At 34.4% G+C, this 72,089-nt stretch overlaps 1 protein-coding gene across 1 annotated transcript; it reads right to left on the bottom strand.

Moving 5' to 3' along the window:
• Positions 1-28,528: 28,528 nt before the first annotated feature.
• LOC149575887 (ATP-dependent RNA helicase-like protein DB10) lies at positions 28,529-65,041 on the bottom strand. The gene is made up of 7 exons (XM_089815872.1): positions 64,447-65,041; positions 31,957-32,169; positions 31,556-31,624; positions 30,570-30,839; positions 30,122-30,472; positions 29,701-29,978; positions 28,529-29,608 (listed from the first exon to the last, which is right to left on the bottom strand). Exons 1-7 carry the CDS (start codon positions 64,894-64,896, stop codon positions 28,795-28,797), a joined length of 2,445 nt encoding a protein of 814 aa, XP_089671998.1. The 5' UTR covers positions 64,897-65,041; the 3' UTR covers positions 28,529-28,794.
• Between the last annotated feature and the right edge of the window lie 7,048 nt (positions 65,042-72,089).

Below are 72,089 nucleotides of genomic sequence, written 5' to 3'. Positions count from 1 at the left end.
TCTTGCTCTGTTGTATCTACAATCCAACAAAAAACTTAATCTCACCAAACATGGACATTTCAAACTCTTTGTTCATTTGCTCTAAAAATTTGTTGCATAGATCATCATTCTCTATAAATAGAGTGTCATCTACAAATATTTCTGCCAATACAATCTTATTATCTGGTCCTTCCTTGATATACAAACTACTATTATCATTAGTTCTCTAAAAAACAATCTGCATAAAGTAGTTATGTAATCTTTTATACCATGCTCTAGGAGCTTGTTTCAAAGCTTGCAAACCATTTCTCTTTTATCTAGATCAATAAAACCTTTTGGTTGTTCAATGTAGACTTCTTCATCAAGAATACCATTGAGAAATGCAGATTTAACATCCATCAGATATACCTTAAATATGTTATGTGTTGCATATGTAAGTAAGGTCCTAACACCTTCAGTCTTGCAACAAGAGCAAAAGTTTCACCATAATCAATGCCTTCTTCTTGAGAGTAGCCTTTACATACCAATCTATCTTTGTTTCTTGATACCTTACCATCTTCATTCAACTTATTCTTGAATACCCATTTTGTGCCAATCACATTTTTGTCTTTGGGCCTAGGTACAAGAGTCTAGGTTTTGTTCTTCTCTATTTGTTCAATTTCTTCAATCATAGCCTCAATCCAACTTTCATTTTCCAATGCATCTTTAACACTTCTAGGTTCAAAATCAGCAAGTAAACATGTACCTTTTAGCTTACTTCTTGTCATAGTACCTTATGTTTTATCTCCAATAATCTAATCAGGGGTATGATGTCTTCTGACATACTTAACCAATACAGGTTCTTTGCCTTTTGAATGAATTCCATTGTCTTCATTTTGACTTTCAACTTCTAGCTTTGGTTGTTCTGTCTACAACTTAGGTCCTTCAGACTAGGTAGGCATTGGCTCGGTAGCTTCAAACTGTGACTCGAGTCCTTGTGACTCGATTTGAACTTCTTGCAACTCGGTGACTAAGGAAGACTCGGGAGTAGAAGTATCCTTATTGATAGATGTATTTAGCAATGTATCAGGTTTGATGTAAACAAATCTCCTGTAATCTTTTGGTTCCTTTTTACTTTCTTCTTCAATCCTTTCTACAAACTCATCAATTCTCACATGTGCACTTTCTATGATTTTATGAGTAGACAAATTTAAACATCTATATGCCTTACTTATGCAAGAATATCCTAAGAATATACCTTCATCACCTTTCACATCAACCTTGCCTTTTCTAGATTCTTTCAAGATATAGCATTTACTTCCAAATAATTTCACGTAATTTACATTGGGTTTGTAGCCATACCATAATTCATAGGGAGTTTTATGTGAGTCCTTCAACTATACTCAGTTTAAGGTATGAACTGTAGTGTTGATGGCTTCCTTCCAGTATTTGATAGCAACGTTCTTTTCAATCATTAGAGTCCTTGCACAATCCATTATGGATTTGTTTCTCCTTTTAGCTATACCATTTTTCTCAGGAGTTCCACGAGTTGATACCTATCTTTTGATTCTTCTTTCAATGCAAAAGTTGTTGAATTCATTGGAGATGAATTCACCACCTCTGTCTGATCTTAAGCATTTCAGTCTTTTCCCTGTTTCTTTCTCTATTCTTGCCAAATACCATTTGAATTTCTCAAATGCTTCTAACTTCTCTCTTAAATACATAACAGTCACCATTCTATTAACATTATCAGATTTCCACAATCCATATGTAAATAAATTATTTTAAAAAGCACACAATCAAATCCAGAAAATAATTTATTTAGTCATCATTCTAGAGTAGTCATCAATAAAAAGAAGAAAGAATTTTTTTCCACTATAGCTTTCTATTCCAATAGGTCCACACAAATCAGTATGCACAATTTTCAAGATATCTTCGGATTGATAGTTTTCGCTTTTAAAACTAGTCTTTCCCATTTTGTCAATCTAACAATTCTTGCATAAACCAACATCTAGTTTCTTCAAACTAGGAATGCTTCTTACTTTCCTAAATTTTCTTATTTTCACCATGTTATCACAATTTACATGACATAACCTTCTTTGCCATAACCAACTTTCTTCAACTTGAGCAATAAAGCATGAGCAATCACCAAGATCAAGATAAAACAAGTTACATTTTGTTTGTTTTCCCGATCCAATCAATTTTACTTCGTCATCTAGTAGTCTTGCCTTGCCATGCATGAATTCTACCTTGAATCCAATGTTGATTAACTGTGCCACACTGAAAAGATTATGTTTTAGTCCTTCAAAATGATCTAGAAAGAGAAAATAGAGGAGAAAAATGTGATAAAAGAGTTTGATATAATTTGAAATAATAAAGGAGAACTATGTGCTTGGGTGGAATGCTGAAAATGTGGACCAGAAAATCAGCACACTTAATCATTAGTTTTGTAATAAAACTCTTCCTTGTTTAAAGGAATGATGAGACACTTGGTAAATGGTTGTTAGAGAGTCAATAAACTTATATATTCTAAATTGCAATCAAGCATTTGAGATAGATATGTAAATGGAGATAGATAGATATATATAAAGTTGTAGTATACAGTTCCTACAGCCATTACTATGTAGTTTCTTGCAGTTTTTTGCAGCCATTACTGTGTATTTAGATTTATTTATAGCATTGTTATAGTTTATATTTTTCAATGATAGAATATCTTAGAGAGTTTCATGGTGCATATACTTTGCAGACTTGTTTCAAGTATACGTCTTCAAGTTGACAATTTAAATGATTCTTCTCCATAAGAAAGATAACTACTCATTTTGGATGTCCAATCCATTAGTAATGTTTTTATAACCAAGTTATTGATCTTATTGGGAAGATAACACCATTATTGGACAACAATCTCCCACTTATTGTATACATTTCATAGGGTTAATTTGTAGTCACATAAATGAACAAGAAAAAAATTCCTCCCATCACATCCACCATCATGGATCAAAGTACACCATGTGCCTCATCCTAGTACCCACAGCAAAATCAAAATATCTAGCATCTCAAATATGAATGAAGCCACCTCCTATTATGCCACTACCACCAAGAATACATAGAAGTCATCCAAAGAGAAAGCCACCCAACTTGTCACATAAGAATTATAAAATCATGTACCAATTGAAATGCCAAACACAAACATTTGATCCATAGGTAATCACATGTATCCATATCTATCAAAACTCCATCGGTGAAATAACACCCACAACAAGTGTCAATCCATCACCTCCAAAGGTATACCAAGTGAATCTCACATCATCAACATATCTAATATGTAACCTGTAATCACAAGCCTCAAGAGCAATAACTGCCACATATATGTTGAAAATGGGGTGAATCAGTTACCACTAAAATATTTCAGATCCCTTGGATGTTAACAATAAAATTGATTGATGTTGTTATTCAATAAACACACAAAAATTGTTGTAACTCAGTAAAAGAAGAGTGTGGTTTACTTTTATCTGAACTTAAACATTTACAGTGATTAACTTACAAGCATAAAGGAAATAACATGAACACATCAGACATCAGGATTTAACATGGAAATCCAATATAGGAAAAACCACCAATGTAACTAGTTACTATTTTTTACTCTTCTGGAGTGAGCCTTGTTAGGAGCCAACCTGGTTAAAGGTTACAAAACACACTGTTAGGTGTGACCTTGTTAGAGGATTTAATCACCCTGTTAGGAGTGACCTTGCAAGAGGTCTTAAAACAATTCAATGAAACTATCACCTTGTTAGAGGATTTACAACTAGTTGTTAAACCAACTCTGTTAAGATATTTTGGATCACTACTACAATGGTAAGAAAGTAACAATGAAATGACCTGATTGAGATGCAACTGAATTTCTGATTACAGATCTCTGTTCTGCTTCATACTAGATCCTTTATGATCGAATGTTACTTTGTTGCTCCACAAGGATATCTAACAATCCTTCAAGTTCACTCACACTTTCCTTCTCAATCAATCAATACACTTACATACTCGCACACACACTAGAATCTCAACTTGATCTCATATTTATATTGTTCAAATTGTCAAGTTAGCTCAATACAAATTACAATGACCAATAATCATCACCATAGTCGGCTAGAAAATAATACTTGAAATAATTAAAATTCATATCCAAATCAACAAAGTCCTTCGATAGCCAACCCAGCTCGGTAAACATTGGTCCTGAAATGATCCCCTGTGTTAACCAATAGAAGCCTTGTTAACACTATGAATTTGCAAAATCCTTTGGCAACCAGGTGAACTTGGTTAATACTAACTCTAACCAAATTTCCTTTGTTAACCATGAGAACTCAATTAACACTACTTCCTACCATAATTTCCTTTGATGCCCGAGTGAGCTTGGTAGACACAATCTTCGCAGAGTTATCTCCAAAAATGCTCAGTAGACAAAAAAAATTGTCTTGCTAACCAAGTGAGCTCGGTAAGCACAGACTGACAACTGATATGGAATTTGTGTAACATCAAAGACAACACACAATTAGACAATTGTATCCAACAATATATACCAAGAAGCTCCCACGACAAAAGATAATGTCAAACATATAACCTATCCACTCACAACATCTCATTGAAGTGAATCCGTGTAGTATTAAGGACATCCACATTACATAAACCAATAACCTACAAGAATAGATCTCATAACAATTCTCTAGCACTCTCACAAGTTCTTCACAACAAATAAAGAAAAGAGATAAAGGAACAACCGTGACATACATGAGCATAAACCAATCATCACAATCTCCAACCCAATCCAATGTAAGTGAAATTAAACATCTAGGAAGATAACCAAGATCAAAAATAAACCATGCAAATCATAACATGTACCATGTCCTTCTACACACACCTCTATATGTAAACTATGCAAATACGATCTCCTCCATAAAACCTCAACCAAGAAGCCACAACAACACTCAAACCATACCATATAACTAATCATGGATGTAATTATCTCACAAAAAGATCAAACTCATAAACCATTCCTAATCCAAGGAATATGCCCAATATAAACCATCTCCCAAACTCAACCAGCATAACAACAACATATGCCACATGGAGATAACTATTGCCAAACCCTCTTTCAAATGAACCCTCTAGAACTAACTCATAAACCATAGCTCAAGATCCATATCAATGAAATATAAGCATAAATATAATACACTTGAGAGAAGCAATGGGCTATACCTCTCAAATAGTAAACTGTCGAGTAGATTAAGAGTGGGGAATGAGAAGGCCCATCAAGATATCCAATTCTCCAACCAAGGATAATCTAAGAAAAATATCCTCTCAAGTCCATACTAGGTGAATGTCCCTCGGACTTCCTGTTGAAACCAATAATTATCCAAGCAAATACTTCTCTAATCCTAGAGAAATCAACATCTCGATTGTCTTTATATATCCATAAGCACCTATAACTAATCAGTCCATGTCAACTCCAAATGCAACATAACAATATCATGAAGTATCCAAAAATTTATTAATGTACTCAATACCAAAAAAAAAAACCTAGATCAATGTTAAAGTTCCAACCATGGCCTTCAGAACATAAACATGAAAACATAATCTAAACATCTCAACCAAAGAGACAACATGCTCCATATGAACATACCATAACTTGCCAAAACTCTAAATGTGTATCAAGAGTATACCACAATATAATAGTAAAATTGTCGTAACGCCAAGGATAACATGTCAAATAAAACCATAAATTGCACATTTACCAAGAACCCCATGAGTGCTCAAGATGAAACCATCTTCACAAACCATATAGATAACAAGTGCACCATGCAAATATCAAAGATGCTTCTTCAACAATGAGATTTAAGACATCCTTCAACATCTGCAAACACTCAAAAAAATATCAATACCAAAAACTCTCACTCAGTTGTGGTATTGAGTCACCCATGGCATCATTATATCCATCTCCTACATCAAGACCCTCTGGGCTTACACACACAACCGAAGTGTCAGTACCAAGTGAAACCAAGATCTTCAAACCAAACCAAGAACTAATCGTGGACTGTCATCTCATTACTGTCACAAGCTCCCACTAAACTGTGTATCCAAGATATCCATGACATCATGATTAAAAAATCATCCTCTAACCATGAGAATTAACCAATGCATCAAACCATCAAAGAGCTCAAAGTGCACATCATGAGATCTTCAAAATAAACCAAATAGCCATGATCCCCAAACAACAAGATATACCACCATAACCAAATCAAGAATTAAAACCAATGAGCACCAAATAGTTACTTGCATATCCAATCATGTCATGCCAAAATCCATGACATTGTGTACACATCAATTAATCGATCATCTAAGTCTCAAAGTTTTCAACTTGTCAGCATAAAATAGTCAACCACAATCCTCCACCATGATTGTACCTGGTAACAACATCTCATTCCTACTACATGATTTTAAATCATAAAATCATGTGACTAAGGGCATAGAAAACTCAAATTCAAGCCACCAATCTAAATATGTATCAATAATGAAAGATCAATGGGAAAAAAATACTCATATCCAAGCTATAAATGAAACCTGTAATTATAGACTGCTTACAACACTGCACAACTTGTAGACACAACAAGTCATCACACATATCCAAATGAAATAGTAATAACCATATCATCATGAGACCAATATGAAATATAAGTTGACTATACAATGACATCAAATCTAAAATCTCCAAAATATACAATGTTTTAAACTCACAATTCTACCATAGTCTATATATATATCATAAACCATCCAAATCAATTTATCACCTAATAAACCATATCAAACCTACACCAAATCTGAACTGATGTATAGATCTTCAACATATTTATGTTGACTATTCAAAGTTCAAAATTTGACTCTGTATGCTCAAGTTATGCCCAAATTTGTGCTCAAAATAAATAGCATCTAACATTTGTGCCCTTAAAACCTTAAAAAATGTCAAAATCACAAAATGACACCTATACCAAATTGTAGTGCTCTAAAGTAGCTTCTCAACGACTATAAAAAGTCTAAAATCTCTCATCGTGAGTGAAAGTTATGGTTGTTTTACTAAGACAACATTTTTACCACTTTCAGAGTATTTTTTTCTGACGGGATTAAATTTGGCGAGCATCACGGGCCAAAGCTAAAAAACCTTTGTATTTTCTATCAACATAGCCAAACTATGGCATATTATATATCAAAATTTATGGAAAAACCAACCCAAATCAAATGGTGTAGCCCATTTTTACCCATAAGGTCATTTTTGCAACTTACCCCCTAAAAATCTCATTTAAGTCAGAGCCAAAACCAAGCAATCCATGTGAACAAGCATGAATCCCCACATCTCATGTCATGCTTCTAACCTTCACAAATTCTCCCTTAGCTAACTTGTCTCGTGACTTTGTTTTGCCTTTTTCTCTTTTTGTGTCTACAACTACCCTTGCGGTTGCTTTTATAGTAGCAAGCTAGACCACAAAACCACCAAATGGTATTACATAAACCATGTGCTAAAACTATGTGCTATCTAACCCATTGACCTCATGTTTAATATTGGACATTTAATTTTTTCCCCACTATTAAATAATTACATCAAATATTAGCACAATGTTATAATACAACTCATCAAGTATATCCCGTGGGATTCTTTACATATTGCACATCCATGTAGGTTCTACTAGGTGCAACATTACATAATAAAATAAAATAATACAATATAAACAATATTATGCAATGTGTGCAACACCCATTATCTCAACAATATATTATCTTTTACATTGAGAATGGATACTTCATTTAATAATCCAATGATTAGATAAATAAATTTTAAAAAGAGAGATTAAATTATTTTGTTATTTCTAGTGATGTGTTAATTTTTGATGTTTTTATCATTAAAGAAACCTAGCAAGGGGGTCAATAGTCCAAGGGTTGTCCAAAACAACTATTTACAACAAGGTCGAGAAAGACCATCAATAGAAGATTAGCAAAGAAGCTTATCATCCACATCAACAATGGATGGACAACTCACCCACCACCTAAGGAGGAAAGTGAAAGTTTCCATATTAATTTTTTTTTTAATTTGTGAACAATGGTCCAAACAATATGAAGTATTTGATGAGAAAAAATAAACTGATCTCATAGAACACCTACATGCAAGAACCTGTCACAAAGAAGTAAAAGACAAGAGAAGACAAGGGTTTGGCTCTAGAAATATGCAAGAATATACTATCAGACAAAAGGAATGAGTAAAAACATACAATGGATTAATCCTTATAGGAGATCGTAAAACCTAGAAAGGAAACCCTAAGCGGTAAATGATATTTAATTATTAAATGGGAATGCATTTGCATAAAGTGAAATCTTAAGGAGGGAGTAAAGGTAATTTAATAAATTAAATTAAATTAATCATTTACTCTAACACCCCCCTTAAGATGAGCAACAATGTAGCTACAAATAATGCATGAAAAAACAAGGAAACTATAATGTTGATAGCATAAATGGGTCCTACCAACATGGCCTTATGAGGTACCTAGCACAATCAGATCTTTGAAAAAATGGAGAAATAGGGAAAACCACATGGAAAAAACCCTACTCCAAAGAGAGATAGAAGAATGCTAAAAAGAAAAGAAGGAAGGAATGACTCATCACTTAGAGCCTGTTAGGATTAAAGCACAGACAGAAGTAACAATTACATGCAAATATAAACAATATCAGAAAATAATAGATCACACAGAAGAGAATACAAGACACTAAGATTTAATGTGGTTCACCTAATCCTTTGGCTACGTCCACCAAACAGAAAGTCCAATATTATTACGATCCAGTGATTACAACCTGATTATAATCTGTAATCCCTTACAGCTCAATACTGTTGCAAAAAGAAATTTTTGCATCACACCTTATCAAACAATCCCTAACCCTAAGCCCTTTTATACAAGTGTTTTTACCACTTTAGGGTTAAAATTAGCTACAACATGTTGGCCATAAATTGGCGAATATAAATAATAGCCAATTGGTGAATAGTATGTACAGTACTTCCTTGATCAGTCACCACAAACTAACAGACCCCCCAAGGACAACTTCCTTCACCCCAAGCATAGAATGTAGCTAAATATATCATGGGGATACCAAAGGTTTAGTGAAGATGTCTACAACCTACTCATTAGTGGGAATATACTCTAAGTTAAGAGTAATCTTGAATCAAATGTCTAATGAAGTGCATATGAAGCTCAATGTGCTTGGTTTGTTGATGCTCAATTGGGTTGTGGGAAATGTGTATAGCACTCTGATTGTCATACCAAAGAAAGGTGGAACTATCAGGTGAAAATCCAAACTCTATCATCAATTGTCGAAGCCGTAAAATCTCCTAACTAGCTAGCATAGTTGCCTTGTATTATGCCTTTATAGATGATAATGTGTGAGTATGTTTCTTCTTGTAAGACCATGTGATAGGACCATAACCAAGACAGAAAATAAAGCCAAAAGTAGAGCTCTGATCATCAATATCACCAACCCAATCTGAGCCTATATTGTTGGAAATAAAAGAGGAGTAACTGAGAGGGGAGGGATGAATCAGTAACCACAAAAATAAATGCCAGATCCCTTAGATGTCACTACAACACATTGAAACTATTTTTACTCAGTTAAGACTAACAATATGTTGTAATTTGGTAACCACTAAAATAACAATTGTTACTCGGCAAATGTTGAACATTCAAAACTTAAGATATTATATTTCATTAACTTTAATTAACTTAGTTACATACACATGAAAGAAATAGCATGAACACAAATAACACCAAAATTTAACATGGAATTCCAATTTGGGAAAAACCACCAATTCCAACTAGTTAAGAGATTTAGTTCACTACTACAATGGTTAGAGAGTGACAATGATATGACCTAATTTCTAATGCAACTGTATGGTTGATTTTAGATCTCAAATATGGCTCAAATAGTAGATCTTTCCTAATTGAATGTACCTTTGTAGCTCCTCAAGGATATTCTTCTTATCCTTCCAATTCACTTCCTCTAAGCATCTTCTAATCTTCCATACACTCACACACATTCAATCCTCAACTTGACCTTATATCATATCTATTGTCAATTCAGCTTGAATACACCTTAGAATAGTTAGAACCAACAAAAAAATTCAATAAACTCAATATGCCAAAACAAGAAAATCCTTTATTAGCTGACCCAGCTTGGTAGACACTAACTCAGAATTGATTTTTATGTGTTAACCAAGTGAACTCAGTTAACATTGCATCTTCTACAAACTTCCTTTGCTAAATGAGTGAGCTCAATTATCACTGGTTCCATCCAACTTTTCTTTGTTACCCGAGTGAGCTCGGTTAACACTCAACTTTCACAAACTTCTCTTTGACACCCGAGTGAACTTGATAGAAATTATATTCTGAACTTGACAATCACTAGAATGCTCGCCAAACACAAGAAACTGTCTTGATCACCCGAGTGATCTTAGCATACACTAACTAGTAAAGATATGACATTTTGTGTAACATCAAAGACAATATACAGTTGATCAACAATCTCCCTCTTTGGCATTGATGGCAACACAACATGTCATAATACAATGAAACTTCAGAGAAAAATAAAATAAGGAAGATATCCTTAGTTTCATTTTGATTCTCATCCATGAGAACTCCCTCTACCAATGTGAACTCCCTCTAACTTTAGTTTCTCCCTCTGTCAACGAACTCTTTCTTCAACATCTTCTTCTAATAGCAAATTCTATCTTTGATATCAAACCAAGTTTTTCCACTTTGACATCTTTAAATGAAATTTTTGTGATATGACCTATGACTATTAACTCTCCCTCTTTAGAAAATTTATGTGATATGATAGTAAACTCTCCCTCTTGACATCTTATGCCAAAGACAATATTTAGTGAATATCAATGTACCTAATGTACAGATTCATATGCACTTTGCCCTTTCATTACTGCATCAACTTGATTGATCTTCAACATGCTCTAATACCAATTGTTGGAAATAAAAGAGGAGTAACTGAGAGGGGAGGGGTGAATTAGTTACCACAAAAATAAATCTCACATCCCTTAGATGTCACTAAAAACCATTAAAAAATTTATTACTCGGTTAACACACAGGCACTTCGTTAACACTACAATATGTTGTAACGCAATAACCACTTAAATAATAATTGTTACTTGAAAAATGTTGAACATGCAGAACTTAAGATATTATCTTTGATTAACCTTAATTAACTTAGTTGCATACACATGAAAGAAATAGCATGAACACAAATGACACTAATATTTAACGTGGAAACCAAATTTGAGAAATTTCACCAATTGCAACTAGTTATTGTTTTTCTCTTTTGAAATGAGCCCTATTAGGAGTCAACCCTATTAAAGGTTACAAAACACACTATTAGGTGTGACCATGTTAAAGGATTTAATCACCCTGTTAGGAGTGGTCTTGCCTTGTTAGAGGTCTTTAGATACTTCAATCTAGAAACTCCACCTTGTTAAAAGATTTACAAATAGTTGTTAAGCCAACTTTATTGATAGAGGGAGTTCTCTGGAATGAAGATCAAACAACCTATACGCTTTCACATCCTCATAGTAGCCAACAAATATGAGTGGTCATCTCTTCCTCTCCAAGGCTTTCCTCTATGCATCTAGACCAAATGTCAAAGCCTCACTACCAAAAATATAGAATGTAGAAACATTTGGCTTAACATGAGTCCAAGCCTCCTCAGGAGTCAAATGTTGCAATGCCTTGTGAGGCATCTAATTTTGAATATAGTTGGCACAATTGATAGCCTCAACCCAAAAGGACTCATATCTCGAACGTGTATCATACAATTGACCATCTCCCATAAATTTTTTTTCTTTCTCTCAGCAACTCCATTCTACTAAGGGCTATGGGGAACAATGAATTGATGATGTAAACCATATTTAGTGCAAAAATCTCTGAAAGATTGATTCACATATTTTATGCCATTGTTAGTGTGTATGCCTAATAGAAAGACCAGACTACTACTTCAAAAATGTCTTAAACATTTGAAATTAATCAAAGACATCAGACTTGTACTTCAAAAAGTATACCCATGTGTGTCTAGAGAAGTCATCTATGAAGGTAAACACATATCAGGCACTTAAAAAAGATGGAGTGGGGAATGACATAAAATCACTATGTATCAACTCCAATGGTGCCTTAGCATTTGTGGACCTACCTGCCAGAAGAGGATCCCTATGATGTTTTCCAAGTGCACAACCTTGACAAACACCGTCAGTACAAGAGATCTGAGGTAGCTTAGTCACTAGCTCCAGTATACTCTATTGTAGATGTTTGTATTTGACATGGCCAAAATGCTCATGCCAAAGTTTTCTCACTATGTCTGCATGAGCAACAAGATTAACACTTTTAGAATCGAAGCTCTTGAAGCCATCAAACTTATATAAGTGAGATTGTAAATCAACACTCCCAGTAGTAACAACCAAATCGAGATCCTAGAGGTCTCAAATAACCACATCATATGGTGAGAACTCAACTGTCTTACCAAAACTAGAATGAAAAATCTAATAGATAGGCAAGAGGTTCGTAGAAATGGCCGAAACCAATAGAACATCTTATAGGGAACCACCCTCCAAAGAGATAGTGTCAGAACCTAAAATTGAAAGTTGTGTGGAGTCACCAACTACAATCTATGTAGTAACACTCTAAGCAAGTGAGGTAACCAAATCAAGTGAGTGTGTCATATGGTGAGAAGCATCAAAATCAATGATCCAAGTAGTAGTAGAAGACAAAGCTCGTGCAGAAAGAGCATGTACTTTCTTTGAAGGAGGAGGTGTTGGCTTCGAAGAAGCAATATTGTACTGTTTCATGGCCTCCTCTAAAGCCTCAAGATGTTTACAACACCTGGAAACTGGATGTCATTCCTTTCCACAAAAACTACAAGCATCACCTATAAACTTCTTATTCTTGGAGAAAGACTCACCAAACTTGAACGTTTACCCTTCAGAGTGGATTTCCAAGTAGTTGATCTAGGAAATGGCTTGGAGGAACTCTCACTACCAACCAAATGTGCTTTGGACTTTAGTTTCAGCTTTGACTTCCCTGTAGATGTCTAAGCAATAATGCATCGTTCTTTGATCCTCGTAGAGAATCCAACTATGTAAGCTTGGCATGCTCTCTAGTCAACCGATCACAAAATACCTCAAATGTGGGCATGGTAAATCTAGGACCCAAAGCCTCCATAGTGGATTGGAAGGTGGAAGATAAAATCTAAAAGTTTCCTTAAAGCTTTGACAGAATCTGATAAATGCACTTTGTGTGAGTCTTGTTCTTTCCACAACCCTATAACAATGATCGATGTTGTTTAAATCTCATAAAAGAGTCCTCAATGGGTGGAAAAGAATTGGGTAAAAGTGGTGTAAGCTCTACCTCTATCAGAAGTACCCTTCTCATTGATGGTACCAAACAATTTCTTGAACTTGGCCCACATCTCTTGATGAGTATCACACCCATCAAACCCTTCGAACAGAGAAGTCATATCATGGTAATTGTCCATGTGTGATAGCTATGTGGGTTTAGAAGAACTAGACTAGATTGTAAAACCTAAAAGGGAAACCCTAAGAGGTAAATGACATATAATAATTAATATTTAATTATTAAATAGGAATGCATGTGCATAAAGTGAAATCTTAAGTAGGGAGTAAAGGTAATTTAAGAAATTAAATTAAATTAATCCTTTACTCCAACACAATAGTTATAGTGGATCCCTACCATAAGAGAAGGGGTAAAATCCCTCTTTAAGAGAGAACTAGCAATAGGATTAGTGTTGAAAAGTTTGTATCTCAATAGCCAAGGGTTGGCACAAACTAGGAACAATGGCAATAGGAGAAGGGTCCATGCCGCTAGAGGCTAGGGTCTGATCCACTAATTCAAAGAAGGTCATCTCAATAGAAACATCACCCTAATCATCATTGTCTTGTGAAGAGACATTAGAGGAAGAGTCAAATACATAGATAGTCAAATAATCATCATCCCTCGACCAAGTAACAAAACTTATGTAGTGTGCAAGAGAATTATATGTAGCCAAATAACCAGTGGAGAAGCATTGCTGATACCAAAATTGGAGGACCTCATAATCCAATGGTTGCACCCATGGCTTCTCCATAGCCATGAGTACCACCTCCTGGAGAGGGGTGTGGATATGTCAATGCACCAAAATATGATGAAAGGTAGAGAGAAGCACAAATCCATCTAATGTAAAGGAAATCTAGATGTGTAAATGTAATGCATACAATGTAAGAAAGTAGGCATAGAGAGGGAACTAAAGCTAACACCAAAATCAAGGAGTTGTAAAGTTTTTAGGATTGAAGTCATAGTGTCATCCACCTTTTACAAATGACCAATAGAATTTCCAATGGCCTCAATGCAAGAGTTTTCCCAAAAATGTAGGGAGAGATTAAGGGGATGAGCACACACTTGATGCACATTAAGTAGTTCCCTAAGAGGGTTTTAAAAGGTTATCCAAGGTCTGGTCAAGAGAGAGTCAATCCCCCACACACATAGCTTTCTTAGCACCAAATCACAAAAATTAGAAATAAAAGAAACAACAACAAAAACTCCTTTGTACTGGAAACAATTAATGCTACTTAAGACTAAAGGTCTCCATGAATCAGACAACCAATGATGAAAATCATAAAGAGATGACCAAAAGTTTGTGAATCGAGAAACCAACCAACAACATTGGTAAAAATCCACATTATCCACCACTTCTAGGTCACACACCACCATAAGGGATGTCTTGGCATAGGTAATGGGTTGAGGTTTCTCCTTTGAAGGGATAACTATAGTAGACTTTGAAACATCGGTAAAATTGCATGCATCAACAATAGGCTTTGAGGGCACCACACTATCGGGTCCCTGTGCAATGTGCCTAGAGTTCACACCACCACCAAAGACCTTACCACCATCAAGAGAAAGAACATGCAAATCATTACTCCCTCCAAACCACCAACAAGAGATGAGGGTGGAAAAGCATCTCACGCACCTAGCACAACACAAGAAAACACAAGGGTAGAAGAGGTCATAGAAGCAATATCACCTGAAAGTGAAACTCCCACACCAAGAAGAACCTTAGTAGAAGAAAACCCATAAGAACTTATGCCAAAGATAATCATTGGAGAGAAAGTGGATGTAGAGGTAGGATTGGACATTTTAAAATTACGAACACAGAAGCAGGAGCAAGATATGAACTTGCATCACTATTTTGTTAATTTGTTGATTTTGTTTATATTTAGATTAGAATAAAAATATATCATTATAGATTAGATATCAAAGTTATGTTGAATACTTCATTAGGAATTGTGATTCTCTAAACAAGCATGTTCCTAAACAAGTTCAAACCATGTGACCTAGTTTAATGTTGATATGGTTGAAAAGTTGTTGTGTGTTCAACTTCTAATCTATTATTGAAATGTAGTTATGTTGAAGAACACAATAGTACATGTTTTCAAGGTAGTACAAGGAGAATTGTGTGTGCATTGATAAGAATGCAAATGATATATCTACTTAACTAGTGGAATGGGGATATTGGGATGGGAAACTGTCAAACTTTGACAAACAACACTTTGACAAAATTTCAACAAGGATTTGAGCAAGTTTTCAAGATCAACAAGTAGGGTATGTAAGTGTGGACAAAATAACAAGTCTAAAAGGCCAATAAATAGACAAAATACCAAGGAAAACATCAAACTTATCATTTTAATATAGTTTTACATCTCTTGATGGGAATTCCATTTAGAATGTTTTAAATTGGTTATAAACAATGGAAAATATGACTTAAGGCATGCATCAAGGAAGATCAATGTTCATAATAATGGCAAAAGCATGTAGCAGATATATTCAAACTCAGCAAGCTCTTGGATTTTAGCAAGGGATAAAGATGGGGATTCAGATATTTCGGTCACTCATTCACTATTTGTTGATGATACCTTGCTTTTTGGGTCATCCAATGTTAAAGAAGCCAGGAAAATTAAACATGTTTTGGACCTTTACATTGTAGCCATTGGTCAAAAAATCAATGAGAACAAATCAAAGATTTACCTCTTCAATACTAATCAGATTATTTCAAATAGAATTGTCAACATTTTGGGGTTTTCAATGGATCACCTTCCTTCTGTGTACCTCAGCATACCTTTTTTCATGGGAGCTAACAAAGTAAACTATTGGTCACCTACCTTTTTTCATGGGAGCTAACAAAGTAAACTATTGGTCACCTATTATTGATAGAATCTGTTAGCATGAATGTTGATGCTATGGGGGAGTATTGCAGAACATTGTTATGATGTATTTATAATTGTGTTTGTCATTGATGACAACATAGTAATGAATTTGTAAAAGACTAACAAAGCAGCAAACTGTGATTTTTTTTGTATTTAGGACAATACATTGCTTATCTTCTTATGTGCAGTTACCAGCACATACTACAGTATGTATTTTTCACTTGGGCAAGTACGCAAAACCTGAATCGACAATGTACAAAAGATATTGTTGATATACAAAGAACCACATGAAAACAGAGCACTAGGAAAGCAGTTCCTTTTGAATGATTGATACAACTCATTACATTTGAAATGAAGGGTTGCACAGTTAACTAGAGGTAGTATACTGACCACTGATGATGTCAGAGAGTGCACATGTACAGAAGTTACATGTGTGAAATTTTTTGTATAACTATGAGCTGACAGCATTAATTAAACGTGTATTTCATTTAATTAACATATGATGATAAAGTGTGAAGCCGACTCAAGGATTTAATATTGAGTGTGGTATAAAGGAAAGATGTTTTTCAAGTTTTAGACATCATCATTGAGATTGATGAGCAGAGAAGAGTTACAAATTAGGAAGCAGCAGAGAAGAGTGATTTGCTAATGTGTGTAAGTGACCTTAAGGGTTACTGTTGATGGTTACAAAGTTCCAAACTTGATTGCATAATCTGAAGGTGAAGAAGTCCAATGTACTGGACAAGAGGAAGAAGCAAAAGATTGTAACACATCTATTATTTTGAAAGGAATATTACTAAGGTCAATTGGATAGTGGGTTCGTTGATATGATCCTAAAGTTGTTTGGACAATGGGTTCAGCTACCTTCCACAACTACTAACAGGGTTGGAATTGTTAGGATTAAACCATGGACAGAAATAACAATTACATGCAAATATAAACAATAACAAAAAATAATAGATCACACAAAAAAGAACACAAGACACCAAGATTTAACATAGTTCACCCAATCCCTAGGCTACGTCCACCAAACAGCAAGTTTGATATTATTACGATCCAGTGATTACAATCCGTAATCCATTACAGCTCAATACTGTTGCAAGAACCAATTTTTGCATCACAACTATATAACAATCCCTAACCCTAAGCCTTTTATACAAGTATTTTATGTCGCTTTAGGGTTACAACATGTCGACCATATGTCGGCCACAACGTCAGCCTCGAACCTCAAAGAATTTATGAAGTATGTACAATACTTCCCTGATCAATCACCACAAACTAATAGGATTCTCCTAACAAGGATTCAAAGTCTCCTAACAAGGACTCTTGTACCAAGTGTTGTAATAGACTCCTAACAGGGTCCATCCTCTAACAAGGAATATTCATATTAGTACATCATTCTATGGGCATCATTCTCACCAAGGTTTTCCCTCTTATCAAGGGTTTTCCTAGTCAACATATCTGGTGTAATTGTGTGTATGCATCTCTTTATGGTTGTTATTTACTTTGATTGAATAGTTGAATTTTCTTAAGAGGATAAATGTTTTAGATTGTTATATAACTTATTCACCCCCTCCCCCCCTCTCAGTTATATTGGTGGACTATTATTTCTAACAATTGGTATCAAAGAATTAGGTCCTTGAAGAAAAAGTTCAACAACTTTGGGAGATCCATGGTGAATCTATGCAGAAAGGAAAGTCTGAGATTTGATGGCACAAACTACGATAGCTGGAAGGATAAAATGAAGACTCATCTCCTGTGCATGGGTCCAGGATATTGGCTTATAACCAAGGCATCTAAAATCATTGCAGAAGGAGACAATCTTGAAAGCTATACTAAGGAACAAAGAGAAGTATTCATGTGCAACATAAGGGCAAGAGAAACAATATTGTATGCTCTCCTAAAAGTGAGTATAGCCAGGTAAAACAACTCAAAACATCTCATGAAATTTGGAAAACCTTAGAAGCTAACTATGATGGTGATACACATGCAAAAAGGGTTAGATTACAAAATCTGTATTTTGCATTCCAAGATGCTAAGATGATGGAAGATGAATCTATGAGAACCTATATTGGCAAAATATTTGAGATTGTGGCAGGAATCACATCTCTTGGTGGAAAGAAATCTAAGGATGAAGTAATATGGAAGATCTTGAAAAGTCTGAAACCACCTTTGAAGACAATAACACAAATGATCTAGGTAATGCTACCTTGTACCGCTAATTTCACCAAAGAAACATTGCTTGGTAGATTGGAAGCTGAAGAATTTGATCTAAAAAAATCTGGAGAATTAGCAAAAGTTGAGACAGGATTTAGTGCATTTAACATTAAACCTGGTTTAGCAAGGAACACAAAAGTGCAAGGAGACATTGCTAGCAGCAGCAAGTCTATTGAGGAAAAGATCTAGGAAGGAGTGGCTCTTCTTGTGGAAAGAGAAAATGATGGTAAGAATATCTTTAAATGTTGGACATGTAATGAATATGGTCATTATGCATCTAAGTGTCCTAAAAGAGAAAGAAAGTATAAGGGAAGATTCAAATCTAGAAGACCTAAAAATTGTTTATATGCCAATGAAGAAGAAGAAGAAGAATCTGATCAAAGAAAAAGTGAAGATGAATTAGGATTCATAGCTATAAAGGAGGATGATCTTGACAGAGAAATCAGAGAAGAAAGTGTGCTGATCTCACAAGTTAAAAGGAAAGATTGGATCATTGATAGTGGTTGTTCACATCACATGACTGGTGATATGAGCAAATTTGTCAAATTTAGAAGCCATGATGGAGTAGGAAACAATGCAACTTTCCACATTACAGAAATTGGATCTATCACACTAGATGGTCAAACAAATACTAATGATGTTTATTTTGTTGATGGACTGAAACATAACTTGTTAAGTGTTGGATAGCTTATGGGCAAAGGTTACCAACTGCAGTTTGGTAATGAAACATGCATTATCAAGAACAAGGAAAACTACTTGGTACTGGCACAAGAATCAGAGGTAATGTATTTCAATTAAACTCCACTGAAACAACATGCTTGGTAGCTAAAGTTGACAACAATTGGTTATGGCACAAAAGATTTTGTCACATTAATTTTGATAACATTGTGAAGGCCAGTAATACACTTGTTGTGAGAGATTTACCTAAGATCACTAAGCCAACTAACATTATTTGTAAGGAATGTATCTTGGCTAAGCAGAAGAAAGTCTCATTTCTTAGCAAGCAGTTTGGTACTACACAAAAGCTAGAATTGGTTCATACAAATCTGAGTGGTCCTACAAGAACAAGAGGATTCTATGGAGAAAGGTATTTTATGATTTTTGTTGATGATTTTACCAAAATGATGTGGGTAACTTTTCTTAAGGAAAAATCAGAAGCATTTGAGAAATTCAAGATATTCAAAAACAAAGTAGAGAATGAATCTAGAATTAAAATCAAAAGCTTAAGATCAGATAGAGGAGGAGAATTCACTTCTAGAGAATTCAATATCTACTATGAAGAGCATGGTATCAGAAGACAGTTATCCTCACCCCATACACCTGAGCAGAATGGGATTGTTGAAAGAAGAAACAGATCAATTGTTGAAGCAACAAGAGCTATGTTATTTGAGAACAATGTACCAAAAACCTTTTGGAGAGAGGTAGTCAATACAGCAATGTATACATTGAACACAGTACAGATTAAAAAAGGTATGGAGAAAACACCTTATGAGTTATGGTTTGGTCACTTTCCATCAGTCAAATATTTCAAGATATTTGGAAGCAAATGCTACATCAAAAGAGATGATGATATCGGTAAGTTTGATCCAAGAAGCAATGAGGGTATGTTTCTTGGCTATTCATTGAAGAGTAAAGCTTATAGATGTTTCAACTATAGAACAAAAACTATAGTAGAGTGCACAAATGTAAAAATAGATGAAAAGTTTGGCACTAAGGAAAAGATGATGGACTATAACTCTGATGGAGATGATTATTCTGGGATGACCAACAGACACAATGAACTATTTCTCAAGACTAAAAATGACTTGTAGAACAATGTGCAAACAGAAGAAGTAAGAGAAGTACAGAGCATAGTACCTGAAATAAGAATTGAAGCAGCAACTCCTATCCCAAATAAGAATGTAATGAGAAATCATCATGTTGATTAGATAATAGGAAGTAAAGAAAAAGGAGTAATGACAAGAAGCAGAATCAATGAAGAACTATGCCTAATATCTCAAGTAGAACCAAAAAGTGCAAATGAAGCAATCAAGGATGGTCATTGGCTGAAAGCAATGGAAGAAGAACTCCAACAGATAATAAAAAATGGCACATGGGAATTGGTTCCTAGACCTAAGGACAAAAATATGATTGGTACAAAATGGGTATTCAGAAATAAAATGAATGAACAAGGAGAAGTAATAAGAAACAAAGCAAGACTGGTATGCAAAGGTTACTTTCAGCAAGAAGGAATTGATTATGAGGAAACATATGCACCTATAGCAAGAATGGAAGCAGTGAGAATGTTCTTAGCATATGAAACAAATAAAAATTTCAAAGTATATTAGATGGATGTTAAGTCAGCATTCTTGAATGGAGAACTTGAAGAAGAAGTCTATATTGAGCAGCCAAAAGGATTTCTTTTGACAGAAGAGAACGATATGGGAAATTAAAGAAAGCCTTGTATGGATTAAAGCAAGCACGTAGAACCCGATATGCAAGGTTGGATAAATACTTAGCAAAGCTTGGATTTGCTAAAGGAACAATAGATAGTAACTTGTACTTGAAAGAAATACAAGATGGTTTGTTGATAATTATTGTATTTTTTGATGATATCATTTTTGGAGGAAATGATGAAGCCAGTAACAAGTTCTTAGAAGATATGAAGAATGAGTTTGAGATGAGCATGATAGGGGAAATGAAATTTTTCTTAGGATTGTAAATTGTTTAAAACAAAGAAGGAATCTTTATTTCTTAGACAAAGTATTTAAAAGATTTGTTAAAAAAAATTGTTCTAGAAAACTGTAAACCTGTTGGAACTCCTATGGTAACTGGTCACAAGTTATCAAGCAAGGATGAGACACCTACTATTGAACAAAAGAAGTCCAAATCTATGATTCGAGGATTGTAGTATCTGACTCATAGTAGACCTGATAGAGCTAATGCAGTTGGAATTGTGGCAAGATTTCAAGCTGATCCTAAAGAATATCACTACGCCGCAATAAAAAGGATATTCAGATATCTGAAAGGAACATCTAATTATGGCATTTGGTATGACAGAAGTAATGACTTTACCCTTTGCACTTATACTAATGCGGATTGGGTTGGAGATAGGGATGATAGAAAAAGCACCAGTGGAGGAGCATTATTTCTTGGTGGAAGATTGGTTTCTTGGCTCAGCAAGAAGCAAGATTGCACCTCAGAAAGCACTACAAAGGTAGAATATGTTGCAGCAACGAACAACTATAATCAAGTCATAGGGATGAAGCAAATGATGAAGGATATTGAAAAGAACTTGTTATCACTTACTATGATAATACAAGTACAGTTAACATGTCTAAGAATCTTGTTTTGCATTCTAAGACTAAGCACATCTATATAAAGTATCATGTGTTGAAAGAGAAAGTTGCAGAGAAAGAAATCAGACTGGAGTACATTAACACTAAGGAACAGATTGCAGACATTTTCACAAAGGCCTTACCAAAGGAAGTACCTGAGAGGCGATGCTTGGGGTTATGCCCCTACCTAGTTTAGAATAGAAGATGCAAAAGTGCATCAGTCCAAGGTACATAGCACCATTGTTAGACTGGACTGAATGCTGATACTTCCTCAATGGGAGAGTATCTGTGATGGACAAAGTCAGTCAAGGACTCTTGGTAATTAGTAATTGGTATGAAACAGTGTCTTTAGACACTTGTGTTGTTTATAGAAGTTGTAAAGCAACAGACCAGCTTGTGGTCGTGCTGATAGATTATTGTATGCCCAAAACAATTGAACCATTTGTGTATTATCTTTGACATTGATGTCAATGGGGGAGAAGTATGGCATGAAAAACATTGTACTATGGGGGAGAAACGTTACAATAAAGGATTTGTATGAAGCAAGATTTGATTGATGAAGAGACTTGTTGGTATTCTTGGAACTAGATGTTTTTCATCTATGTTGTCATCAATGCCAAAGGGGGAGATTGTTAGCATGAATGCTGATGCTATGGGGGAATATTGCAGAACATTGTTATGATGTATTTATAATTGTGTTTATCATTGATGACAACATAGTAATGAGTTTGTAAAAGACTGACAAAGTAGCAGACTGCGATTTTTTTGTATTTAGGAAAATACATTGCTTATCTTCTTATGCGTAGTTACCAGCACATACTATAGTATATATTTGTCACTTGGGCAAGTGTGTAGAACCTGAATCGACAGTATACGGAAGATATTGTTGATATATAGAGAACCACATGAAAACAAAGCACTAGGAAAGCAGTTCCTATTGAATGATTGATACAGGTCATTACATTTGAAATGAAGGGTTGCGCAATTAACTAGAGGTAGTATACTAACCGTTGATGAAGTCAGAGAGTGTGCATGTATGGAAGTCGCAGGTGTGAAAGTTTTTGTATAACTGTGAGCTGACAGCATTAATTAAATGTGTATTTCATTTAATTAACGTATGATGATAAAGTGTGAAGCCAACTCAAGGATTTAATATTGAGTGTGGTATAAAGGAAAGATGTTTTCCGAGTTTTAGACATCATCATTGAGATCGATGAGCAGAGAAGAGTTGTGAATTGGGAAGCAGCAAAGTAGAGTGATTTGTTAATGTGTGTAAGTGACCTTAAGGGTTACTATTGATGGTTACAGAGTTCCAAACCTAATTGCATGATCTGAAGGTGAAGAAGTCCAATGTATTGGACAAGAGGAAGAAGCAAAAGATTGTCACACATCTATTATTCTGAAAGGAATATTACTGAGGTCAATTAGATAGTGGGATCTTTGATCTGATCATGAAGTTGTTTGGACAATGGGTTTAGCTGCCTTCCATAACTCCTAACAGTGTTGGAATCTCCTAACAAGGATTCAAAGTCTCCTAACAGAGACTCTTGTATTGAGTGTTGGAATAGACTCCTAACAGAGTCCATCCTCTAACAAGGAATATTCATATTAGTACATCATTTTGTGAGCATCATTCCCACCGGGGTTTTTCCTCTGATCAAGGGTTTCCCTAATCAACATATCTGGTGTAATTGTGTGTATGCATCTCTTTATGGTTGTTTACTTTGATTGAATGGTTGAATTTGCTTAAGAGGATAAATGTTTCAGATTGTTATATAACTGATTCACCACCCCCAGCTCTCAGTTATATTGGTGGACTATTATTTCTTACAAAATCAAAGCAAGGGTAGTCGCTTGGAAAGCCAAATGGCCTTCACTTGCTAACAAAATTATACTCATAGAAACAGTGCTGGTAGCTATTCCTAATTACTACCTCTTAGTTCTTAAAGTCCCTCCCTCAGTGATTCAGACAATCCATAAACTGATAAGAGATGTTTTTATGGTCTGGGAATATAGATGGTGCAAAGAAAATCCCTCTTATCTCACTACAAGACATGGCTCAAGTGAAATCTTTGGGTGGTGCGGGGATACATGACTTGGCAAATAGAAATAAAGCCTTTGGCGCTAAGTTAGTTTGGCAAATGTACTCCAAGCACCACAATAAATCATGCCAAACCATGCAATACATGTACTTCGATAACAACGGGCCTTCAAGAGTGTTATCAATTCAAGACCCTTCGAGGGGCTCGGCTTTATGGGATTTTATGATGTCTTCAAGAGACACAATTACTAAGTATATTTCATGGGAGGTGAAGAACAGTGAGCAAATTAAGTTTTGGAGAGACTCTTGGAATGGCTCCCACCCCCACCACCCCCCCCACACCCCGCCCCCCCCCCCAAATCAAACTAGGGCTCATGGATTCCTTGGTTGATTCTACGAAAAGATTATGGGGCTGCTATCTAGTAGACTTCATTTCTGCAATATGTTTATTTTATAGAAAAGTGATTTGGAAGGATCTGGGGGACCTACCTATCTCATTAAATGATCAAGAAAGCTATCCAAACTACTAGCAACCAAGGTAGTTTATTTTTCAAGTAAGGATGATCAATTATTCCAGGCCCCTGGCAAAGATGGCACATATACTATCAAAGAAGGATACATAATTATTTAGCAACAAGTATCAAGTAATGCTCTTTGTCATGCTTTCTCATTCTACTGGAATCATGTTACCCACCCTAAAGTTGGGTGTTTTGCTTGGATAGCCTTGAAAAAGCCTTGAAAAAGAGGGCCCTAACTAGTGACAAGCTTTCTAAATTCAATATCTCTCAGCCTTTTAATTGCCTTCTTTGTAACCAAGAGATTGAAAATGCTGATCACCTTTTCTTCAACTATCCTTTTGCTCAAAAATGCTAGTTTTTTGTTCTTGGCAAATTACTTTACCTCACCCCCCTCCCAAATAAATTATGGGACCCCTTTCAGTCGTGGCCTGAGCTTTACTCCAATTCACTCTTTTCCAACTTGTGAACATGCATCCTAGCTTTAGTGGTTTGGGCCTTATGGTGGGAACGAAACAAGAGAATCTTCCATCAAAATCCTTCTTCAATTGAAAATGTTCTCAGTACCATTGAAAAATCCAGCTCGAAAGTGGTCAGTGCTAATCACTCAAAACTCAAATGCAACCCATTCTTGTCTTCTTCGGATAGTGCTATTATTCATGAGTGGAAAGGAATTCATGTGCCTATTGGTTGGTGCCAACAAACAAGAGGTACCCCTTCTCAAGACAGATATAAAGTCCTTTGGGTCCCCCCCTGACTCCGGGCATGTAAAATTGAATTTTGATGGTTCATCTTGGGGAAATCCAAGCAAATCAGGAGCTGGAGTATGTATCCCCCCTGCCTTTGGGTTCAAATAATATGGTAGAAGCACAAGCCTTGTTTGTCAAGCTAGTCTTGGCAAAACAAGGTGGTTTTTGCAACATCCAGGTCGAAGGGGACTTCATGGTTATAATCAATGCTTGTATTAAAAGAGATTCCCATAATAGAAAACTAGCCTAAATTTTACAACAAACTTGGCACCTCTTAGACTATTTCGATGAGGTCCTTATCTCACATACCCTTCGAGAAGGAAACGGTCTAGCTGATTACTTAGCTAATTGGGGTTGTGACGGCTTTTAACAAGAAGTGAATCATCCAACTAGCATCATTAAAATTGATGAGGAACAACAAAATTTGATTGAAACGCAGAAAAAATCTTGCAAGTGAGAGAATTGACTTCAAAGACACAAGTTATATTTATGTCATAGGGGTTTTTGTTGGCTGCAATATTTATGTGACGCGGGCTTACATGTGATTATTCGAAGGCACATTTGGTGCTCTATATTGTATAAGTCTAGAACTATAATTTTGAGTGGCAATTTATTTTGTTTTTCAGATGCTAATGCTATCAACCAAAATTGTAATAGGAGGATTTCCTCTAACTTTATATGTAACAACAACGATATTGGATTTTCTTCCCAAATTCTTTCCCAATTGAGTCTTGAGTCTTTGAATAAGAGTTTTAATAAAATATATATAGAGTGGCTAGCCTACTTTTGTTTTTTTTTTTTCAAAGCGAAGATCAATGTGGAAAGACAGTAATATTTTCAAATAATAAGCAATGTAAGTTATTATGTTGGTAAGTTTATTAAGTTTTGGCAAATGTTGCTCAGGTAGATGTTTATAGAATTGTGGTGGGAAATCTATAGTGGAGTAAATCTGACCCTACAAAAAGGAAACCATGTTCTTTTGAGAGATAGTTTCCAATACACATTGAAGACGTCCAAAAAGATAAGCTTGTGAAGATGTCTAATTGTAAATAAAGAAAACGGAGATTATAATTACAAAAATAGAAATTACAAATGACATGGGATCTAATTCTAAGCATCTCATCCAAGGACCAACAAGATAAACTTGTGAAGATGTCTAATTATAAATAAAGAAAAAAGAGATTATGATTACAAAAATAGAAATTACAAATGACATAGGGTCCAATTTTAAGCATCTCATCCAAGGACGTCAGTGCAGCAAGATGTAGTCCTCTACAAAATGGGAAAAAAAAAAGGGCAAGAACTTAACTTAGTATTTCACCTAACCTATAAAATCCAAAAGTTAGAAGCATGAAAGCCAATAACAGATAATAGAAATAAGTAAAACTGATGTAAATAGACACATGCAAGCCCTTGTGTGTTTAAATGCTTCCAAATACCTGCGCACACACTGACACACAAGAGAGCAAAATATTTGGGGATGTTTAGAGACTTACATTAATCAAGTCCTATTTTGGTGTTTTGACCTCTACAACGCACGCGCGAGAGAGAGAGAGATTCCATAGAACTTCCAAGAAAGGTTTGATGGAGTAAAGAAATGAAAATTAAAGAGAAGAAAAACAATGAAAAGAGGTTATGAACTATTTTAGAAGAATTCAACCCATCTTAGTCAACCTGGGTAGATGACGTGTTAAAATGCCCAGAATTAACATTTGAACATTAAGACGTTGTGGCACACATGCATGGCATATTAGTGTCCAAATAAATCATGCTCAAAAATTATCATTAATAGTTGTAAGAAACCACAATACTTCTTCGAAATCAAGAAATTTGAACAATTTGTCTTCAATTTTTTAACAATTCGTCTTTAATTTTGTATATGTGTAACTTTGCGATTCTCCGCCAATTTACAAATACAGAACCCCATTCACTTCTAATTAAATGAAAATGAACCCCTTTTTCCCCTATAAAAGTCCTAAATGAAAATTGTGAACAACTTTTCAATCCAAGTTTTCTACTTTTTATTAAAAATATAACTCTATTCAAGGAGAAATAAAATTCGTAACAAATTCGCCGCTTTATTCAGATATATGAAGCAAATGAGTACAGAAAGAGCAATGAGAATCAGGCATGTAAATTGCATGTTAAATCTCATTCACTCACCTATAACCGAATACAGAGAGCAGTAAGACTCAGGCATGTTAAATGTCTTAATTCATCTATGCTCAAGAAGCAAATACAACAGATGGTCAAGGCAGAAACATATAAAATAGGATGACATTCCAAAACAAATTCACATAACTAAAGATGAGATATTCCACAGGCAACGTAAATCATTTGTAATGTTTCTGGGTAAATAATCTGAACATTACAATTGAAATCGTAATACCTAAATACTAAACAATGGCAAGTAAGACAGAGCATGCGTGACTTTGCCACCCATTTAGTTCAAAGCAGGTTGTTTGCAGCAAACTAGACTCGGTTTGTTTTTTAGCAAGCCAAGTGAAGCTGTAAAATTGAAAGAATACATAAAATAGTATGCCAGTAAGTGTTTACAATAACAAGCACAAGCTCATCTATAATAGTATAACAATATTAATACTAGTAAAATGTTGTTGACCGGGTGCATGCTCACCCTAACTTCACACCCATCAAAGTCCTATGTAGAAATTTCAAATTACTCTCAATATTTTACAGCAGTTTACTTCTCAAGTCCTCTACTAAAAAATAAAATAGTCCATATAGTCAAATATGATGCCACATCAGTATTCTTTTTTGTGAAGCTATCCAAAATGGTCCCAAAAGGGAAAGACCAGTAGCTGTGCGCTAAGCCATGTTAACGGTACACTGATGTGGCACCTCATGAGTGGTTTTTTTTAATTGGTATTCATCAGCCAACAACTTTGAACATTTCTGCACATTAAATTCTCTCTCGACTTTCATAGTCCCACAAACGACTATTTGCTGGATAGTGAGAATGCCAATTCTCCATATAGCACTTACTTTGGCCATTTTGCATTAAAAGTCTATAATGTGTCACCATTAATAATTCTGAGACATGAGAACTAAGGAAGCCTCTGGTAAAGTGGAGCAAAGGAATAATATGAAATGGAAAACAAGTTGGATTAAGCTGCTCACTGAGCCAGGCAAATGTGCTTTAAACTTTAAAGAATGTTCCCAAAGTCATTGTTATAGACTTTGAAAGACGCGAATTACAGAGGCTTTTTTCTGACTTGTCAATCAAAAGCCAATGTCAATTGTTTTAGTTTGAAAATAGACTGGCATATCCCTTATAACTAACATCTATTCATGTTTCACTAAACATATGCCTTCAAAGGTTGAAATGCCAATTATAAACCTCAACATATATATAAACCAGGCTAACATCAAATATAACAAGATAGTACCAATCAATGAAGTTTCTTAGTAATCATCATAGAACAGACAAAAAGTCACGTAGCTTATGTTCATTACAATACAACAACATAAGATTTGGGCATCATAAAGCACTTTACCTAATACCCACTCCTAGGATAAAAATATCATAATATGCTAGATCATTGTAGTATTATGAAACAGAAGGGAAAATCCAACTTTATGTGGGGATCTGCTATCATGCGGTGATATTTCATCATAAACCAATACAAAATTATGCAACAGAGGGCCTTCACAGAGGACCATTTCTTACAGGTAAGCCATGCCTTGCCATAGATTCTAATTTTGATGGTGAGTTACTTCTGACATCAGTAAATGAGCTTCCTTTGTGAAGAACCACTTTCCCATCATACCTATCATAACTTTGACTTCGGCTCCTACTCCTGCTATAGCTCCTCCCCCGGCTCCTACTCCTGCTATAACTTCTCCCTCTGCTCCTACTACTGCTTGAGCTCCTGCTATAGCTACGGCTGTAGCTGCGGCCTCTAAGCCTCTCATCAAATTTTTGTAAGCTACCCCGTGATCTGTCTGCACCATCATCAAAATACCTACTATGCCCACCCTTTTGATGCCTTTCTCGACTATCTCTGTCGTATTTGCCAGGGAAAGTCTCAAATCGGCCGGATGCATCCCGGTCAAATCTGCCACGACCCCCAAATCTGTCATATACTCTGTCCTGTCTCACAACTCTTCCCCCACTCATTCCCCATCCTCCATCCCGGGCACCAAAAAACTCCCCGCGACCGCTACTGTAACCTCTACCTCCATCTCTTCCACCTCGACCTCCGACTCGTCCACTATGGCCCCCAGAATCCCATCTTCCCCCACGTCCCCTGTTATAACCAGATCGAGCAGCCACATCCCTCAGTTCTGGAGGAACTCTTTGGCCAGCAACTTCAAGAACCTTGACAAGATCTTGTGCATATTTGGCATCATGGTCTGAAAAGAATGTATATGCTAAGCCTGTAGCACCAGCTCGGCCAGTCCTACCTATTCTATGAACATAATCTTCAATTCCAGTAGGGAAATCAAAGTTTATCACAATTCTGAGGACACATCATCATGAGTGAAATTAATGTAAAAACAAAGTCTCTGTTATTTTAAAAAAATTAAAAAGTCCTTATATCAAGCATCTTACCTAATGTCTTTAATATCAAGCCCCCTTGCTGCCACATCTGTTGCAATTAAGACAGGTGATCTCCCTGTTCTAAACTGTGTTAAGACCCAATCTCTCTCACTTTGAGATTTATCCCCGTGAATTGCAGCTGCTCCAAATTGTCGACTAAGAATGCGAGTAAGTTGATCACACATTTTTTTGGTTGAACAGAAGACTAAAATTTTAGATCCAGGTTCCTGACTGCGAAGAATTTGCTCCAGCCTTCTATGTTTTTCAGAGGCTGCAACAAATTCGACACACTGCAAAAGGGCATAATTTTCAGCGAAACTAAAAAATTATGAGTAAATACAATCTCTGTAAGCTGGCAACAAAACTTCCATAAATCTCATAAATTACATAAAGATACACAACATTAATTGGGGAAATGGAAAAAGGAATAGACCTGTGTAATAGATTTGTTTGCAGAAAGTTCATCAATATTTCCAATATTGACCTGAACAGGATTAACAAGTAAATCACTGGCAATCTTTCGCACCTCCTTTGGCCATGTTGCAGTATACATCAGAGTCTGTCTCCGAGAAGGAATTTCATTTACTATTTTACGTATCTGTGGCTCAAACCCCATATCAAGCATACGATCAGCTTCATCAAGAACCAAAAAAGAAACCTGTTGCAGGTTAATTTTCCTGACTTCTAAAAAATCATTCAATCTTCCCGGGGTGGCAACAACAATGTCTGCACCCCTTTCCAGATCCCTTAGTTGAGGACCCTTTGGTGCACCTCCATATATACACTGAAAAGAAAAGAAAAGAAAAGGAAATAGATATTAGACTACTGCCGTAAGCTTCGATGATCTTAAACCAGAAGCATTTGCAGAAAACATTGCATACAGTGCTCGTGATCCGTGATGATCTACCAAATTTTACAGCTTCTTCTTGTATCTGTGTAGCAAGTTCCCTTGTAGGTGCCAAAACAAGTACAGTTGCACCCCTTTGCGAATTAATTTGACGCCGCCTCAAATGAAGAAATGCTGGTAAAAGGTAACCCAGGGTTTTCCCAGAGCCCGTTTTGGCAATTGCTACTATGTCACGACCCTGGAGAGCAATCGGCCAGGATTGTGCCTGTATAGGAGTAGGAGACAAAAAACCTGCATTTTGAAGCTGAAAAAGGAAAACGGTGTGAGCATCATAAAGAGTAACCACAAAACAACATCTCCTTTGATTCAAGTAAATTAAATCACAGCAAAAAATAAATAAATAAAAGTTATTTCTAGCTTCCCGAAGTCCAATCGGTGTAATATAGATATATCTTATTGAAACCGAGACTATACAAAGTGTTCCCAGTGTATCAGGTCCTGCATGGTTGCCGTGGAAGCAACCTGAAGCAGAAATCTGGGGCTTCTCAGGCCGATGGCTGACCCAAATAGTGGCAGCCCAACCCAATTATGACTTGCAAGCCATCCTCAGACAGCAAGTCCCAAGTACACAGGCCATTTAGTTTAACCCACACAGGACAGCAATGTGCTACGTTTCTGTTGTACAGTAGCACAGCGTACGACATGTGCTCCTATCTGGAGCAAATATCGCATCTGCGACAAGTTCAAATGACAATTGACATGTAAGTTTGAACTGCTCAAAAATACAATGAAATGGTATCGTGATACTAAGCACAGAAGCAGCTCATACCTCAAATGAAAATGAATGCAACAGAAATGAACAACTAATCCGCAACAGCATATACACAACAGAGAAATCGCATGGCTTAATAATGTGAACCCATATCAAATGTTGATACTTAGGACCAGCAAATAAAAAACCAAAAACCAAGACAATATATGTATATTCCTGTTTGCAACGTAAATATTATATTTGCATACCTCTCTTAGAATTTCTGAAGGAATACCAGCAGAATCAAAGGTGATGAATGGAGCAGGAACATTTTCACCCTGGAGAATAGATCCATTTAAAAATCAAGAAAATATTAGTGAAAAGTGAACTCAAAGTTCCATCCTGTCCAGCTCAAAGATTCCTCAAGCTCCACAATTAGAATAGAGCTTCTCTTAATTGTTTGCAAAAAATGAACAATAAGACACCATACCTAGCAAGCATGCTAAAGAAAACGTCACGGAAGATTTCTTAACATAAAACTAGCTCTATACAACCATAAAGACATGAGCATAGAATGCAACTTTATGATAAACAGTACAGTGAATTGTGAAAGGAAAAAGCAATTTTGCAGAGCAATGCATTAAATAAATAATCATGTTTCTCAACTTACCAAAGCAGAAACTTCATGTTGTCTTTTATAAGACTCTATATCTGAAGCATTTGGAAGGTCGGAGAACCCATGCAATCTTGGGTGTTTGAAATCCTGGCTAGAACTACTCTGGTCACTTGCACCACGCTTAAGCATATTAGGTCGTACCCCAGATGCAATGGAGGTGCTGTGGTGTCCTGTTGAAGCATGTGATAAGTGCACCTCTCCGATTCCCTGCAACATACCATAGCTACAATAAAATTTGACAAAAAGAACATACCAAACATATTGGATTACTCAATCCAGTAAAACAAACATCATGAAAGGAACACTAAAGGCAAAAGAAGATTTTATCACATTGTGCTGTGCAATTCATAAGCATATTAATCAGTAGCTCATGACTCTAGTGTCCCTAATTTAGCAGACAAACGCTACAAAAAGGATATTTACATTGATGAACAAACTGCATATTATATTGCATAGTGCCTGCTATATATAAGATGGTAGCCCCATAACAAAATACCACTCCCATGTAACAAATAAGACAAACGGACAAATACTAGATGCTTAATAAGACAGATCAATCTACCTGTATTTACAAACTTAAAACAACTGAACAATTTGCTAAATAAGATTATATATTTGTAATTTATCAAATGCCCCACTTGCCATTCAACAACTAAACAGAGTGGATCTCTAAGTATATCTAAATTTGACAAATTTATACTTGCCAAGGTATTTAGTCATTTTATCAGAACTTTGCTCCTCGGAATAACTTCAATAAAGAAAAACATATTTCTTACCAGCACTGTCAAATGTAATGACAATGAAATTCAACGTGCTTGTTTCTAGCAAGACAAACCAGGTACCTTAGCACCTTGTGCATGTTAAATGTCATTGGGAAAGTGAGGATAGTGTCGTTTGGCAAAGCTGAAGATTGACTAATATCCTCTGCAACCACATTGCCTCACAAGTTGTACTGACAGCTGTCTTATATTCTGCCTTGTGTAAAAAGTGCAAGTTTATGTTGTAGATTCTCTCAATAAATTAGTCCTCAACACAGATTTAAAATATATCTAGTTGTCGACTTCCCAGTATGAAATATTCCAGTCCGACAAGAATCTGTATATCCAGATAGCATATACTCTAGAGACCTATGGTATAGAGTGCCAAAATCAATAATTTCTTTGACATGTTCAAGAAGTCATTTTGCAGCTTGCTTCTTCTTATGGCTTTGACATGAATCACAAAAGAGAGCAGACTCCAAAACATAGTTAAATCAAACTTCATACTAATTGATGATACACTCATTCCTTAACCAGTGATAATATAAGTTGAGAACTTTATCCAACTTCCATAGGCATAGATGTCAGATTGCACTCCAGAAGGATCTTGGCATACTTGGCTTGTGAAAAAAAATAGCATGATCAAGTTGCCGAAATTCTACACCTGATTACTCACATAGGAATCTTAAATCTGTCAAGCCAAAAACAATACAAATATCCGATTTCACCAATTAACTAATATGGGAAAACGGACAATTGAGAATCAGTATGCCATCATCACTGAATTTGATGTAGATAATGGAATAAAAAATGGTTCTTCTGAATCCTGAATCTCTAAAATAATCAATTTCAATTGCTAGGCTCAAGGAGCCTACTCAAGTCCATACAAGGGCATTCACCACCCTGCAAACCAGATGATATTTCCCCAAGAACCTACAAGCTTTGAAAAACATGCTTAAGTCACTACAAGGTTTAGTTACCGGATTCAGATTTGGATCCAATCCGGATCCGGATTTGTGCCAGGATTCATCCAGATTCGGGCAGGATCCTTGTTTTTGACAGTGGATCCGTCTGGATCCGCAGACCGTGAATTTGGACAAATCCACAGTCCAAAACAAGGATCGTGCACGAATCCGTCACAAACCCACACGGATCCTCACTAATCCAACACAAATCCATCACAAATCCACACGAATCCGTCATGAATCCCCAAGGACCCACAGGCCAAACCTGTAATAAATATATATAATGTATAAATATTTTTATATATGATGCATATATATCTATATTTATAAATTATATATATATATATATACATATATGTACTCAAGAATCCTCACGAATCCTAATGGGCAAAATAACAAATCACGAATCTATGAATCCAATTCACATGCCCGAATCGGATTCATATCCCAAATCGGTAACCAAGTACAAGGATTTAGCCAACCTGTGAACCAAGAAGGCATTTAAAAATCCACTTGATGTACTTTGTCCTAACAAAGAAAGGATGAAGACATCCAGCTAAAATGCTACCTACCATGTTTGAAGTGAGGACAGAAGTCTATTCATAGTCCACTTATTCCTATTGCATATTCCTTTTAGTAAAATGTTAGGCTTTGTACTTGTTCCAAGACTCACATTTGACCTTATTAATATAAACCCATTCACAACCAATCACTTCCTTACTCAGAGTGAATTAGACATCACTCAAATCTTGTTTTGCATTAAAGAAAGCATCAAATTCTACCTTTACATTAACTTTCTGTTTAAAATTTTGCCCTTTGTCTCATCAAATGTGCTAGGATCAAACACCCATAAAACAGCAAAGTATACCTACTTTTAACCCCTACACAAGTTGTGTCCCCGTAAGGATAGATTGGCCTTCCTTTGCCTATGGCAATTCATCATTCCAAACATCTTTCATCACGGCAAAACACCACTTTGGCCTCCATGGTTGGCTTCCTTGCTTTATCTTTAAGGCAGGTATCACCATACTCTTCCAATAAGGAACAATGTATGTTATTGCCCTATCTGAAGGGTTTGATCCCTATTCTAAAAACATAACATATATGCATTACTGAGCTGTCAGATCTATCTTTTTTTATTTGGAACATATGTATATTTATGCAGGTTCATAATCATTAATAACAATTGCCCAAGGAATATTGTAAGTATAATATCATCTGAGAAAACACTATTTCCTCATGTACAGCATAAATATTAATAACCATTGACTAAAAACTCACCTTTCCTAGTGAGTTCTCACAAGTCAAAATTGCTTATGAGCAGCTTGCAAATGAAATCAAGGGCAAGATTTGCTAAGAGAATAAGACTGATCTCACACAATCAAACAAAATTGCCTCAAAAAAAGTTAAAGTTTGAAAATAAAACTTGCCTATTGATGCAATTAAAATATAGAATAAAAAAAGCTTGAAATCAATTCCTTTTATCCGATTGTGTCTTCCAGTTTTTCATAATTTTTCCTTTCAGCTCACTCCAACATATTCAAATATTTCTTAAATGCTAACAAGTCTGGAGGTTTGTGTGGTCTTCAAGGCATTTATTTGAACTTAGTAGCAAGTAATCTACCCTAAGCCCTTGTAAAAATATTGAGAATGTGAGCAAGTTGTTGCAACTCCACTAGTGCTTTTCCTGCAAACCTGTGGAAGGGGCGATCTTCAAGGATGTAATTTGGGTTTGTTGGCAAGTGCTTTATCCCCTACCCTATATAACGAATTGGGAACACAACCAAGGGTGTTCCCCCTAGAAATTGCTAGGGGCTTTAATCCCAGCCTCCTAAAAGCGGCACTACCCCTCTAGTGGATAGTGCCCCACAGCCCCTGCTCTAGCTTTTAAAAGGAAAAAATAATATTTATCTTAGGCCTATGTTTTCCACAAATGAAACTTGTAAAATAATAACAAGGATTTGCAATTCACGATTATATGACACTACGACGTGCATTGACCTCAATTTTTAATCTATAAATGGAGGGCAACTACTTTTAACTTCTGTAAACTCAACTTTACACCTTTTTTAAGGTTATTTTCTAAGTTGCCAATTCGGGTTCAAGGATGGATTAGAGTTCAAGAATCGGATTCGTGAATTCATGGAAAAAAAAAATCCCATTATGGTTTGTGAGTATATGTGTGTGTGAGCATTATATATACAAAAAAAATAAGAGAAATATACATAATTGTAAAATCAAATCATTTCATACTAAGAATTATGATGCTTGACCATTGATCAATGTCAAATGTCAAGATGAACATTGTGATTCAAAAGAAACTCATCAAATCAAATTCATGAAAAAACTTAGACTTAGAGTTCAATAATGTTTGAAACATGATTCAATTAATGAAAGTGTTCTCAATCATCAAATGGATTGTCTAAAAGATGTGTATCATTGGGGTCTTTAGTGGCTGCATGTAATAGATCCCCATCATCATTGGAACTAGCGATTAGTTTCGCTAGCACTAGAGGGTGTAGTGTCATCCTCCTAATCATCTAAATCAATCAACTTGGCTCTACAAGATCCTAAATCGTCATATCCAAGTCAGCAGACTTGGTGCCACATCCCAAAGCTTCTCTTCCCCCTTCTTCTATTTTGGATCCTTGCATAATAGGAGGCGCAAATTGTTGTGAACAAACTGTTGTAAAGGCCAAGGCTGCACCAAAAGATCGACCTATCAATGCCCGATACAACCAATAGTCTTATAGAACCAGAGGAGGTGGTTAAGCCATGTCGCAAATCCCGTGAGGGACGCTGGCCCACTGCCAACAATTCCCCTCCCATCATCACTCACCGTGGCATGTGAGATTCGAACTGTGACCAAGCTTTGATACCAATTGTTAGAAAGGCCAGGGTTGTTGCACCAAAAGATCAACCTGTCAATGCCTGATACAACCAATAGTCTTATAGAACCCGAGGAGGTGGTTAAGCCATGTCACGAATCCTACGAGGGACGCTGGCCCATTGTCAACACACACACACCAAGTCTTTTGCTTTTTTGGAGCCCAATCGGTTATGCTTCACTGAGTGGATAGAGGAGTATGTACTCCAATTTCGCTCAGAGACAAAAGAGATAGTAGCCTAGAGAGGCAACAAACAAAACTAAGTGTTAAATCTACAAGTGGCCACAAAAAAGAAAAACACTTAAAATTAAAAACTTACTTGTGATAGGGTCTTTATGGAAAGAGGTTGAAGGTGCACGTAATCTTGCCCGTGGAGGTACGGGCCATGTAATACCATCCATTTTGCTTTGATCATTCACAAAAATAGGATCCGCATCTTTTCTTGGGATGAATAATTTAAGTTATGTCCTAACATTTGCCCTGCAATGGACCTTGATTAATATTCTTATTATTTATAAAATAATTGAATATCTAATTGGATCAATTGTTATAAATATTTTTATTAAAATCTTATAAAAATAATTGAATCAGAACAATTGTTACAAATATTCTTGTTAAATCTTATTTGTAAAAATAATTGCATATCATATTTTTATAAATCAAAAATCATATTATTATAAATCATATTGTTATATATATCAATTGATATTAGATTTAATATTATGTAGATTTTAATAAATCAATTAATACTTCTATTATTAGCATATTGATCAATTGATATATTGATTATTATAAATCATTAAATCGGGGTGTGACATCTTGGGATGCAACATTCCACATCCTTATAAAGGACAAGCCACAGACATGTTAATAAGGGCAGAAAAGAAGTGCGGTTTAAAACAAAAGCATTGAATAGGAACAAAACAGCATCCACCATCTCAAAACGTACACCAGCGAGATCTACTAACACCAGTAAGGACAATACATCCTTCGTATAGCATCAGCAATGTCGTTGTGCCATCAATCAGTCAAAGTTATCCTACGATGAGAGGTACAAGTAGTATTAAGTACCATGAAATATTCATATGTTTTAATTAAGATATAGTTGAGTTTATTATGACAAAGTTATGATTATTGAATGAAATTAATTATATGTTATAAGCATTTCCACTATAAAATTAAAATATAAATAATATATTAGTGGTAAGAAATTCTTCGTATGGAAAATAGTGGAAAGTATATAATAATATATTAATCTCTTAGGAGAATTTTAAGACTCGAAGCATGGGGCTAGCAAGGTATTAACACCTTGAACCGACCACCATGGTCGAGAATTCTTCATGTTTCCAAAATATTTTGATGTTGTCAAACATATGCATATGTCGTTGGCCTTGGATAGACAGATGCCCATCCAAGAATAATCTTAAGGGGTGCGCTCCCGGGATGACGACGAAGTGGCTATGAGTTATAAAGCCCAATCTGGAGATGTCCTTAAGATTGGGTTTTAACTTAGAGGGTAGAATAACATAATTAGTTTTATTATTATCATGATTCTAACATTTATTCTTGCAGGTATTACTTGTCCTTAACTAATCCTATTAGTGGGGACATTACATGCCCCTACCTCTGGATCGCTGATAATCCTACTGAATGCCCTCTTATACCCACTAGCAACCTTAGCATCTCTATAAGGTGTTACTATACTTGGAATAGAAAGTACCAAAACAAAGCATACACTAGGAGATCCAAAGGCGTTGTCATCTTGTTCCAGCAGTGAAGAACAATTTCTTCCACCTTTTGTATAAGGTCTCTACAGGGTCATTCTCTCTCCTTTTTATGATCTAGCCTTCTAGGGTATGAATAACAAATGATATTCATGTAAGTTATCTTGATGTAAGTTATGTAAAAAAACTTTTTAAATTTAGCTATCTCTTAATAATAATAAACTAGGATAAAGGATTGTATTATAACTTACCAATTTGACTTTCTCCAACTTGGTGTCCATGGCATCATAGATGTTCCCCAAGCCTGGCCGATCCATGTTGGCAAACCTAAGCATAGACATGATAAACTCGATAAATTGCAATGCATAGTCCAATCAATCCCACCAATCATCATCCAATATCATAGCCTTGACCTCTTGGGCCTTTGTTGTATTGGATTGTTTCCAAATGCCCCATTGGTTGCTAATCACCATTTGTGACAATGCATTCTTCACCCTCAAAAGTCGTCTAGGGGCGATTTGTGGATGCAGTGCGTTTCAGCCACCTAAAAACATGTTAATAGCAAGTAACAAATTTAATTATGTAAAATATGACATAAAATGATTTTTCATAAATAAAACTAAATAAATTAAATTTTAAAATTTACATACAATACTTCCAATTTGGACAAAGTTCTAAAAATTGCTTGTAACATATGGTGGTTTGTCACAAACATTTGAATCCCCTCACACTCCTCATATATTTGCTTCACCCAATCTATTTGTGTGTCAATGGCTTAAGATGTGATCATATCTAGCCTCTACTAATGCGCCTGCAACCCTGCAAACTTTTGCATTGTCTGTAATAACTTGGACAACATTATCACTACCCACTACCTCTATAGAATCAATGAGAATCTAAGCAATCAATTCAGCATCTTTTACTTGCCCCTCAAAATCAATCGCCTTCAAAAACATTGCCCCTTTGGGGAAAACAACAATAACATTAATCAAAGGATGGTTTTTGCAGTCTTTCCATCCCTCTAAGACAATAGACACACCAATTTGAACCCAAGAATCTCTTAAGGTTTTAGTTGGGTTTTACATTTTTTCTGTCATTGTGCAATAAGGTAGTGTGCACCTTTTCATATCTAGGGCCTTGGTAACCAGAAGGTGCATTATTTAGTGCTTGTAGCATCTCCCTCCAACAAGGTGATCTAAGTTGAATGGAACCCCATTCACAACGAGGTAACATCCAATTTTTGTTGGCATTTTTTGGCTAAGGTGATGGACTGATGTTGTCATTTATGGCAACATGGTGTTAGTATGAACTGAACAGATCATGAAAAAGTAGTCAAGGCAGTTATACTTGAAAAATTTCTAAGTGTCAGATAATTATCCAACAGAGGAGGAACAGTTTTGTTATGTGTAGACGACAGGTTAATATTTGGCATGTGTGCAATTAAGGAAACGTAGTACAAAGTGTCATGATGACGTCACTAAGTGCACATCGCAATACGGACAATACGGGATTGGTTATGATCAATTTTCCAAACAAGCAGTGTACAGGAAAGAACAGAGCATGACAATGAAATAAGAATTAAAAGTTCAAGAATTATTTTGTTCACAAAATAATTATTTAACCAATTAGGGACGACATCCTAGATGTTAACCCTAAGTTAGTAAGAATCAATTTTGTATTAAGCGTGTGAATGCTTGAAGACCAACAGGGCAAGTTTTGTGAAAAGGAAAGATACAAGTAAAAGATAAAGATATGCGAAGTAATGTAGATGTGAGATATGCGAAGTGATATGTGAATTATGTGATATGAAATCTGATGTCTGATCAAAAGATTGCGTAGTACAGCAAACAACAGTAAGAGTTTTTTGTATCTATCTCTTTTTATAAAGGAACTGTATTGTGTAATTGCATGTTTGGCCAATGGGCTCTTCTTCCATACATTCTATAATTGTATATACAAACTCCCAACAGGGTTGAGGCTTTTAATAGGGCCTAGTCCTCTAACAAGGACCGAGACACTATATGTAATTCATTGACTCCTAACAAGGTCAATGTCCTCAACCAGATACTCTTGTTTAGTGGATCATTTTGTGGGTACCATCTCCACCAGGGTTTTCCCTTGGCCAAGGTTTCCCTAGTTAACAAAATATGGTGTTATGAGTTCTCTTTGTATATGGATATTATTACTATTCAGCATTGTTAATTTACTTTCATATGCATGTTATAAAGTAATTAACAATATTCAATTGTGGGCAAAAATTTGTAGAAAACTGATTCACTCCCCCCCTCTTAGTATTATCTATTTCTAACAATTTTTTCATCAGCTATATCTCTCAACTCATGTTGAAACGCCTTATCTAATGGGCCTTTCTTGTGGGTGGTGATTTGTGGTTCTTCTACATCATCATCCTTCCTAGAAGGCAATAGCAAGAAAGGATGTCTAGAGGCTTGTTGAGTCGATGGTGTCATTGATTTTTTATTCCCGCTATATGCATCGTGTTTCCCTTTTGAAACTAATTTGTGAGCATTTTCTTGTTCTTTTACAAATGTTGCTATTTGCCCAAGCAATAACCCTTTCTTTTCTGGCCCCTCACACATATTAATCCCTTTACCCCTAAGGCCCAAGAAATGAAGTTTGACTCTAGAGTAAAAGCTACTATATTGTATATTGCAAAAATTACATTTCCAAATGAACCTCCCACCTCCAATACATTTTGAAATTCTTGTAGTGAGTCTCCATAAGGGAGACCCTTTATCAATTTTAAATTGAGACCCCTCTCCACCCACTAAGCTTAGACTATTCATTGTTGCACTTGCAATCTATAACAAAAATGAAAAAAAAAAACTTCAAAACTTCTACAAAACTTGGATTAAATTTGAAACTTCAGAAAAACTTGGAACAATATAAGAATAAACTAAAGAAAATGATTCAAATGCATACCTTCAACACTCAAATCTGCCTTTAGGAAAGAATTTGTTACTCCACAATCAATCTCCTTGGATTTCAATCACTTCACTTCAAACCTGCAACAATGAGAGAGCAAAATGAGAGAGCAAATGCGTGTAGAATGAGTTTGAGAACTAAAATGGGTCATCCTAGGGTTTTGTGCAAAAAAGAGCAATCAAAAAATGTTCGGCCCAAATCCATTTTTGGCTTGTGGATCCACAGGGGCCTACTCGGATCTTTGTCAGATTCCCCCGTGTCCGTCCATGTCGGATTCACATAAGGTCATAAATGACCCTCTTGATTCGTGCAGATTCGTGGACTGTGAATCCACGCGAATTCATAGGGTTTTTTACGGACCCTATGCGAATCTAGTACACAAATCCGAACCTGGTACATCACTACAAACCCAAATCCAGTCCATGGGTCGGATTCACAAATCCAATAATGTATGTTATTTTACAAATTTATTTGGAAATTTTGCCAAGTTGTTTTGTCTAAATCAAATTAGGCTCAAACTTTCATACAATGCATTTCTTCAAGATCAATGCTTATTCAGCTACAAATTCAACGAAGGTGGATTCATAAGGAAGTAATACTCTCTGATGGCTTCTTCACAATCTTATCATAATTTGATAAATGAATCCTCAAATCCTAGTAATATCTCACCTTCTTGATCCTACACTTGGATTTATTAAGACAATGTGATTCCCAAGGATAAAACTCTAACAATGTTTTGAACACCAAAAACTGATGGGTAAAATATGATTACTAGTGGTCAAGCCACTACTGTAATGCATCATAATCATGTTTTTCTTCAAAATACAAATATTGAAATTGTTGGTGTAATTAAACATTCTTAATTACATTTTACTTAAGTTTTCTTAGGATAATCCATTGCATAGTAGTTTGCATATGGGAGTACCTAAGAGTTTGCACCTATATTAGCATGGTGTAGGAGAAATTCCACTTTAGGTAGTGATAGTTGTTATCACATTCTACTTATGTGTAAGATCCACCTTATTGCACATATCACATTATCATCCTCCACATGTTGTCCATGCTTCATTGCACATAATCCACCTTTGGTGGACATGTGATTCTGCCTTGTGTGGGTGATAACTTATCTACTCCTTATTGTAGTCTCTTATTCCCTTGCCTGTATAAGCAGGCACATCTACATTGTAAATAACTCCAGTTTAATCAATCAATCCATCAGTTATGGTAATATAATCCAGCCCATGTCTATTAGCAATAACATCATTCTTGCATCTCGTAGCAATTGTCTTGCCACTCTTTTGTGGAAGTTGTCTTGGTCATTCATTTGATCCTACAGGTGTTGTATAGTCACCTAAATCTCTAACATGGTATTAGATCTCTCAAGGTGTGAAGACTTCTCCTTAAGAGTTAGAATTTTGGCTTAATTCGAATGTGGGTGCAAAATAAGGCAATTTGGGCATCACCGTTGCATCCAAGAGGTTAATCCAATGAATTTTGACTATAGAGACTCCTATATCTGGGTAAAATTGTTTTTCTGTAGGAAAACAAATATTAGTTGGAGGACCATTTGGCAGGTGTTGAATTTGGAGAATTCAGATCTGTCATCATTTTATCTATGCATTTTATGAGATCTTAGTTAAAATCTGACCTTTGTAAGGAGACAGAAGGTTTTCATATAGATCTGCTACTGCATTTTTTATTCAGATCTAGGCAAATATTATCAGAATATTTTGTATTGCCTGTGGCAAAATTCATTTATTTGGGCAGACAGTTTCTGCACTTTTATTTTCAGATCTAAGAAAAAATATATTGTTTGGGCAAAATTAATACATGTTATCTGTAGTCAACTCTGGCCCTTTAAGGGATGAATTTATTACCGATTTTTGCTCGTAGCTATTTGGCAGGCTCCTTGTTCTGTGGAGCAGCAACTTGGTGTGCGAGGAGGATCTCCATATTTATCAACTGCTGAGATGTTTTTCACATTTATCAACTGCTGAAATGTTTTTCACTGGTGATGTCTTTGCGCATGTACCACATGAAGCTTGCACAGCATTTCTAATGGCCACATGTGACAGTGATCAAACTGGCTAACCACATGGAATATTGGCTGGTGCGCAATTTGGAGGCCCACAATTTATAGTGCAGCAGTGAGTTCTATTCGGATTGGATCTTCATTGCATGGCAGTCTTGTATACTCTCTATAAAGAGTATTTATTTCTCTTATAATAGAGAGTCTGATAATTCCATCAAGCACTGGCTGATGTAAAAGAGGTCCAGCATTTGGCATTTCATCAATTCCTTCCTAGTGCTTGTATCATATTTTGGATTTCCTCATATATTTGCAGATTGACCACAGATATTGTGCAGATCAGTGCTATAGCCCGTGAAATTTTGTGGTCCATGGCAGTGTTGAAGGTTGTTCGGAGATCACATGAACATCCTTCATTTAACCCATGCACAGTCAGATTGGAGCTTGTGTTGTGGAGTCTCTGATTGTACCACAGCCTATCCAATTGGCGACCAGTGTGGTTTCTGGCAGGAGTAAGTGTAGCCTTGCGATCTGTTTAGCCGATGGCATCTTTGTTTGCATAGCCATGGCATCTTGGTTTTCATCCATCAACAATAACACTGGTTTTCATCCATCGACAATAACACTGGTTTTCATCCATAACACTGGTTTCTTGCATCTCCAGCTCTCTAAGATTTTGACCAGAAATGATCTTCGGACCAGGCACGTTCTTTATTGACCGAGTTTGCAGTTCACTGGCATTGTCATTGAGCTGTCAATACAAAGATTTACTTGTGAAAGTTGTGCGAGGATTGTCCTTTGATAGTCCATGGTGGGGGCTGGACTGTGGCACCCACCATATCTATTTTCTTCACATAGGTATCTTTGTCTCTCTGCCCAGCAGGTGGTCATATCAGCGACCAAGAGTGTACTGATTCTGAGCCCAATGTGTTTTGCCCTCTCTATATGCCTCTAAGGGAGTATTTTTTTTGCTCATAACTTGGGCAAATGGAGGCAAAATTTGGCAAACAAGATATCGACAGAAAGCTCTTTTCATCATTCACATTGGTGCAAGTATCTTTCAGTAATTTTGTTGTTTAATACTATTTTTTAGCACTTGAAGATAAATCTTGGTGTGTATAATCAATTGTTGATCTCAAGTAATGATGTAAAAAGTTTATCATTGACATAATCATGGGATATGGAACACGTCCTGCCATTATAAATTCAACTAAGGATAATTATGAGTCATGGTCAAAAGGAATCATCACACATTTTAGATGGCTTAATCTCTTGCCATATCTTTATGGACTCAATACTGAGCCAAAGACACAGCAGAAAAAACTAGTTTGAGAAAATAAAAATGATCATATTAAAGGATTGTTTGGTTTGAATCTCAATTCAGATTTACGCCATGCACTCTACTCCAAGATCACAAGTATTTATGGCCCACGCACAGTTTGGACCATTATTTGAGAGCATTTTGGAGACCCATATGTTTCTCCTTTCCCAGATGATCCTACCGCAGATTGTCTCCTTCCACTTGATTGATACAGATAACATTCCCTATAATGATGAAACATTATAGGAGATTGAGTATTATGCAACACTTGAAAGATATGATGATCCAGTGACTCCATGTGCAGCTCCTACTTCTCCAATTGAGATCACAAATTCATCTTATTGGTGATTTCAGCGTCAATAAAAGAGATCTCTATTTGTCTTCCTGATTGGGATTCCTATTTGCCACATATTGGTTCATTATTTGTGGAGTCTCATATTTCAGATTTAGGAGACACATTTGAGGGGATTTCTCTTCTTTTTTTATGTCAACTTCGTCACATTTGGAAAATCTTCTTCATTGCCTTTGGAGATTGGCATTGATGAGTCTCTTCTTTCACTTGATATGTCACATTGCTTGGTTCATGTTGATCATGGTTATGTGATGGATTCTTCGAGCTTGGAGACTCAAATTAAATTTTCAGGGGCATCATTCATATTTGATGATAGTTGTGGCACCAATGTTGTCACTTCATCTTTGTCTTTGGAGCTTGTTCAAAATCAGTTTCCATTAGTTCCTTACTTGTCACCTTCTATTGTGACTGGGAATGTTCCTGATTGATTTGTGACATCTTCATCATCCAAGGACAAGGCAACATGTGAATGGAAGGCATTCTTGCATCTGTACTTGGTCCATCTTCTTCCCAAGGGGAGAAATGTTGTTTGTAGGCATTGGACTATATTTTGTCTTCAAGCACTTACAATACTTGCATGAGATTCTTCATTATGATGTGATCTTTTCCCTTTCTCCACTTTATGGGAGATTGCATTGCATTTGCATATTGTACATGGGCACCCAACATGGCCTAGTAGCCAGGAGCCACCTTGCATTGTGAGTTTTAGTGCATTCCCCTAAGTTGCACTTAATGGAGGGTGTTGGTGTAATAAAATATTCTTAGTTACACTTTACTCACATTTACTTGGGATAATGCATTGCATAGTACTTTGCATACGAGGCACCTAGGAGTTTGAATCTATGTTAGCACATACTGTAGGAGAAATCCCACTTTAGGCAGTGATAGTTATTATCACATTTCACATTGCATGTGAAATCCACCTTTAGTGCATATACCACATTATAATCCTCTAGATGTTGCACACTCTTCATTGCAGACGATCTGCCTTTGGTTAACATGTGACTCCACTCTATGTGGGTGATAACTTATCTAATCCTTATCATAGCCATTTATTGCCTTGCCTATATAAGCAAATGCATCTACGTTGTAAATAATTAGAATTGAATCATTAAATCCATTAGTTACAGTATTGTAATCCAAGTCATGTCTATTAGCAATACTATCATTCTTGCATCTTGTTGCAATTGTTTTGCCATTCTCTTGTTGAAGTTATCTTGGCCTTTCATTTGATCCTATGGGTATTGTAGAGTCGCCTAAAACTACGATCATTAGGTTGAGCCCCAAAAGCTTTGCTTGTAAAAGCCATCCATATCTTATTGGCAAAGCTTAGTGAAGAACTTGGGTAAATTGGTCTAGTAGGAAGATGCCTTAAATTACCAGTGGCTTCATAAAGTAATAGATTAAAAATGATCTAATTAATCCTTGTTTGTTAGTTGCTAAGATCATTCAAACATTGGCACAAAAAGTTTTTTAACACAATAGCAAATGGCATGGAGATAGCATAAAAAACTTTACATAGAATTAAATTACTTGGGTTTAAAGCAAGCAAAACTCAAGAAACTAATAAAATAATATAACATTTTTAAAAAATAAAGACAATATTTTATTTTGTTATATCAAAGCAAATATAGTGCATAGATGTCAAAAACGTGGTGTATAAAAGAGCAAGTATCACTAAAAAATAGGCTTTTCAAAACCGATTCTCTTTTGACTGAAAGGCTTTATATAAAAGGAAAAAGAGTGCATGAAGCAAGACTGCCTATTCTAAGGACAGCCCAACTTTTGTTTAGCTAAAACCTACAATAAAAACTAGCATTAGTAAGTTATATTGATATTCCAACTTTACCTAAAACCTGGGATTAAAACTCTTACTAATACTTTAAACTCCAATTCTTGTATATATTTACTTAAAGTAGAACTTAAAATGCCCTAAACCTTAATCCTATAGTGAAAATTTCCAATCTTCCAATGCTTTTACTTTACTATACTTGCTGTAAAAATGAACCAATATAGAATGTGGTTACATTAAAAAACTTAAACACACTTCTTGTAAGATATGAGAAAGAGCATAGAGAATGTGGCTGGTAGCAATTACCCCAAATTAATCACAAGTTTTTTAGTAATGCTACTATAATATAATGGGTTACTTCTTAGAAGACCATAGTCTTTCCTGCAGTTTGGTCTAATTTTGCTAGGATGTATGTAGAAATAGATGATTCAACCTCATAAGTCAAGAATCATTTGCTAACACACTACACTTCACAAAGAAAGATCAAGCAAGAATTATTTTTTCAACACAAACTACAAATTTTGTATCGATTGCACAAAAGAATATGTTACAAACGAATGAACAAATCCTTATGAAAGGATGAAAGAAACTCTAGATGCAAACCCTAAAGTAATATTAAATTAGCTACTGCCAAGTGTCACAATCATACTGAATGAGACAACTTCAGCTATAATTACTAATGTTTTTAGCCCAGAAATAAAATAAAACAGCAATAAAGAGAAGAACAAAATAGCTGCAAACGACAAAAGAAATTATCCTGGGAAACCCCTTCCACTTGAAGGGAAAACCCAGCAACATCAGAAAAATGTATCTTTTATTGACAAAGAAATGTTGAAGTACAAAACTTTCACCTGTTAATTACAAATTGCAATACACCAAGCAATCACATAAATAGGATTGAGATTAGACTCTTCATCTTACATACGAAGGTCTCTTCAAATCCAAAATGCAAGACTCTTCATATTTCCAAATATTTGACATTTCATATTTCCATACATATGCCTATTTGCATGACGTATGACACGTCTTCTTCTATAAAATTATCTTACATATTATCACAAAATGTCTCTTTCAGCTGAAGATGACCATAATAGTTATAACAAACATATTTCTATTTCATAAAATCAGAGATAAAGATCTCTATCGCAGCTACAACCTTCAACACTCCCTCTTAGCAAGAGAGAGATCTTTAGTACTGCAGGTACACATAGCTACAACCAAAGATGATAAATTTACATCACATAACACACGTTATCTCCGCATTACATAATTCACCATAAATGGAGTCACACACATGACTTTCACCATGCCTACTCACAGACGGTGGAATGAATGCTTCAAAAGCTTCTCCCAGAGAAGAATACATTTCCACCATGCCTACTAGCAGAGGGTGGTCCACCATGCCTACTAGCAAAGGGTGGAACAAGAGCTTTCACCTCAACCTTCTCCCAAAGAAGAATGCATTTCCACCATGCCTACTGGCAGAGGGTGGTCCACCATACCTACTCGCAGAGGGTGGAACAAGGGCTTTCACCTCAATCTTCTCCAAATGAAGAATGCATTTATCACTGACATTTTCTCTTAACAAAGACTCCCTCTCAGCAGGGACAACTTTAATCACCATAAAAAGGAAGTTGATTCCAAGTGTTTTATTGTCACATAAGCTTGCAAAGGGTTGGATACCTCCCTCTAAAGCTGAATTGTCTCTCTCTAAACAAGATCTTCTACTTTTAACTGAAGATAATGTGCCACCAATTTAATATCAAGACTGCAAACAACATTGCAAATATCTATCACTATCCCATTGCACCCTGCAACCAAGAGAGATTTATAACAACTCAATTATCATAGAAATCAAAGTAAAGATATACTCTCCTTCCAGTTAAATAAAAATCATAGAATACTTATCTCTTTCATATGTATATAAACCAATGTTCTTTCAACTAAAATGTCCTCTGTTCATGAACAAGTCCAAGAGCTTACTTATAGACCATGCAACTAAAAAACAAATTCAAACAAACACATGAATGCCATTATAGCACCGACTTTCAACAGCAGATACTAATTCACTCTGAATTCATTTTGCTGGAAACAGTAACCAATATAATCCTCGAAGCAAATGGTCACAATGACACTACCCAACACTCCTCTGAAACATAATAGCATCAACTCCAAACTGTTACATTAGCAGCGGCTTATATAAGAAGTCTTCTTCTCTAATTCCACGACAAGACACAAAACAGAACAATATATGTAACCAATTTTGTTGATAGAGATCTGTTGACAATTTTAAACCTAAACCCATTCTTTGATTACACTTCCACCAAAAACACATAAGGTATAAAAATAAATAAATAACGGAAAGTTAAATTTTCATCTTCCAAAACTTATAGTCGGTTCAATCATCTGAACACCAGCTTAGAAAGAAAAACTAAAGATAATCATTCACTGACAAGTGGAGATAACAAACCGCAACTTACAAAACCAATCCTCAGAATTAATAACACCACTGTGAGAAGAAAACTTGTATACCGATATCATTTGCACCAATTCACAATTCAAATTAAGACCCCAATCATTTTCTGACATATTCGTCAAGTTTGTACATATTCAGATATCACATTTGCATTTTTGTAAACACACCATCCAAATTGGATTTGAGCCCTCATTTCTGCCTTTCTTGCTTTTTCTGGATAAATCAGCTGCACAAGAATTGAACAATTTGCCAGCCTTGCAAAATCTCAAGGTAAATAATAAGCTGACACGCAGTTAGTCATTAATATTGAAACATATCATGGTTCGATGATAGAAATATAGCCGTTTGAAAAGTTTTGGGAGAAGTCGCACACAAAGGCATGCAAAATAAAATTGTTGACATCATAATAAAATGATATTTGGGAGAAGACTGAATGAAAAAAAAAAATTCCTTGTTGGTCAAGATAATGATTCAGAGGAAAGGGTGATGGACCTTTTACAAAAGATAAGTTACTTAATTTGGCTTACAAACCCACTACCTCCCAAAGTGCTCAAATGGCTTTAAAGAGACTTAACCCATCCAAAGTTACTCCAAACACAAATCAATGATGGATTTGAGGTATTTGAGGTATGTGAGGATGGATTCAAATGATTTCAAGGTTCCTTGACCTATCTCCTACTCACAAAGACAAAAAGACTCCAAAAAGGCCTAGAGGCTTAGAAATCAGCAATTAGCCCAGCAGCGACCTATTTGGTCTTCAAACACAAAACTTTCCCAAAACACATGGAAAACTAAAACCACATTTAGATACCCTTTTGGCCATTTAATAACATATCTAAAACTCAGGTATTGGTCTTTTGGACAAAATAGGAGAACTCTAATTGTACCCCTACAAATACACTCAAAAGTAGGTGATTTAACAAAGCAACTACCGCCCAAAAATATCCCCAAGGTCTCAATTCTTGGACAATCTCAAGAAATGTCCCAATACCTCTAAATCTAAGAGGAATTAGACCCAAAACATATAGAACATCAAAAGCCCCAGTTTGGTTGCTTCAAACCCTTGATTTGAGGGTTTCTCCAACCTCGTTTTTCCTAACCTTTCCAATATCAATTGGTGATTGATTCACCATTAAATCCACCATATAAGGCTATTCCAATCATAAAAAAGCCATATCATTCAGCCCAAATTCCTGCTACTACACTTGTGCCATCAAATTTCAAATGAACACTCTTAGTCCCAGTCCTGTGATCACACTTTCCAATCAATTTGCTGCATGTAACAGGTTAGATTTGTATGATACAAGGTTAGTATACATCATTCCATGGATTCTAGGCCTTTGAGTCCATGAGATGGGTGTTAGTTACCAAGAAAGCTTCAAAACAAGGAAAGGAAAACTCAGAAATTCAAATTAATTTGCTGCTCATGAGTACAGTCATGGAAAATGACTCTCAAACCCTCTAAAACGTGTAACAAAGCCTTCAAATAACCTCTTGAAACCTTCCACAACTATTCTAGGTTAGATCTCAAAGAAAAACAAGAAATATCAAAGCAAAAAAATGGATTTGCTGATCCAAAACATGTATTTCGTTGATTCTTTGTGTTGTCTATACACTCCAGGCTTCCTTGCCTGTACAATGGAATTCCAAATACAAATAACAATCAATAACAACCTCTTCCAATCGGTTTGATGGAGTACTTGAGTGTTTTAACCACCAAAACTCCAATTCCCTCATAAATGACTACTAGTCATTATGCCTTGAACATTTAAAGTTTTAAACTATTAAAATGAACTAAAACTTATTAACTTAGTTCACTAAAGTGTTTCGAACACTTAGGAGACTTATTTAAACTTATTTAAACCCAACTAACCTCCTAGAACCTCCTAGACACATTGGGAAACTAATGGTCCAAATTACATTCATTTAATCCTTTCAAGGATATTATTTCATTCAAAGCCATTTCATGGTATTTAAACCATTATAGGAGCAAATACATCATAGTTGATATGATTTGCATCATTTAGGGTCCCTTTGACCTCCTTAGACCTTTGATAGCCATTAGGTGTCTTCCATTCCTTCATAATCTTCATGATTTGTTTGTTGTTCCTATGTGCCTCTGCACAAGATAACGACGGTATCAACCTTTTCTATAACCCACCAAATCATGGAATAACTCTTGTCGAGTGTACAAAGTAGTCCTGCTACAAAGTGCCAGTGATCCATGTATTTACAAAACCTTTATTGTCACCTAACACTACCAAACCTAACATTTGCATAGACGATATTCCATCGTCATGTCCCTCAAGGTTTGATTCGAGTGTCCTATAAAGCTGATTCTGGCAATATTCACCTTGTCACAAAAACGACAATTTTTGTTTGAGAATCAACTTTGGAATTTCCAATGCACAACCCTGATAAGATTTGCTAAAGTATACAAAAAAAAAAAGTTGATGATCAATAAGAAAAAGATGAGAGAATATGAGAATATATCCCTTACCAAAGAAAGATTGTCATTTCTTGGATGCCTCAAAGAATGACCCCCTTTTGAGAGCCTGATGACGCTGAAATACATTCTTCCCTTTACCGTTCCTGTACACATAATGCTAGGAAACATTATGTCAGCATGGGTATGAAGCTAAGCCATTATTCCAACAGCATAAGAACATGAGTGTTGCAAAATATTGGGCTTGAAGAGCAACTCTCATCCTCTGAAACACCCAAGATAAATAGGTGCCTTGAAATCTGAAGAGGGTGATTTGAAAAAAATTAAGTGAATTACCGGCAAGCATGTCTCAATGGGAATCGGTACTCAAAATGGATGAAAATATTGACTTCACTTGATGCAGTTATATTCAAATCAAAATGAATCACCGTCGAAACAAGGAAGACAATGAAGAATTATAATCGATGGAGAGAGAAAACTGATTACATCAAAAAGACGTCGACACAACTGAAATGCTCTCTTATCTATTTTTGAGTTGATTCAAAGGAGAAAAGACAATTGAAGATGCCATGTAAAATGCCATTTCTTTCACAAATGTCACTGTAGCTAGATTATAATATACAAATCTCCCTACTCGAAGAAGGAACTCATATTGAACATCAACTTGCTCCCTATTATGTACAAGACAATCTTTTGGTAAATACACGATCAACAAATCAAAAGATATCATAACAGGATCCCCTAATGACTGTCGACATGATCTGGAAGTTGTATGAGACATCCATTGAAGCACAACCTTTCTGATACTTCCCAATTATTCACCTTTCCCCTGGCCATTTTCAATAATAAGAAATTGTAGAGCACCAACACAGCTCCCCAGCACTCAAATCACAATTTCAATGCTAACACACACACACACACACACACACATATATTTATATATACTACAGAGATAATCACAAGGAAGGATCTAACACATACCTGCCCTGCAAAACACAACTCTTATATTGTTGTTTATTAAACTAGGCTCTGATAACATGTTAATATTTTTAGCCCAGAACTAAAATAAAATAGCAATAAAGAGAAGAAGAAAATAGGTACAAATGACACAAGAAATTATCTTGGTAAAACCCATCTACTTGAAGGGAAAAACCCAGCTACACCAGCAAAATGTATCTTTTATTGATAAAGAAATGTTGAAGTACAAAGCTTTCACTGTAATGATCCCATCTTTTGGCCTTCATGTTTTTTTAGCAATTGACCAAGTGTGTGTGCGTTAGCCTTGTTCTACATGGTCCCAAGGGCTAACGAAGGGTTTAATGGGATCTTGGAGTGTTTTGGCCTAGTCATTTCCAGTTTGGGCCAAAACGAAGTTGATTTACTCAATTTCAGGCATACTTACTATTTTTAGTAAGTCGGCAAGACACAGTGCAGGTCAATTTTGGTGATTGGATTCAATACTCCTCAGTGAGAGCTTTCCAATGAGCTATCACTCGCATTATTCGGAGTCCGATTGCTAATACATTTTAATGCCTGAAGTTTTATTAAAGTAACGTCTAATTTAATTGTAAAATATTAAAGTGTTACTTTAATATTTATTTTATGGTGATGTGTACCCAAGGGAGACATAAGGGGTATTTTAATATATGTTTTATATTACACATCTTTTATCCCACATTGCCCATATGAGTTGAGCGGACCTGTGGGAATAGAATAAAAGGAAGCATTTGTGGCTTCATTAGACAGGTTGAATATGAGAAGAAATTGGTGTGTGAGTTGCAGCTCTGTTCTTGGCATTTGAGGACGTCTATCCTCTCTTGTAACATTCTAGACGTCATTCCCTTGGGGTTTGGCCTTTGGAATTCTTTCTTATTGGCTTCATTATCAGGCAGTTTAGTTGCATTTCCGACTACAGGCAGATTTGATATTTTGCTCATATCTTCTTCACTACTTGTCCGACGCTTATGCCGCTTGGAGGGAATGGTATTATGAAGGTAGTGGACTGATTGGAGGACAAAGTATTGTAGCAGCAAGTTCGTAAGCATGGGCTGGAGTATTATGACAATATTGCTGAAGTAATTAGTGAGTTGATAAATCTGCCATGTATTTGTTTTTATGAACTCTGAAAATAACATTTTATTAGCAGCAGTTCATTTCCACTTTGCATATTATTGTAGTTTCTTTCTTGTTTATGTTGTATGATACCAATTCCATACACGAAACACAACAAACAAATAAACGTTTGATTTCCGGAGTTATAAGCGGTTTTAAGAAGTTGAATGCAAACTGTTTGACATAATTCCTTTCAGCAATTTGGTTTAGTTTTTTGGGACATCCAGGGGTGCCCATTACATTCACCTTGTTAATTACAGTACACCAAGCAATCACATCAATAGATTGTGATTAGACTCTTCATCTTACATATGAAGGTCTCTTCAAATCCCAAATGCAAGACTCCTTACATTTCCAAATATTCAACATTTCACATTTCCACAACTCATGCCTCTTTCCATGACATATGACACATGTCTTCTTATATAAAATTATCTTACATATTATCACAAAATGTCTCTTCCAGCTGAAGATGACCATAACGGTCATAACAAACCTAATTCTATTTCATAAAATCAGAGATACTATCGCAGCTACAATCTTCAAAAATTATTAGCCGAATTTAATAAAATGAAAAAGCACCTAAGTTTAGCTTAAGTGATTATTGTGATTAAACAACCTAATTAATTATATAATCATTATAATGTCCTAATAACTCTAACAACCCCCCTTAAGATTGACTCAAGTAGCGGCTAAAAATCTAATATGAATGCAAAAAGTAAGCATGAATGGGTCTCTGCAACAAGGCCTAAGTAGGTACCCATGGACAAAGCAACACAACTCTCATAACTAGAGAAAAGGAGAAAATGTGGGGCAAAACTCCTCTCCAAAAGAGAGAAAAAGAAATAGAAAAGAGTACAAGTGACAAGAATGAACAACTAAAGGTGTCCCCTAATATTGAATCAATTACATAGTACAATCAATATTCTCCCATAAGAATGGAAGAGACGATGTATCCCCCCATAATGAAGAAGCTCCAATATCACAAGAGCATACTTGAAGATGAAAGTTAAAGATGGTCTAAGAGTGAAAAACAATGTTCCTCCCGTTGGCAAGAAATGGGGCCATTAGCAAAGGTGGAAGCAACTCCATGAAAGGTGATGGAAGGATTAGTCTCATGTTGCGTGCTATGGAAGGTTACTCAATTGCCCACATGTTTGAATCAAAAGAAGCCCAACAAAATTTGAATTTTCCAATTTCAACAAAATGACTGTTGATCTTTAGCATTTTTGGTGATTGCAAACATGATCACAACATCGATTTCACAACAAACTGCCATTAAATTCCGTTGATCTCTAGAACTTGCCTTAAAATAAGTGCTTTGATGAAAAACCCCAAAAAATAACTGTGTAGAAGACCAAAGACATTAAGTTTCCACAGTCCATAATGATATAAGTTTCTAGATTAACTATGTGCATCTTTTAAAAGATTTTTTTTAAAATTCAAGTGTGGATTAGAGGCACGCAGTTAATCCAAAAGCCTATAAGTATATGCTTAGAAGATTTTAATTTTAAAAATGGTCAACCTATAGGTTTTAGGATTGATGAGTTTTATTTTGCTCCAATGTGCCTAAATTTGTGTGCCCTTCTCAGAAAAACGCAAAACATCAATTACTCAAATTTTGATGAAATCATAGCCAAACTATAAGTTTTGAGATGCTGCCAATACGAGGGGAACCCCAACTTAAGCTCAAAGTTCACAAAAAAAAAATCTCAAGGTTGGATCTCTCATAAATATGGACAAGAACTTAGCAAATCTGCTTTGATACCATGTAGAACTGGATTAATTAACCTCCCAAAGCAAGAATCATTTGCAAGCACACCACCTATCACAAAGAAAGATCAAACAAGGAAGATTGGCTCAACACAACCTAAGAATTATGTATTGATTCTAGAAAAAAATATGTTACAAAGGAATGAATCAATTGTTGGAATCTTTTGTTGTTGCTTCAAAAGCTCAAACTGTTAACCCGATCCACAGGTGGCGGTTAAGCCATGTCACGAATCTCCAAGGAGGTGTTGACAACAAAGCCAACAATCTTCCCCTCAGCATCCACTAAAGGGAGACTCAAACCTATGACTTAAGGAAGGCCCTAATACCAATAGTTGGAATCATTTGTCATTGCACCAAAAGCTTGAACTGGCAATGCCCAATACACATGCCAGAGTTAGCTCGACCACAAGAGGCAATTAAGCCATGTCACAAATCTTCAAGGAGAAGTTGACCACCAAGCCAACATCAATCCTTATGAAAGAATGTATGAAACCATAGATGCAAACCTTAGAGCGAGATTAAATTAGCTAGTGACTGGTGTCATAATCATAATGAATGAGACAACTTCAGTTGTTATAAGCTAATTTAATAAAAGGGAAAAAGCACCTACGATTAGTTTAAGTAAAGTAATTAAACGACCTAATTAATTAAACCATTACATAATGTTGTAATTACTCCAACAGCATACAAATGTGATATCATTTATCGGATGCCTATGCTATGTTTTACTATTGTTATTTTTGTCAACTGGAAGATCTCATTACGGTAGAACATTTTTAAAATGCAATTGCTACTATCCTCCATTATAAGAATTTGAGAGATGATAAATTTGTAGTAGCAAATGTTCTCATTCTTTAAAAAAAAAAGCTTCTTAAATCCTAATTCTAGAATCTAGGGGCCTTTCACGATGGAACCAGAGGACATCCGAGATACTAAAAGACCTAAACAAAATATAAAGAAAGGTTCTCGTGGAGGGTCCTCAAGAAGGATGTCCTCAAACACATCAACAAATGCATAACCTTTCAACAAAACAAAGCAAAACATGACTTTCCAACAAGTTTTCTTCAACTATTGCCTATCCCAAATTGAAAGCAGGAAAGCATATCAATGGATTTCAGTCGTAGACTTTATGAAGGGAGATTGATAAAGATTGCATTTATACCATCATGGATAGGCTCACTAAAAAGTGCTTAGGGTACATGGGTGGTGTAGTAATATTATTTTAGAGAGAGAGAAAGAGAGAGTTTATTTTCTCCTAGTACAAATTATTTGATTTGACTAATACACACTTACCACAAGCTATCACGAATAAACATATGGACATATGGAAATAGTGAATAAGTGAGCTTCAAGTTGCTCAAGGAGCTATATTTTGAATTAAAAATCAACATGGGTTAAGTGGTTATACATAAATAAATTTTGTTGTAATACCACCCAACACATGTCCATTTATGACATTGTATAATTATGATGCAGTAACCTTTATTGATTCAATAGTTACAAATAGCAAAGCATCAATGGCTAGTGACTCGGTAAAGCATAATCAAGAAATGCTAAAATCACTCTAAGAAAAACTTTAGTAGGCCCAAAATAAACAGGAAATTGTATATAGATCATGTCAAAAGTGTTCTAAGAGATCATGTAAATCGAGGCTATTCTCTTTTTCTAAGACTGAAGACCTATAAGCAATCTTCTATTAAAAGAAGTGGGGCTCAAAAGCTCAAACCTCACTTCTATGGACCTCCCAAGCTCTTGAGAGAGTAGGTGAAATTGCATGCAAGTTGGAGTTGCAAGAAAAATAGCAAGATACTATTTTCTCAATCTTGTCTCAAAAGGAAACTTGGACAAAATGTCACACGTTCAATGGAATTGCCACCCTTGAATGATGAGGAGAATCTACTACTAATACTTATATGAAAAAATTGAGGAATAAAGGTATTATAGAATATCTAGTTCATTGAATGAATATACTTGTAGAAGATGCTATAGATGCCGCTTGGGAGGAACAGAAGATCTCAGAACACCCAAATTCACATTGCTTAAGGACAAACATTTTGGAAAGGGCAGACTTCAAAAATCCCTGATTCTAAGTATGACAATTCTTGGATCACTTCCCAGCCTTGGGCAATGTTTCAAGCTTTTTCACATTATCATGTCCTCCCTTCATCTGTAACTTCCTTGTTTTCTTGTCGCTTTGCCCTCTGCAACTTTTGAGTTTTCCCCTACTTCTTATCATTTCTTTCATTTCTCCAATCACTCAATTTCAGTGTTACCCCAAGTTTCTAGGATGGGGACGACGGGATGGGGGGACAAGTTTTCAAGACAACAAACTTTTTTGCCAAGTTTGGGGACGGCAAGGGGACGGCTATATAATATGGGGAAATTTGCATATATAAATTACATTCATATGAAAGCATGGATAAAGCATGTCATTAACCTTAGCATACAACACTTCAATAGTCAAACCCAATACTCGATACACATTCATAATACGGAATTCGTTGTCAATATGCATGTAATACTAAAATAACAACATACAAAATTAATACACCCAAGAACATATTCGGAATTCATTATCGATAGCAACAAGAACAATAACCCACCTTCCAAATTGAGGCACACTTCTATCATTTAAAAATTAAGTCTGATATAAATTATCAATATACACATTATTGGCATAGCATTACAATTACTTTAGAAGATTGTTATTTGCACATTAGTGCCTGTACATGAAATAACATTCCTATGAAATACTAACATGGAAAACCTTGGAAACTATGTTGGTGTTGACTATTGTAGGTTTGGTACATCCCAATTTTTGCCCTAAAATTTTAAACTAATTATAGCCATTGAACCAAATTATTTCTTCATGTTCATGTGAAATTGAATTAGTTCATTATAGCCATTGTTATATCATGTTAGTTATAGCCGTTGCTTAATCCTTCATGTTCATGCGAAATTGAGTTAGTTAATTCTAGCCATTGTATCGATTTGATTTTCATATGAAATTGAGTTAGTCAATTCTAGCCGTTGTATCAATTTATTCATGATCATGGGAAATAGAGACAGTTAATTGTAGTCGTTGTATATATATATATATGATGAACAAGTTAGTTATTATGATATTGATGAAATTCCTAACGGTCACTTGATGATTTTAATTAGCAATTTATAAATCTTGAATTGATGTCTTGGCGAGAATGTTGTTTTGAATGATTACAGGATGAAGACCGGAGAGAGAGGGGAAGCATTGTGAAACAAGGTCATCGGAAGGGGATGGTCATATGGTTCAGTCATCAGAAGCGACAGGTTTGACCTAGAACCATCCTAGCAAGGTTATTAGGACTTGGCAACATATTTCATGGTGGAAGCGCATGAGCTAAAAATAAAACGTTATAATAAAACAATGCAAAATAAACATAAGTTCTTACCTTTAAGAATTATCAAATATTAATATCATTTAAATATTATTTTATACTCTCAAATATGATCATATGTAAATAATAATAAAGTGACACCATTACATTAAACACATTAATCCAATGATGCCCCCTTACTATTATGTACATATAAACATAATCAAGAAAATAAAACAATTATAAATAATATTAAATATTTAAAACTTTTCATCTTGTTTTCCTTTTCAATTTTCCCTCCTTTCATCATTTCTTTTTTAGCCGGTTGAAACAAGTTTCGAATATGATCTTTGTAACTGATGGTAGCCGTAAGGTCGGGCTCAAGTTTATTAAATGAACCTTTAAACATACTCGACATTCATCCTTGCCTTCGGCATACTCCCTTTCTTATACATTTCATCATATTTCCTACCTTTTGGCATTCCAAATCCATTGTTAATCGATCTTGTTAAAGACTGAACACGGCTTTGATAGTAATTTCGCCCTGCATCAAATCAATATTGCTTCCACAGTCATTGAATCAGGTTAGACGGCTTATTACCAGTGCAGACTCATCTCAAGAATTGGATTTAAAGAGAGTCACGTAAGAAGACCTAACTTTTGAAATCGTTTTATGTTTTCCTTGATTTTATCACTGCATTCTTGAGCCGGCAAATTATTATGAGGAAGTGAAACCCAATTAGTATTAAGATCACTGCACTTTAATACCAGAATGTCGTTTTTCTTTATGAATACAAATTGAAGTATGAATGCCTCCTGACTTAATCGTTGAAGCTTGTTTTGTTTCTAGTCTGCTGACTACTCTTCTTTAAATATCATTGCTATAATGTGTATTAAAAATCAGACATCTTCCTTTATTGTCTGAATATGTAATAATCTGATTTTTCCTTTAAGAATGATGTCTCTCAAGTATAATCAAATACATCCTGTTATAAATATAATAACTAAGATTGAGATAATGAACCCAAAACACCAAGGAATTCACTACGCAAATGCCAAAATATGGTGAAGAAGGTGTAAAGTATCTAAGTGAAGTTAAATCTGAAGGCACCAAGGAATTACCGGCTTGATGGCCTGAATTAGGTGAGGAGGTGTAGATGAACTTGTAAAACAAGAATAATATCATAATCAAATGAATAATAAATTAATTAATGCATTAGCTCATGCAAGTTCCATTTCTGAAATAAGTTGTCAAGCTGAGTAGTGGAGATCGGGTTGTAAACCCACATTTTGAAATCCTTGGCTAGGGTGGAATTAGGCATACTTGCCAGAACAATTGATCTTGTTGTTGTCCAGACACTTTAGTTATTTTGTCGAATAACTGCTAGAACCTCAACCCACCTGGATACTCTGATGGTTGGATTAATGAACATCCCAAGCGCGACCTCAGGGTAGGGAGGGTCGTTCTATTAAATTAGAACCTGTGGGAATAAGTAATGATCTGTTGTTGAGAGGTTAAGCCTATGTCATTGCTTCTCCTCTCACCAAAGCCAAAGCTTGGACAGCCATTGAAAGAAGCTTCACAAATTAATCTGTATGTTCCTTTAAACCCTTTAGGTTTAGTTAATTCTTTTCAAGATTGAAAATCATTTACTTTAAAGATAGTTATTACGTTAAGGTAGTTAAATGATCAAAGATATTTTGATTTGAATTTCCTTTCAAGAACATTTGCTATATATTATCGGTTGAAATCTAGAAGTAGTTAAATGATTACATCTGATATTTACTTTCAGCTGATTAAGTAATTTTAATTACGTTTCAATTTGTAATTCAGCATTGTAATTAGATTTATTTCAGTTGTATATAGTCATTGGAAATCTTAGTCATGTGAATAAGAGTTAGAAATCAGTTAGATTAAGACTGAAATTAGTTAGTAAAAATCAGTATGTTACAGAGTTGCTATAGATAATCGATCAAGCATATGTCTCCCAATAGCCTTCTCACTCTAGACCACAATCACCAATGATCTAAGTGGGGTTACACTGTTACACCCCTAGAACTACACCACCAGTTCTTTGTAATGGATTGATATTAATACGAAGTCGAACAGGTCTGCTATACTGTTTCGATCATGATGCAACTTTCCAATATTCATCAAATCTTCCACAAAGGACCCACATCAACACAAAACCAACTTAGCACTAATGTATTGCCACAAGATGACATAAAGATGCATGTTCCAGGCTATAATGTGTTTTCCATGCTTTCCCAAAACCTTGCAAACAATCAGCTATATGATTTTGGGCATGAAGAATGATTGTAGCAACATTCTTAATTTCATGATTCTTAATGTAATATTGCCAAACACTAATCACAGGACCCCAAATAGTAGGAATAAAATACCAAAAAGTAATAAGCATAATAGGGAAAACTTGGAAGTGCCCAGTTTTAATATTAAAAAATTTTAAAATAAAGAGTTTCATAAAAAAAAAGTGCTTTTCTAAGTGCAGATGCAACCTACCCCATTGGTGATGTCAATTTGTATTGATGACTTCCAAGGTGTCCATCCCTATCATTTTTTTAAATTGAGGACGTGGGTGGGCCATCCCCTAGTCTTGGATATGTCCTCAATACTAAGACGGGGGAAATCAAGCCAAGGACACGTCCCCAGGTTACACTGCTGAATTTCCTTGCCTTGCACTCCTGGATTTCTCATCCCTCACATACCTTTCCACCAACCCTCAATTCCCTGCACCTTTGAACTTTGATTGTTTTAAAATATTGCATGCCTATCTACACCAACCAACTTTCCTATTTTGCTCACATTTTGAGATTCCAAACATTATTCTTCTAGCACCCCTTTCATCAATTTCTCGCGGCCCCATTTTCCAATCCCTTGTAAAACGAGTAGATGGATAATACCTAAGGAAGAATGGGAGGAGAGAATATGTCTATTAAGAAAGAATGGGAATGTTTGAGACAAAGCGACATTTTATCATGGAGTGCCCAGCATACAATGGCATCCACTCCAGCAACTAGGATATTTTAGAAGTGGACAATTTAGGTACTTTATTTAAAGAAACACAGCTAGGCAAGACTCATTGTCAAAGAGCAAACTTAAAGAAGAGGTTTCAAAAGGTCTAAAGTTCAAGCACCCTATTATGGGGTGCATGCTATTTTAGGGGGTCCCATAGGTTGTTGTAGCCTCGCAAACATTATTAAAATCTTTCATTCATTCATTCATTGTCTCCTATAAATGTTTCAAGTTGTGTTTCCCTCTTGCCACTCATGAATTGATCGTCACCTCAATCCCCACAGTATCAATTATCCTAAAGTCCCAACATGATATTCAATACCTTGGAAACCTAATTCTTGACTTCTAATAGAAAACTCCTAGGCCTTTCCTTTTCAACATGCGATATTGTAAAACCATATACCCAATAGACTTTTAAGTTTTTCTTTCCCTCATCACTCTAGCACTATGTTGTACTCTAGATCCTCAATCCTCACTCTTTCTTGCATTATCAATATCAAAATCCCAATCCCCATCCTACCCCCTTCATCAGTGTCTCTAAATCCCAATCCTAGACCCTACATCACATATCTCTGAATCTTGATCTCCCTCATTCCTTACATCACATATCTCTAAAGCCTAATCTCATCCCCTTCCTACATCAAGTATCTCTAAATCTCAAACCTTGCTCGTTCATGCATCAAGCTATCTCCACATAATGTCCTTACTCCTCCCTACATCAAGTATCTCCAAATCCCAATCCTCACCCCCTACATTGAGTATCCCAAAATCCTAATCCCCGCTCACTATTGAATTAGGTCTCTCCTCCTCCTTGCATCGAGCATCATTGAATCCTTATTGGCGCTCCTTGATCCTCCATTGGCATTGTACTTGTTAAACCACATTCAGCACCCAGTTGAACTCTATGCTAAACTAGTTGCATCTACACATAGCTCGATGGCAACATATCAAGTTTGGCAAGATTGGTTAAAATACACCAATTTCTATTAATTACTTAGTATAAAAAAATTAAGGCTCGAATGAGTCATACACATCTTGGATTCTCGATGGAACATCATTAATTAGTAATTATGATGTATTTCAATGCATAGTAACCATACAAGCAACATATGTATAGCTTTTAGCTACAATGAATTCTTCATTGCGCCAATTAACCGCTAGGATTGTCGTTGCACCAAAAGATCGACTTGTTAATGCTTGATTCAACTACTAGACTTATAGAAGATACAAGAAGTTGATAGGCCATATCGTGAACTCCACAAGGGATGCTGAACCACTACCAACAATCCCCCTCCCAGTATCACTCATCGCGGCCTATGTAGATTTGAACCTATGACCAAGCTCTGATACTACTTATTAATCACTAGGGTTGCCCTTGCACCAAAAGATCAACATGTTAAGGCCTGATACAACCACTAGACTTATTGAAGATAGAGGAGACAATTAAGCCATCTCATGAACCCTATGAGAGGTGCTAGCCCACTGCCAACAACACCTACAAATTCCACCCATGTTTAAGCTTTTGTCATATAGCAAGCAACATGGTAGCAACTAAAGAAGCAAGTCAAGCAACTTAAACAAGTGGCAAGGCTGGATCATGACAGCAAATGAATGCTTAGTAACATGCATAAGAATAGTTACAAACAATAGTGCATAAAGATGAATTTAGAATAGAAAGAACATGAAACTTATTTTTGGCTTTACCCTAAGGTTGAGCACCTTGTAATAAATGTATGATGCTATATATAGGATAGGTAGAACTAGGGGAAATGTGCTTATATATACCCTGCTTACTATATTATAGAGATAAAGGCAAAACCGGAAAGAGAGTGCAATGTATGCAAGTAGAAAATGGATATATAAGCCTATCCACATGTAGATGGCAGGAAACAAAAGATATATTGACTAATAGACAAGATGTTCAGGATTTTTGTATAATTCAGCTTTTAAGGCGAAAGATTCTCGCAACTCACAGTACAGATCCTCAAACCACGGAAACCTGTTACTTTCATAGTTTGGATTCTAGGTTTTCAACCAGATGTTAAGCATTCTCCAGGTGATTGAGAAACATTCTTGGCCCATTTAAAAAATTTCACAGGCCATGCAGGTTGAATATTAGGTTAATATTTGATTCCACCAAAGCCCTGCAAAGAGTGATACTGGAACATATGACTGGCCGAATTGAAGTAAAACTAATAGATGCAACAATCTAAATTCACACTAAAAATATGTTTACCAGTAATCAAATTAAACAAAAGTGACAAGTACAACCCGTTTCATTGTCGGCACACTCACACAGATATTGGGACTAAAATAACACAAAAAGTGAACTGTTCAATCCATATATCATTGAGATTTAATCTTCATCCCGGATAGGAATTGCAAGAATCTTCTTAACGAGTAAAATCAATATGATAAGTACTACACACCAGTCTGTCCTACGAGACGTTAAAACTCATCTGATACATGAAACGCAACCATAATTCGTGTAAATTGAAGATGTTTGATAACTAACCTGCTGGCTTCTCGATACAGGAATAGGAGCTAGCTTGGGCTGAGCTGGAATTAGGCCACTGGAGTTAGGATAGATGGAATCTGACCTGCCCCCCTGATGAACAGTAGGCATAGAATCTGACCTTGCGACTTGCTGAACAGAAGGCATGGAATCTGACCTGGTGCCCTGTTGAACAGCAGCTTGGGTGTGAACAGGCGCCGACTGGTTTTGAAGAGATGGGTCAGCGGTGGTTAGGGGCACAAACTTCGGGGCGGAAGCCGCCGGTGGAGGACCTGGGGGCAGCGGCGGAGCGGCAATTGGCCTTTCATACTGCGTAATATTTGTATGAGGGTTCCAATAATAAATGTAGCCCGTGCTTGTGTCCACCAGGACTCGCCAGGGCTCCGGAAGAGTCGGATCGTGCGGCGCATATTGAGGGGCCGGCGTTGCTGTTGTCACTCCATTCTCCATGCTTGCAAGATTTAAATCCTTTTACTGTTTCTACGATGGAAAACCAAAACCCAGCTCGATGGCCAAAACAATTAGGCTGTGCGTCAAACAGAAGCGTTACCGCGAACGGTGCTTCGAACAAAGAAGGAAACTTATTAGAAAACTCGGATATTATTAGTTCCTGAGCTAATGGAATCATTAGATTTTATATTAGTTACATAAATCTAAATTTGAAGATATACTAATGTTTAAAAAAAGTTATATTAATTTGTATGTTTTTTGAAATTGAAAAATACAATTTTTTGAAAATTACATTAGCCTAAAATGGTAAGAAAAAATTCTTCAACAAATATTGTCTAATAACAAATTTATTAATGAATGAATTAATTACAACTTTATCTTTTCCACATTTGTAACAAGTGGATTAACTTTTTTTAAAAGGAATCATTTTTATCTTTCACCTCACCAATGAATTGAATGTCGAAACAATATTAATTATCTCTATCTATTTTCTTTACCAAGTTCAAATATAAAGTTAAATGTTTTATATTTTTTATTTTAAATATATTTATTATTAATTTTACATTGATATTTAATTTTTGTAATTTATAAAATGTTATTCAAATATAGATATTTTAATCAAATATATAGTTAAATGTTTTATATTTCTTATTTTAAATACATTTATTATTTAAGATAGTTTATAAAAAAGAAGTTATATGAATTTATATAGTTAAATATTTTTAAAGTTGTATAATTTAGATATTTTAATCAATGAATGTCTAATCAATATTAATTATCACAATTTTAAATATAAAGTTAAATATTTTATATTTCTTATTTTAAATATATTTATTAGTTTTACATTGATGTTTATTTTTGTCAATTGTAAAATGTTATTTCTTTAAGTTTACGCTATGTTTTACTAGCTACTATTTTACAATCTTGCTCTAATACTATCCCTCAAATTTACTAGAGATTTTGGTAGTTTGAATAAATTAATCAACAATTTATTTTTTTAAATTAAATATTTCGACTTATAATTGAATTGGTAGAAATCGCCACTTCATTCATATAATATAATTTCTATTGTTATTTATATCCCTATCTATTTTCCTTACCAAGTTCAAGTATAGAGTTAAATGTTTTATATTCTTATTTTAAATATATTTATTATTAGTTTTACATTGATGTTTATTTTTGTAATTTGTAAAATGTTATTCAAATATAGATATTGTAATCAAATATAGAATTAAATGTTTTATATTTCTTAATCTTAAATACATTTATTATTTAAGATAGTTTACGAAAAAGAAGTCATATGAATTTATAGAGTTAAATGTTTTTTGCGTTGTATAATTTAGATATTTTAATCAAATTTAGAGTTAAATCTTTTATATTTCTTATTTTAAATATATTTGTTATTAGTTTTACATTGATGTTTATATATATATATATATATATCTTATTAGTTTTACATTGATAGTTATTTTTGACAATTGTAAAATGTTATTTTCTAAAAGTTTACACTATATTTTACTAGCTACTATTTTACAATTTTGCTCAAAAAAAAATTTTTATACCATTAATACTACCCTTCAAACTTACTACATATTTTGGTACTTTGATTTAAGTAATCAACAATTATTTTTTTAATTAAGTATTTCAACTTATAATTGAATTGGTAGAAATGAGTATAGTTCATTCATATAATATAATTTTTATTATTATTTATATATTTCTTAAAACACTAAAATTATTAATATTTTTTAAATTCTCTTCAACTCTCTCTATTATTCTACCTTTATGTGTCCTTATAATAACATATCATTCTCTCTTTTTGCTCTCTCTTCGTATAACATTATATCCTATGGGCCACGGGCATTCTTGATATCAACACTAGCTTAGTTCTATATATAATCAACAATTATTATTTTGATTAAATATTTCAACTTATAATTGAATTGGTAGAAATGAGTATAGTTCATTCATATAATATAATTTTTATTATTATTTATATATTTCTTAAAATACTAAAATTATTAATATTTTTTAAATTCTCTTCAACTCTCTCTATTATTCTACCTTTACATGTCCTTATAATAACATATCATTCTCTCTTTTTGCTCTCTCTTCGTATAACATTATATCCTATGGGCCACAGGCATCCTTGATATCAACACTAGCTTAGTTCTATATAAACAGAAAAATGTTATAAGCGTTTCAATTTTAAAAGACACTTCAACATTTTCTATTAGTTCCTCGCTAAACACAAAAAAACTAATCTTGAGCCATAAGTTTCCATCAGCAAAACATAGAGGCATTGACAAGATAGAGATCATTGCAAAAGCTACTTTAGTCAACCATAAAAACATGAAGGCAGGAACCTTGGCGCATGCGCCCCTTGTTATTAGTTACTTTGGATACTATTGCATTCATTCAATGAAATTTTTCAATTAGATTAATCAATCAAATCAAAGAATTTAAAAGTTTATATATAACTTACAATGTATATATCTACTTTTCATTTTTCCTTATTTTATAAATGACATTTTGTGTTCATTCTATTAGTTATATTATTTTTGGTAGGGAGAAAAATCAAATTTCCTTCAAAAAATACACATAAATTTCCTTCAAAAAATAATCATATTTTTCCAACAACATTAATGTAACAACAATAATGACATACATTAATGATAGTTTTATCTTTTTCACAATTGTGACAAATTAATTAAAGTTTCCCAAAGTAATTATTTTATCTTCCACCTCACTACCTAAGACATAAATGCATGTCTAATCAATAATAACTAAATCATTTTTCTTACCAAAGATTGTAAATATATCAATCTACGTTATTTTTGAATTTAAGCTTATTTAAAAGCTTACTAAAAAACTAATTATCATATCATTTAAAAATACATTTACTTAATTTTTTCTTCATAATAATTTAAAATTATTTTATTATAATTTTAAAATTAAACTTTTAATTCTAAATTATAATTAAATTAATTAATAACAAAAGTATATTTTAAGAATATAATGATTTGATAAATTTTTACTAAAAATATTTATAAATTTTATTACAAAAAAAATTTAATTTAGTTTTTGATGTTTTATATTTTCTTCTTTAAATATATTTATTAGTTTTACATTGTCCCTTACTTTTGTCAGTCGTAAAATGCTAACTTTTTTCACACTATGTTTAACTAACCTTTTTTTTTTAATCTTGTTTTAAATAAATAATATTATTCTTCAAACTTACTAACTCTTTTGTTGGTTTGGATCAAGTAGTCAACAATTTATATTTTGAAATTTAATATTTGAATTCATATTGGGAAAGGTAGAAACAAATACTTCGTTGATTTAACTCAATTTTTCATTTTTATTTTTAAATATTTCTTAAAATAACATAATCCTTAATTTATTTATTTTAATTATGTTCCAACTATCTCTATTCATTGTCCCTATAATAACATATCATTCTCTCTCTTTTAAATCTCTTTGTATCCTTTATTTCTATCTATAAATCTCTATTATCATTATGTCTCTTTTCAATCTATCTTCATATATATAAATCTTCATTTTCCTTCTTTTCTAACTATTATGAGGAATATATCTCTTTAACTCTCTCTTCAATGTGTCTTTAAAGTACAAATAATAATGACTTTTTTTTTGGATATATGTGGCTCAACAAAAGAATCACACAGGTGGAATCCCATATTGTATCAAAAAAAATTATAAATGATCCATTCATCACTTCTTGTGAGTTGGAAGGCCTTCACTCCATCAACTTTGTCATTGCGCATTTGTCACTGCAATGTACTTCCGTCGGTGTAGTCTTCCGAGCTTGTTAAAAGAACCTATAAATTTTAGTGGCCAACACTCAAACAACATTGTGGCTAGCCTAGGGGGACGAAGTCCTCGTGCATTTGGCTATTAACTAGCAATAGGATCACTACTCCATGTTCATCAATGCACATCTATTAGTGTTTTTTTACTTCTCTAAATTTTATTTTTTCCATCTTATTTCTACTTTTTATTTTTTCAACCCACAACACTACAACCATTATGCATATGGAAGGAACTATGACGCTTTTGTCTCTTGTTATCATTGCCATGTTATTATTTTATCGATTAAAAAAGTGATTCATAAGATATATCATTCTTGATTGTTAAGATGTTAGAAAATGTTATGAATGTAGAATTGAACACTTAATTATTTTTAGAGTTCATTGTGTGTATTTTTTCATCAACATTTTGGATCACACTCTATGATCTATCATCATAATAATAATAATGTTTTTCTGGTATTAATCGTGTAAAGTATTTTTTATCAATGTTTTGGAGCACACTCAATCTAATATCATAACAAAGTGTGATTTGAAACATTGATTAAAAATAATTTACCAATCAATACCAAAAAAATATTTTTATTACTTCATGGATTGTGGAAAACTGGTATTCTTAATTCATTATCATAGTGTTAGATAGTGTAAGTATGTAGAATTGATGTCATAATATTAGATAGTGTCAAGTATATAGAATTGATATTATTCGACCACTTTTTAAATTGATTATGTGCATTTTCTTTCATTAATGCTTTAGATCTCACTCTCACATCCAACATCACAATGTTAGAGGGTGTCAAGAAGATAAAATTGCATGTTAGAGAATGAGCAAAATTAGGAATAATATGTCACAGAGTGTCTACAATGTGGAATTGTAATTCTATATTCTTCACTTTCTAACATCTTGATGATGGATTATTGAGCTTAATTTGAAATGTTGATGCAAAAATTACACATAATCACTTCTAGTTAAATGAGAATGTATCGTTCTTTTACGATTGAATGGAGTATACAAATGAATGTTTTCAATCATGTTCATGAGGTCAACAAATCTATAAAACCTATAGATAACTAGTATTATATATTAAGAATGAAAGTTGAAAACAAATAGGTCCCTTGCACAGTGTTTAATTGATTGTCCTTTCCTTTTGTAGTCTAGATATTTTATTGTGACTATCAATTAGGCAAATCAACAACTTTTGTTATTATCTATCATTCAAACAAGTTATTCAAAGAGTCTACATCAAGGGTTTAGGTGTAGTTGATCTAAATTGCTTTGTAAGCTAGACATTTTGTAATGTAATTTAACTTCAATTCCACTATTCTTAAAGTGCAATAATATGATCATATTAACTTTTCATAAAACAAGATATCTAAAAAAATTCAAAGAATAATTACATGTTTCCATCTTATTGTTCAAGTTTGGGAAGTTGAGTATTTCTATACGAAATTTTAATTATAAAATAAGATAATTTCCTTGTATGAATTGTTACATAAAAATGTATGGGAGAACTCTCGCTTAAATTAGAAAATGCAATAATAATAATGGCAGTAAAAGAGGTGCAACCATTACAATAAGAAATATACACTAGCAGTTGCATATTTTTGTACATGCAATGATAAGCCGATAGAAAATATATATTTGACACAAAGAAAATTAATCAAAAACATGCTTCAAAAAAAATTGTATGTATTTTAGACTCAACTTATCCTTATACTATACAAATATTTGTCCTCCTAGAATTATTTTTGTGGCCATGAACTTTAAAATATAGTTGTAAGCTTGACTATCACCTTTACAACATTTCAATTGAAAACTTGGCCACCTCAACTCTTATGTTTTTGTATTGAGTTGATTAAGAACACCATTTATACTAGCAGTCACATGCTTTTGTACATGCAACGAGTGTGCCGATACAAAATGAGATTTAAGAGAAAAATGTAGAATGAACATTAAATAATGTAAATATAAGTTTTTTTAAAAATGAAAATACAAAAATAAAAAAAGTTGAAGATTAAAACATAGATATAAAATTTACAATATTTAGGACATTTGAATATTATTTAAGAAACTATTCAATAATTTCAAGATCTTACAATTAAATTCAATATATCAAATGTGACAAAAATAATCATTGAAAAAAAAACCCATCAAAAATTTTATTACAAAAAATTAATAAGATAAATACAAAAAAATAATATGAAAAATAGCGACATCCGCAACAAATATTCCATTGACTAAATAAATTATATAAACTGAAATTAATATTTAAAGAAAAAAACTAAACTAATCTAAAAAAATAATTTAAAGTAATTTAAAAACTAAAGTCTAAATCAATTTAAAAAATCAAAAGTTTAATGGAGATCACAAGTAATTATTTTTTAAATAAATAAGAAAAGAAAAACAATAGTTAAAAGTGGATATTTAAAATATAATCTTATGTGAACAAATTTGATTACTAATAATTTTTAATTTAAATAACATAATATTTACTAAAAAAATTTAAATAGATTAATAAATATTATTTATTTAAATTAAATTTATCAAATATGAGAAAAACAATCATTGTAAAAAACCCATCAAAAAATCTATTATAAAAAATTAATAAGAGAAAAACAAAACAAAAAAATGTCTAACAAATATTTTATTGACTAAATAAATTATAGAAACTTAAAAATAATAGTTAAAGAAAAAACTAAACTAATATAAAAAAATAAATTAAAATAATTTAAAAACTAAAATCTAAATCAATTTAAAGAATCAAAAGTTAAATGAACAAATCAAACATAGCTAATGTGGAGACCACAACTAATAAATTTAAAAAGAAAAATAATAGTTAAAAGTGGAGATAACAACTAATAAATATCAAAACAAGAGTTAAAAGTGGAGGGAGATAAAAACTGGTCGGTAAATAATTAACGGGAACGATTTTCAATTTTTCGGCCAAACTAACAACTTTTCCAGCCAACTTGCAAATTTTTCGTCAAAAATTTAATTTCTGGGAACAAAGTTCTCACAAATAGCCTATCGGCTAAAAAATGTGATCGTATGTGTTAATATTTGTGACATTTAGTTTACTTTTATCATGAAAAAATTCAAATTTATAATATATAAATAATTGAAAATTTTAATTACAACAAAAATAATTTAGTTTCATAATTTAACATTTCATTTTATAATATATTGATATAAATATTATTATTTTTAAGTTAAATTAATTTATATTTACTAGTATTTGCACCATATGAAGACACAATAATTATGTTTCAATAAGAAATGTATACTTTCACATATTTTTAATATATCAGCTAACACTAAATAATTGAGATTATAGTTTTTTCATATTTTATTTTCATAGTGTAACA

This window comes from Cupressus sempervirens, chromosome 1, assembly GCF_028749045.1.
Source record: "Cupressus sempervirens isolate cs-2001-9-10 chromosome 1, ASM2874904v1, whole genome shotgun sequence".
In the NCBI taxonomy this organism is placed as follows: Eukaryota; Viridiplantae; Streptophyta; class Pinopsida; order Cupressales; family Cupressaceae; genus Cupressus; species Cupressus sempervirens.
The sequence above is the reverse complement of the archived record's forward strand: the minus strand, read 5'-3'. Positions and strand labels throughout refer to the sequence as shown.

What these genes read in the sequence shown, in the direction of transcription:
- LOC149575887 (XM_089815872.1), bottom strand. Translation starts at nt 64,896, where the DNA reads ATGGAGAATGGAGTGACAACAGCAACGCCGGCCCCTCAATATGCGCCG. An exon ending in CTTCAGAAATTCTAAGAGAG is followed by an intron (nt 30,840 to 31,555) that starts GTATGCAAATAT and finishes TTCCTTTTTCAG; the next exon opens with CTTCAAAATGCAGGTTTTTT. An exon ending in CATCACGGATCACGAGCACT is followed by an intron (nt 30,473 to 30,569) that starts GTATGCAATGTT and finishes TTTTCTTTTCAG; the next exon opens with TGTATATATGGAGGTGCACC.